The 72,089-nt window shown below is 33.9% G+C and overlaps 3 protein-coding genes and 1 pseudogene across 4 annotated transcripts; 2 read left to right on the top strand and 2 right to left on the bottom strand.

The window, feature by feature from the left end:
- The first annotated feature begins 11,755 nt into the window (after window positions 1-11,755).
- LOC140841512 (protease Do-like 8, chloroplastic) lies at window positions 11,756-35,086 on the top strand. 2 transcript variants are annotated; one of them, XR_012120214.1, is made up of 13 exons: window positions 11,756-12,156; window positions 12,240-12,399; window positions 12,936-13,018; window positions 13,120-13,218; window positions 13,319-13,385; window positions 33,257-33,332; window positions 33,472-33,538; window positions 33,696-33,913; window positions 33,998-34,065; window positions 34,160-34,239; window positions 34,325-34,411; window positions 34,498-34,591; window positions 34,729-35,086. XR_012120214.1 is itself a non-coding variant. In XM_073208999.1 (13 exons), exons 2-13 carry the CDS (start codon window positions 12,309-12,311, stop codon window positions 34,855-34,857), a joined length of 1,173 nt encoding a protein of 390 aa, XP_073065100.1. In that variant the 5' UTR covers window positions 11,762-12,156; window positions 12,240-12,308; the 3' UTR covers window positions 34,858-35,086. The 2 variants fall into 2 exon arrangements, 1 of the variants encoding a protein (XP_073065100.1); XM_073208999.1 differs by having other exon boundaries at window positions 11,762-12,156; window positions 34,484-34,591.
- An 800-nt stretch (window positions 35,087-35,886) lies between these two features.
- Window positions 35,887-39,715, bottom strand: LOC140840870 (uncharacterized). Its single transcript, XM_073208030.1, has 6 exons — window positions 39,597-39,715; window positions 39,444-39,511; window positions 38,508-39,329; window positions 37,102-37,506; window positions 36,424-36,650; window positions 35,887-36,199 (listed from the first exon to the last, which is right to left on the bottom strand). The coding sequence occupies exons 1-6, from the start codon at window positions 39,713-39,715 to the stop codon at window positions 35,936-35,938; spliced, it is 1,905 nt and encodes a 634-aa protein (XP_073064131.1). The 3' UTR covers window positions 35,887-35,935.
- A 4,704-nt stretch (window positions 39,716-44,419) lies between these two features.
- On the bottom strand, window positions 44,420-45,229 carry LOC140840869 (uncharacterized). Its single transcript, XM_073208029.1, has one exon. The coding sequence runs from the start codon at window positions 45,227-45,229 to the stop codon at window positions 44,420-44,422; it is 810 nt and encodes a 269-aa protein (XP_073064130.1).
- An 8,469-nt stretch (window positions 45,230-53,698) lies between these two features.
- LOC140840511 (transcription factor MYB30-like) lies at window positions 53,699-55,157 on the top strand (annotated as a pseudogene).
- The last annotated feature ends 16,932 nt before the right edge of the window (window positions 55,158-72,089 follow it).

Below are 72,089 nucleotides of genomic sequence, written 5' to 3'. Positions count from 1 at the left end.
ACTCCATAGTTAAGCGTGCTTGACTTGGGGCAATTTTGGGATGGATGAACTCCTGGGAAGTTTTCCAGGGTGCGTGTGAGTGAGGACATAAGCACGCTGGAAAGACCCGTATTGGTACAGTGAGGACAATCGTCAAATCTGGGGCGTTACAAGTGGTATCAGAGCCGACCTCTCTTAGTACGGTGTGGTTCGGGGACGAACCAAGCAGAAGCTGGTGGGCATGTGAGGCCCGGGGCCGAAGAGGGTGGGGGGTGATCGCCGGTGTCATCAGTTGCACGGACAATGAGCGGCTCCTAGCAGGCTTCTAGGTGGAGAGAACATGAATGAACCGACCCACACGGGAATGAGAGGGATTACGAGACTGTTCAATGTAATGGACTGTACAGTTGAAGAGGGTTTAAAAGATTTGATTGGTACTACTCATATCATGAAGGTGCATCTTCTTTTCGTAGCTCATCACATAAGAACTCCATAGTTAAGCGTGCTTGACTTAGAGCAATTTTGAGATGGGTGACCTCCTGGGAAGTTTCCCAGGGTACGTGTGAGTGAGGACATAAGCACGCTGGAAAGACCCATCTTGGCACAGTGAGGACAGTCGTCAAATCTGGGGCGTTACAGATTTGGTTGAAGCATTTTATCAAAAAATTTGTATTTAATATTTTGGTATTTGAAAATACATAAATGCTTCAATTATGCCAGCAAAAAAACAATAGCAAAAGTAAGTAAATATGATAAATAAATATGCACAAATTTATTAATTTATGGATGTTAAGAGATTGACAACTCATATGTCACATCTTCTTTCCTCGGAAGGATTCACTAAAAGATTTTGAGTTATACATCCCTTTGTACAAGCTCAATTGACTTAGGACATATATCTTGCCTAATCAAAACTCTTAGCACACTCTCGATTATAGGCATCAATATCATAATTCTCATAATGCTTAATGTCTTTTATACCAAGAATATAAACACAATTATTAAAGTTTTTGTGTGGACAATCACTCAACTAAACTTTGAAACACATCTTTCTTGTATGTGAGTGATTTCTTGTATAATGAAACTAATCCATTACAGCGTATGTACTCTCAAATTTGTCCTCACGTAATGGAAAAAGTCTCACTAAGCTAATATATCTATTTAGATTCTCCTTATTGGTTTTGATCTCATTTGCTAATATATCTATTTAGATTCACCTTCTTGTATTTGTTGTCATTATAACTAATTTATTCATATATGTTGTCCGTGCTTTGAATTCTCATTAAATGGAAGCATTTGATTATCAAGATATTGTATCTATAACCTCTAAGAGTGATATATACGTTAGACACAAGAATATGACCATTAGAAAATGTTCTATATTGTTTATGACATTCCAACAATCATATTTAACTTTATGACAGGTTTCTGGTGCTGTCCAGCTCTAGGAGCTGAATTGTTGAATGAATGAAATGATTGAATGAACAAACCACTTGAATGAAATGGTTGGATGAGCAAAATGGTTGAATGCATGTAGTCCGGTTCGATGATTATAACTTTTGATTCGTTGATTTTTATGCAATGTGATAAACATAAAAGTTGTATAATTTTTTTTAGCTTTAAATAGAATAAAAAATCACTGAATTTCGAGTTCATACGAGAGATACATGCTCGAAATACCAGCACTGATCATGTCCAACTAGAATCTATATCTGTGTTGCAGACTAGAAATTTCATCGCAATTTATCAAATTCTTAAGCTTCGATTTATAATTCAGTCTTTGAAGATGATTTGTAATTCATTGTTTTATATTTACAACACATTATGAATCATTCCATTATGATAATCGAGCTGAGATATATGGCCAAAATATGAGAGCTGGTTTATCAAGTCATCTGGCTCGATGATGTCTGGCCAGATTTTTCGACCACAATTTCTCCTTGATAATCTGCATTCACTTGACCGGCCAAAACTATGATTTCTAGAATTACGTTGGCTTTCCAACTGTTTTGATCGCTAGTCATTTGGATTACTAGTTTATGAGATATAATCAAAATATTTTATATTGTCATATTTTCAGCTTGACTTCACTTAAGTTCCAATTTGTCAAATCTCTCAACTTTACTTGACATAAATATTATTAAAAATGATCGAATGCTACTATGGTTTTTTTAATTAAATATGGACGAGGATAATTGCTAAATTATTTTTATATCTTTTTAATTTTTTCTCAATCAATGATGTGATAATTTTATTATGTTATTTGTTTCTCATATAGTCTCATACTGTAATTTTTTCTTTTTTCATAAAAAAACTGATAGATTAATTTTGGAAATTCTATAAAGGAACCCCATTTCACTTTTATTCATATATAAATCACATTATATATAATACTCTTCCAAATTTCACACAACCACATAACAATTAATTACAAGGGAGAAAAATAATTGTTTATAATTAATATAAATTATTTTTTAAAATAATTTGAGGTTCAATCCGCAACCCAAACAAACTAATCTCTTTTATTTCTTCCTCAAACGGGTTGCAAAATTGTGTAATTGAACTCGGTTGGGTGGTTTGACAGACCGAGGCCAAATTGACGACTCTAATCCTTGTTATTCAATTTGAATTGGGAAAATTCATTATCTTAATAATTTCACTTACTCTTTTAATTTAGACAAAAACTTGTGTGAGAAGGTCTTACAAGTCATATTTTGTGACATATATCTTATTTGAGTCATCCATGAAAAAATATTACTTTTTATGCTAAGAATATTACTTTTTATTTTGAATATCGGTAGGTGTGGGACTCGGACGCTAATCATCTTCTTAGTCATCTTTGGGGATTTAATTATCAATTAAGATAAACATGGTCTAAAAATTTTTCTTTTAAAATGCGGAAGATAATGGAATCATGCTATTATACAAACCAGTATAATAATACAAATCATGTACAACATGCATCTAGTTCAACTAAGGTTTAACTATTACAATCAAGTAATGAAACCTATCTATATCCAAGTCCGGAATCACCACTCTAATCTTGATCTCTCATCTTCTTCTGGACCCCGATCCTGCCCCACCTGTTGTCATGCACACATACAAAACAAGACAACAGCCAGATAACTCCGGTGAGATATAAATATCCCAGTATAAACAATGTATACATGCAATTAACTGAATTAACATAAAAGCATGAATTATATGTTATCACATGTAGCATAATCAAACAACATGTATCAATACCAGTCTGTAAATAAACATGAATCGTAATCTATGAAACATAAATTTATACGGATCTGTAAATCAAACTCTAGTCTCAATATCTAAGACTCGACTCATCTCTCATTCTAATATAGGGATCCCGATCTAAGTTAGACTTTTGGTATGCTGTATCGAGTGTCTACAATAGACGTCGATCTACATCTAAGCTCATCGATACACCGTAAGTCTAGGGTCTGAGCAGTTCTGACAAAGACTTAGACTTGGGCATGCTATATCGAGTGTCTACAATAGAAGTCGATCTACATCTAAGCTCATCGATATACCACAAGTCTAGGGTCTTAGCAGTTCTGTCCAAGATTTGGCTTTTCTGCCCTAGCTAGGCTGATCTGCCCTAGACTCAAACTCTGGCTCTGCTATAATTCAATAGACTAAACATATCAATCTGATAATCTGCAAATATCAATGCAATAAAATAAAGTATGTGATTTAGGGAAACTCAAGTCAAACCTAACTCGAGTTGTGCAATCCCGAATCAACATTTATTTATACCTTTGTCTTCCCGGTCTGACGAAGACGAAGACGAAGTCTTATATTCTGATCTGTCCATACGCAATCTGGCAATGACAATCGTATAATTACAATATCAGTATATAACTTAATTCAAAACCTGTTCTGATCAATACTCAAATCAGTATATAATCTGATCCGTATCTGAACAAGGTACAATCTACTTCATATCAACAATATCACGATACAATCGAAATCATTACTGAATCTGATCAATCTAAATCAACTGATGTTTCGACGGCATAACAATACAGTCTCGGTAACCCCGTCAATCTCACATCACAGATATAATACCAGAATTCATAATCAGTATCATTACAATTCATAATCTGAATAATAACACAATTCTGATATCAAATCTCAACTAAATCAATTCTGAAATTCATAACAATTTCATAAACAGTCTGTTCTTTAATCTAACTTCAATTGTACAATGTCTACTGTAGCAGAAACATCATATCTGATTCGTATTCAATTCTGACAATATCATAAATTCAAATCTTGTCTAAACGTAACAAAACTTACGTCCAGTTGTAGCTGTCGTCGCTAGGAACTCAATACTGTACTCGCATTCAAAAACAGACGGACGGATTTCTCGAAATCACGAATCTATGCTTAACACTCTGAAAATTCCTTTGGCCCTCGTTTTCCATTTTCTTTTCCAGTAATTCGCATGCTGATATATATATATATATATATATATATATATATATATATATATATATATATATATATATATATATATATATATATATATATATACACATGCATTGCATAATACAAGGGCAAGTGGCGTTGTGCATGTTCTGCACGTTTCGCGCATATGCGCGCACAAAGTCGCGCATATGCGCCAGTTAGTAGAACCAGCGTTTTATCTTCTCGCGCATATGCGCCAATCATTCCGCGCATATGCACCGAACCTTCTTCCCCTCCCGCGCATGTGCGCCATCTACGTCGCGCATATGCGCCGATGCTACTGGACGTTCCGCGCATGTGCGCGCATGGTTCTGTCATCCTCGCGCATGTGCGCGGGGACTACTCTTTGCACCATAATGTGAATTCTTTTCCGGCTCTGCCGATCTGATCCGTTCCATTTATAATCATAGTAATTATCAACAATAGATTATAATAATCATCGCCAAATCTTTTCAGATTAATCGGATAATTTCTCGGGCATTATATTTCTCCCCCTCTTAGATCTGAGTTCGTCCTCGAACTCGCAAGTAATCAATTCAGATACATCAGAAGAAATGTATACAGAGTTTAAATCAGAACTAATCTCGATGTATCTACTCTGAAATCTCAATCTCATATCAGATTCTATTTCTAAAAATAGCTCTGACAAATTCAATCTCGCAATACTGGCTATACAATATTCGTATACACCAATCCACAGCTCATAACAAATCATTACTATCAGCTGCTATCAAGTCTGTTTATCTCATTCAAGGATATATTAAATCTTCAACCTCGGATACCAATCGTCACCATCCGACGTTGGCATATTAAGTCAGTCTGATATGAGCTATCTTCATTCTTTTCTGAATTAGCTATATTTTCGTTTTCATATCTCTGACCGTATCAGATTCTATCTCAGGTATCTCCGAGATATTATTTTTGTACCCTAGTTCGTAAAATGACAATATGTCATATCAATTAGTGCTAGCATCCAGCACTCCAATTCAACCAATATCGTCCAATATCTGGATAATACTCTCTGGCTATCTGTCAGTCTGTGGATGATATATGAAAAGGCTCCAGGTATATTCTGCCACCAGTACCTAATCGAGCAAAATCACAATCTGATATGTTCTACTGTGGTATTCTGGTTACTCTGACCACTTCTCTGACATCGATCTGTGTCATTTGGTCATGTTTGTACGTCATCTTGTACAACTAATAGATATAGATTGAACAATCTGTCAATCACAATCATATCATATCACAATCTAGAAAGTATTGCAATAATCTCATTAAGAAATTCATCGAAATATACTCCCCATGTCTAGTCAGAAATATACAAATTCTGTAATAACTCTTCTGATTTCTATCTTTCTGTCTTTATTTATTGGCAATTCAGACATTTCAATACAATTCCTGCCAACATTTCCGTACAAATTCTATCATATCTGATTTAATCTGTCTGTATCAAAACTGTCTGTCCGAATATTATACATTCTCAGTCACCAAAATAAAAACTGAATCCACTACTGGGTGTTTCTGACACTATCTGTCATTTCAGATTCGAACTATTTGATACAACAAATCAGTTAATAATATAAATTAAAGAAAAATACCTACCTGGTATTTGGTTCTGACTATCGATATCAAATTCTGTTGTACAATTCTGAAACATTTGACATCACCAGATACTTATTCTCATACAGTATGAATCCCATATCTGTCACTCTGATCGATGCTCTGTTCTGATTATCGAAATCTAGTTCTGAACATTTTGATCACATTTCTGAATCACTGAAATTTTCGAATTCAACTCTGATTCGGATTGAACTGTATATAATCTCAACGGTTCACAATGATCTGTATCAAATACGGCTGTAGAAATATAACAATACTCAGGCAGACACAAAACAACAATCGTATAAGAAAATCTGCCAACTCAGACAACAAAATAAATTTTTGACATTTCTGACATTCTGAAATTTCTGATATCGGTATCAGTCTCAGCCACTGATCACACTCTCAACTGTGACAAAATCAATTGGTATACAAATTTCAGATAACGCATACTCTGAATACAATCTGTTTCAAGCAGGATTCATATCTGAATAATTTCTGTATACAATAATCGCAGTTCTCGGAGTATTCAATACAATCATTCAGATATTCGATTCAGTCAATCAGATGCTGCAAGTATATCAAAATATCATAGATACAACAAGCATGAAATCAATAGAATATCTCTGAACATACTGAAACATGCCAAAGAGAAACATTAAATCAGATGTAACTCCTGGTCAGTATTCTTCTACTGATCTTTCAATTCTTTCAATTCACTCTGTACATTCAATGTCATTCTGTGCTAAATTCTAAAGCATCAACAAACAGTACCTGATATCGATTCAATTCTGAAATCTATCTTTTAATATAAAGTAAATCTGAAATCTTATCTAGGCAAACATCAGCCAATTCGTATATCATTGGCAAATCTGCCAATGCTAGGCTCGATTTCAGTACATTTACTGAATACATAAGGATGCTATCTGCCCTTTTCTGTAATAATCGAGTCATAGAAAATGCATATATCAAAGGAATTCTAAATCTAGAATCCTTACCAGGGAATCTCCGTTTGTCAGCCATATCTGGTCTGAATCTTACCATCTTTGAAATAATTCTACAATATCTCTGTACTTGATCATCATATCGATGTCAGTAATGCAACCAAAATCAGATAACACAGTACAACACAATCTAACTCAATCTTATTCTTATCTTACTGCAGTACATATAATATTTCACAGAAATCTCTGATATCAACATTTTTCCCAACAAACAAGGAAATCAATACTACAGTACGAACAAACCCAGTAGATACAGCATATCTCCATGCAACTCAGTCACAGATAATCATAAAGAATGCATTAGTATATATCAATACATATGTGATGTACTCATAAAAAAATTGTACTTGTGGTGTGTTCTGGGTCTGTTCCTCAGTCGTTGTCCTCAGAAAATTCTGTTCCCTAAAATCTTCGAGAACCTTTCTGGGGACAGACTCTAGCAAAGTGTCCCGGTTGTTTACAAATATTGCATCTACCAGTAACTCCCTGGCATTGCTTTGTGGAATGTCTCCCTCCACAAGTCCTGCAATATACCCCAGTATAACTCGGGCTGGAACCACTGGAGCTAGACGAGCCACTTCCTAACTTCTTGAACTGTTTCTTTTGAATTTTCAATGGTTCTTTATTTTTACCACTGCGGCTGCCAATCTCAACTCTAGAATGCAGTTGATGTGGATTTGGTACTGGAAGATCATACGATGCTCCCTGTTGTCCCATCAGAACTATTTCTGCTCTTTTGGCCTATTTAATGTATCAGCAAAACTAATCGATCGTTTCACATTCACCAATGTACGTATCTCTGGATTCAATCCCTACCGACTAGATATAGCATCATCATTTCTAGCCACGAGTGGGGCAAAACATAGCAAGGTGAAGAACTGTGCCAAGTACTCATCAGACCCTGTCTCAGGTTTGAAAACTCTTCACTTATGTCCTCTCTATACGATACGGGGAAAAATCTTTGATAGAATTCAACCTTGAAAATTTTCCACGTAATCACTGAACAACTCTGTTCTAAGGCTCCTTTGGTTAGTAACCACCATCTTCTTGCAGTCTCTTGCGACTGATTCTCAATCAACTTGATTTTACAATGATCTGTGAAATCAAGAAATTCAAATAACATTTCTGTGTCCTCAAGCCAATTCTCACATTTTGCTGACGTCTCATTACCCTTCAGAATCGGCGGCTGAAATAACTGAAACTCTTTCAACTTTATTTCCATCTGAGTTTCTGATACATCTATCTGTTCAGTTGAAGTATTATCCCTTTCTGGAATTCTCCGTGGAGGTATATCTGCTTATCAAAACATTAGTACCCAAATACTACAAATCTGTTCTAATCTTTCTCTGATCATCTTACTGCTGATCAAGAATCAAATCTGATTCATACTCAATAATACATATTACCAATTCAAATCAGATAATCACGTAATCATGTATTTCAAAGCAGTAAAACATAATCTCATGCTAGCATACACCATGTCAATCAACATTGAAATAAATCTTCTGCTAGCAATCACATGCAAGGAAAGAAAACTCAATCTACCCCGCTCATGCTCTTCTATCTCAGTCTAAAGGATCTATCGCTCTGATACCACATGTTGTGGGGACCCGGACGCTAATCATCTTTGGGGATTTAATTATCAATTAAGATAAACAGGGTCTAAAAATTTTTCTTTTAAAATGCGGAAGGTAATGGAATCATGCTATTATACAAACCAGTATAATAATACAAATCCTGTACAACATGCATCTAGTTCAACTAAGGCTTAACTACTACAATCAAGTAATGAAACCTATCTATATCCAAGTCCGGAATCACCACTCTAATCTTGATCTCTCATCTTCTTCTGGACCCCGATCCTGCCCCACCTGTTGTCATGCACACATACAAAACAAAACAACAGCCGGATAACTTCGGTGAGTTATAAATATCCCAGTATAAACAATGTATACATGCAGTTAACTGAATTAACATAAAAGCATGAATTATATATTATCACATGTAGCATAATCAAACAACATGTTTCAATACCAGTCTGTAAATAAACATGAATCGTAATCTACGAAACATAAATTTATACGGATCTGTAAATCAAACTCTAGTCTCAATATCTAAGACTCGACTCATCTCTCATTCTAATCTAAGGATCCCGATCTAAGTTAGACTTTTGGTATGCTGTATCGAGTGTCTACAATAGACGTCGATCTACATCTAAGCTCATCGATACACCGTAAGTCTAGGGTCTGAGCAGTTCTGACAAAAAGACTTAGACTTGGGCATGCTATATCGAGTGTCTACAATAGAAGTCGATCTACATCTAAGCTCATCGATATACCACAAGTCTAGGGTCTTAGCAGTTCTGTCCAAGACTTGGCGTTTCTGCCCTAGCTAGGCTGATCTGCCCTAGACTCAAACTCTGCTTTGCTATAATTCAATAGACTAAACATATCAATCTGATAATCTGCAAATATCAATGCAATAAAATAAAGTATGTGATTTAGGGAAACTCAAGTCAAACCTAACTCGAGTTGTGCAATCCCGAATCAACATTTATTTATACCTTTGTCTTCCCGGTCTGACGAAGACGAAGACGAAGTCTTATATTCTGATCTGTCCATACCCAATCTGGCAATGACAATCGTATAATTACAATATCAGTATATAACTTAATTCAAAACCTGTTCTGATCAATACTCAAATCAGTATATAATCTGATCCGTATCTGAACAAGGTACAATCTAATTCATATCAACAATATCACGATACAATCGAAATCATTACTGAATCTGATCAATCTAAATCAACTGATGTTTCGACGGCATAACAATACAGTCTCGGTAACCCCGTCAATCTCACATCACAGATATAATACCAGAATTCATAATCAGTATCATTACAATTCATAATCTGAATAATAACACAATTCTGATATCAAATCTCAACTAAATCAATTCTGAAATTCATAACAATTTCATAAACAATCTGTTCTTTAATCTGACTTCAATTGTACAATGCATGGTTCTGTCATCCTCGCGCATGTGCACCAATACATGTCGCGCATGTGCGCGGGGACTACTCTTTGCACCATAATGTGAATTCTTTTCCGGCTCTCCCGATCTGATCCGTTTCATTTATAATCATAGTAATTATCAACAATAGATTATAATAATCATCGCCAAATCTTTTCAGATTAATCGGATAATTTCTCGGGCCTTACAGTAGGGTTGACCCGTGTCGCAGATAAATATTCGTGAGACCGTTTCACAAAAACATACTCTTTAATTTAATTAGTCTAGATTAAGTTTGATAATTAATATCCTTGTACTTATTTATCGGCATATGTTAGAACAACTCGAATTCAAAATCCGATTTGTTACAATTTGACCTAATGTATTTGTTAGTTTCGACTGATTTGTGACCATCACGACTCGCCAACATTCATTTATGTACCCAATGGTTTGGTGGTTAAGAAATAAACATTTAGACAAATATTTGAAAAATCTTGAAGTATATCAAAATAATACAAATATTTAATTATTTCTCGAAGATTTGCATGTAAGATACAAATGTCGGAAGTATGTATGTAGGGATGACAATGAGAGCGAGAGCGGTTTGTCATCCTCGCCTCCGCCCCTGTCCTCATCGACACTTCTTACAATTTCGGGGATCAAACACTCATTCTCGGTTCAAGAATAGTAATGGGTGAGACATGTTTGAAGTATTTCCAAACCCGAATTACTATTATTATTATTATTATTGTTGTTATGATTTTTAACAGTATCAATATTAATATTATTATCATTAGGGGTGGGCAACGGTCGGTTCGGTCCGATTTTTCTCTACAATGGTTCTGTTTTTCGGTTTTCGGTTTTGAATATCTCTAGTCCAAAACCGAACCATTTTATTACGGTTCGGTTCGGTTTTTTTGTAGTTCAGTTCGGTTTATACGGCCGATTATATACGATTAGCTAAAATTTGTTACGAAATAAAATTATACGTCACTTTATGCCTTTAAAAGCTAAATCATAGTATTTTTCAAACATTTAATTTGTGGGACTTAATTTTTTATATAAAAAATTAAAGAAATATATACAAAAAAGAAAAGAAAACATCGACTGGTGAGTGGTGAGAAAGAAGAAAAAACGATCGGATTGAAAATTGAGAGTTAATAATACTAAGTTCTTAAATCTTAATAGGTCCATTATACATAAAAAGTCTTATACTAAACAATAATACGATCCATTATACATATAAATCTTATACTTAACAATAATATGACCGGTTTGGTTTTTCGGTTTTTTCGGGGATTAAAACCGAAAATCGAACCGAAAAACCGAATTTCATAAATTTTAAAGCCATAACCAACCGAAAAACCGATAAAACCGAACCATTTAAACCGAATTATTCGAAACCGATAAAACCGAACCATTTAAACCGAATTATTCGGTTCGGTCGGTTTTTTCGATTTTTCGAGTTTTATGCCCACCCCTAATTATCATCGAAATAAATTCAAAGATTAAAAAAATCCCCCAACTCAAATTTGAACACAAAAATTAGATTTTTTTTATTACATGGACACAAAAATTAGATTTTTTTTTATTACACGAAAATTAGATTTCAAACCCACTCGGTTTCGGGTTTCCCTAGAGCAGGAACCGCAGGAAAATCGCCGCGATTACACCTTTTGATCTTTTTTCTTGCGCTGTCCATTTTCCTGATTTTTCCAAAAAGTTCGATGATTCACCATTACCTCGTGGCATTTCGTCCAATTCTATCCAGTTTCAACTGAACTCGCTGCCACCATTAAGCGACTTTATTTTCGAAAATCTGGCTATCCGCCATTTATCTTCTCAGGTTCCGCCACCACTCGTCACTCATCCGAGTCTTCATCTACTAAGCCTTTCTCGAAAATGCAAGCAATTACCGCATGCAGCTGTGTAATTCCTCCTCGGAAAACTCATCGCTGCCATGCCAAACGAAGATCTCCAGCCGGTGCTATCCCCAAGAAGCATCTCCGTTTAATGGGCCGCCGCAAGCTCTGTCTCAACTCCGTTTCTCGTCTTCCCCTTCAGATTCCATGGTAATTTGCTCAAACTCGTACATTTAGATGCGTTCTTGTTGGCTTAAATTTGATGGGTTCTTTTATGTTTTTGTGCTTGGAAGGGCTGATGATAAAGATGGAGATTTGGGAAAGAAGACTTGATTTTGGGCGATAAGGTTGATGATGAAGACATGGCTTTCACTACCCGTAGAATGCTGTTTACTCGTTTGTTAATGGGAACGTCTTTTTATTTCTGTCTTCGTCCATCAAGGTACTATTCAGGTTCGTCCTTTCCTTGCTTCCGATACTCATCTCCTTCCTTTTTACTCAAAAGCTTCAAATTTGTTAGTTTTTTTTGGTTTACAAGCATGGTTTACATGTTGGGTGGAACGGACAGATGAAAAACCATTGCCTAGTAACTCATCTTGAATCATTAAGAATTAGACGAAGAAGCCGAAATGTACCGGAATCCATAACAATCTATGACCCTTTTATCCGTGTGGTTGGTCTTCTAAATTTATAAGATTTTCTTGAAAATCTTTTTTAATTTTTCAGTGTGCTTTTTATCTGCTGATAGAAGTATGTTCATTCAACTTAGCCGTGTTTGATAGTTTGTAACGCATGATTATTGTTTATGACTTTATGTGTAATTAAGCCAATGTTGGATATCCAACATGACGTACATTGGGCTGCCCCTAAAATTTGCTGTGTAATTTATAGAAAACTGCAACTTCCTACAAGCTCCCTCAATTGCATTTGAGAATCCTTTTTAATTAACACTGCTTTTGTATATTGGGCTATATTATTTTGCGATGCAGCATATGCTTTGGTAGATTCATCTGTGACAATTGAACAAGTGACACCTAAGGTTTTCCCATCCGGGGCTCTTTTCCCCACAGAGGTTGATTTCGCAAGCTCTTGAGTTATTCCTCTTATAATTTTATCTACTTGTAAATTTCACACTTTGTATGGCAGGTGAATTGATAAGTGTAAACTTGGCAGGAAAGAATCGTTGAACTCTTTGAGAGGAATACTTACAGTGTTGTCAACATATTTGATGTAAACTTGCGGCCACAACTCAATATCACAGGCACTGTGGAGGTAATATGTTTTCTGTTTATGCTTACTGTGAAACACCTCATCTTCGTGTTAGTTTCAGTTGAGATATTACTGCAAAAATAAAGAGGTTATAAACATGCAGATTCCTGAAGGAAATGGTTCAGGAGTGGTATGGGATGAGCAAGGTCACATCGTGACAAATTATCACGGTAGTTACTCTTGAACACTAAAAAAGTATACATTCTCTCACATTTTCTTAATCAACTTTACACAGCATATATAGAGTTTTTACAAATCAGTCCCACAATTACAACAGGTATCAAATCCCTCAATTATAGGTACAACTCAATCATCTATAATTAAGCATAATATCCTATCTAATTCTAATTCCGTCAAGTTGGAGTATAGATATCTCACAATCCCAACTTGTCTTAAAATCTTGAGAATTCTCGACTTGAGACTGTTCTGGTGAGAATGTCAGCCAACTGATAATCTGAACGAATCATAGGTAATTCCACAATCTTCATAATCCAACTTTTCCTTGATAAAAAATCTATCCACCTCGACATGCTTTGCACGATCATGTTTTACTGGATTGTGAGCAATGTCACAAGCTACTTTGTTGTCACAAAATATGTGAGAACCCGAATTTCCAGCATTCCAGCAGCAATGCAGAAGCTGGTATTTTTCCAGCAGATTAGAATCCAGCAAGCAAACAATAGATAAAATCCAGCAGCAGACAACAAATAAAATCCAGCAGCAGCAGCACGAAATTCCAGCAGACAATTACTAATTCAGCCCATGACTTGTAACTGAAGCATTTAACATGGAATAAAGGCTGTTAATGTCAGATTATGGTCATTAATTGGAGAGCTAACAGTCATAATTTGGCCTATAAATAACACACTCAGACCTCTGAATTGGGTTACACAAATCTTGAGATTATCACTTGAATTTTCGAGCTAAGAGAGTGCTGATTTTCGAGAAGTAGAAACCAGTAGCAAGAACAAGCAGATTTCAAGCTTCAACCGAAACACTTTTAGCAAATTACTGTAAGTGGGCTTATGTATAGATATCTTGAAAACAGTTTGATGATTTCTATTTTAAAGCAAAGTATAGTCTTGATTTCTGATATCTGATTTTGAAGCACTGAAACTTAGTGAACTAATGGTAGGAATATATATTCTGAACATTACTGAATTCTGATTACTGGCCTCATCCCTTAGAGGAGAGAACATATAGGGGACTGATATCAGTTTAGCCATGAAATTCACGAACGTGCTCAGTGTTTACTTGTTAAACTTCTGATTGATTACTGAATACTGATTACTGATTTCTGAATACTGATTAATGATTTCTGAATACTGAATACTGATTCCTGTCATGAAAATAAGAATCTTTGTACATTATTCGTATTACTGTTTCTGAATGAAAATGATTTCGAAAACTGGGAGTTATTCCCGCCCCCGCTTACTGAGTGACAACCATATCACTCACCCACCAAATCTATATCAGATAAGAGCGATGAAGAATTGTTAGAAGAAGAAGAACAACATCAGTTCTGGGGCTAGGTGAAGAAGACATGTTATTTTTCTCAGTTATGATTTATGTAATTAGATTCCGCTGCATCTGTTATGACAGTATTATGTTCAGTTTTACATTTCCGCTGTAAAACATTTGAGTTTCTATCAGACATTGAGTTATTCAGTATTTATGAATAAAAAGACTGGTTTCTGAATTTTGTACTTCTGAGGCTTGTTGTTTTCGAATGTAAATTTGAGAGCAACGCCGGTGTCAACCAACCCCCGTCCCGGGGCGTGACATTCTCCAGTGTGAGTGAATCCACAAGATTGGCACTTGACTCCCTCTTTGTTTGATTGAGAAGGAGTTGTTCCTCTGGCCGGCTCACTGGTGAATTGGTTGCTTGAAAACCTAGGCCTCTTGAATTGTTGGCCCTGTTGGTACTGGCTTGACTGAGGATGTTTGAGTTTGTTCTCACCTTCACGCCTCTTAATGTTATTCTTAGCCCTGATGGTGGCTCCCATCAATTCATCAAAACTGTTGGGCTCGATAACGGTAAGGGCAGATTGAATACAACTATTCAATCCCTTCTTGAAGCGATGCATCTTCAAGACCTCGTCTCTCATGATGGTTGGGGAGTAAGTTCCCAATGAGTGGAACTTGGATGAATACTCCTACCACTGTCATATTTGGTTCTTGAACCAAGCTTTCAAATTCTGACAGCTTCTGCACTCGAACTGCTGTCGGGAAGTATTGCTTCAGAAATGCCTCTCGGAACCTTTGCCAAGTGATATGTCCCGTCCTTACCATAGCTGGTGAGACTCCTTCCCAACATTTGGCTGCTTTGTCCACAAGAAAATATGTAATCACATCTACCTTGACCTCTTGTGGAACCTCAAGTAGTCGAAGATGGTTCTCCACCTCCTTCATCCAATTCTATCTGACCTCAGGATCGGAGCTTCCGTCGAAGTTTGGAACTCTTGCTCTTCTGAGAGACTCATAGTGTTGCTTAGTCCCATTCTGAGCTGAAGGTGGTAGCGGTGACTGGTTAGCATTAGGGTTCACTAACCCTTGTAGCGTGGTTGCCACAATCGTGGCTATAGCCATCAAGTCCACCTGACTGAGGCCAACTGCTGGTGATGGTTGTGGTGGTTGTTGCTGTTGTGCATCCTAATCGTTGCGGTTATTATTGCGGTTTCCATATCTAGGCTTGCGGTTGTTTCTCACTGGCCTTCCGTCCATTTCCTACAAATATGAAAGCTCTAAGGTTGTGGGCAGAATATGGACTACACAAATGAAGCACGATGATAGAGTAATTTCTCAAAGTTTAAATATGAAACCAATGGATTGAAATAATTTTTATTGATTTCCACAAAAGTGCAATTACAACCGATCTTCGAAAATTTAAACAGAATTGCAATTGGAACAAGTGTCACTACAAGGAAAACTACTACTGCTGTTCTAATCTATCACTTCTCCTAATCCCAAATCCATAAGATCTCTTCAACTTCTTCTTCTTCTTCGGGATACTCTTCGGGTTCTTCTTCATGATTGGCTACTACTGCTTCCAGATGTTCGATACGACCATGCAGAACTGCATTCTGGTCGCTAAGATTTTCAACAGTGTTCTGCAGTTCTTGAATCTGAGCATCAGTCTGTTCACTATACTGATTATGCTGGTACACGAGTTGGTGATTTTGATCCTTAAGCACTTGGATCTTCTCAACCAAGGTGTCACGTAACCCAATGAATTCGGCAACAGTCTCTTGAGAGGTCTCAAACTCTTCTTGAGTCTTCCTATTCCTCTCTTCTGCTTCATGCAGATAGTGAGCATATCGTTGAACATCACACCTCAAGTGTTCTGCTCGACGCTCTAACTCGTCTTTGTCCAGCTCTAGGCAGTAGTTATGCTCCTTAAGTTTCTCTAGCTTCCTCTCTAAGCTCTTAATGTAGCTACTTTGGTCAGTCATATCCTACATCCAAACATGAGAGTCAAGGTTCAGAAGTGATCTCAAGAGTATAGGTCAAGTTATAGACAAGTACTGGAATGAATAGAATCAGTAAGCCTATAACATTCAATAGCAGACAGGACAGTTATTAATTCAGCCATGACTTGTAATTGAAGCATTTAACACGGAATAAAGATTGTTAATGGCAGATTATGGCCATTAATTGGGAGGCTAACTGTCAGAATTTTGTCTATATATAACACCCTCAAACCTTGAATTGGTGTTACACAAATCTTGAGTTATCACTTGAAATATTTGAGATAAGATAGTGCTTATTTTCGGGCAGTAGAAACCAGTAGCGAGAGCAAGCCTATTTCCAGACTTCAACCGAAACTCTCCAGCGAATTACAGTAAGTGGGATTATATATAAATATCTTGAAATCCGTTTGATAATTCTGTTTTAAAGTTCAGTTCTGTATGTTTGATTTCTGATATATGATTTTGAAGCACTGAAACTCCCTAGTGAACTAATGGTAGGAATATATATTCTGAACATTTCTGAATTCTGATTCTGATTCTGGGCTCACCCCTTAGAGGAGAGAACATATAGGGGACTGATATCAGTTTAGCCATGAAATTCACTAACGTGTTCAGTGCTTACTAATCCTGATTTCTGTTCTGAAACCTGTGATTTCTGAATTCTGATTTCTGTTCTGAAAAGATGAGTTTCTGTATATTATTGTATTACTGTTTCTGTTGAAAATGATTTCGAAAACTGGGAGTTCTTCCCGCCCCTGCTTACTGAGTGACAATCATATCACGCACCCACCAAACCCATCTCAGATAAGAACGAGGAAGAAATATTAAAAGAAGAAGAGCAGATCCAGTTCTGGGGCTGGTGAAGAAGACTATTGTTCTCAGTTTATGTTTATATTAATTCCGCTGCATCTGTTCAGACATTGTTACGTCTGGTTTTACATTTCCGCTGTAAAACATTAGTATTCGAGTTGTAACAGACAATTGATTTATTTCGTATTATGAATAAAAAGACTGATTTCTGAATTCTGTACATCTGAGGCTTGTTGTTTTCGAATGTAAATTGGAGAGCAACGCCGGTGTCAACCAACCCCCATCCCGGGGCGTGACATTGAAGTGGTACCAGAGCAAACAAGGTTTCATAATCTGGGGAGGACGAACTAGAAATAATAAGTTCTGATATACTTCTGAAAATAAGTTCTGAAAGTTACTGAAAATAAGCTACTGTAATAGACTACTGAAAATAAGCTACTGTAATAAACTACTGAAATGAGACTAACTACGTACAGTTAGGAAAATCAGTAAGGGAACAAATCAGAATACAGTAGCATGTCTAAAAAAAAAATAATTTCAGTAGACCCAAAACAGTAGCCCGAAACCAGAACAAGTAGACGAAATCAGTAGATCTGAATGCAGAAGACTGAGTCAGTAGACTCGGAATGCAGCAGACTGGTTTTAGCAGTGCTGAAAAACAGTAGACAGTGCTGGAAAGGCAGCAGACTGATTGCAGTAGCATCAGAATGACAGTAGATAGTATATTCCAGCAAGCGCGTGCAGTAGACCTTGCAAATGGCATGGAAGTTGAGGTGTTTTTCGCGCAAACTTCAAACGGCCATAACTTTTGATCCAGGAGGAATTTTTACCATTAAAAGTAGGCGTTGGAAAGCTCTCGATGAGGAGAACCTAACCTAGAACGATTCGGTCGTTCCAGCACCGCCGACGAACCCCAAAATCCTTCGTTAAAATAGTGATATCATCATTTCCGTAAAATTTCCCAACTTTTCCAAACTTTAAAGAATTTTCATTTCCAAATGGTTTAGCATTTTTACACCAAACTTGGTACCATTAATGTTCTTGATGTGAAGGAATTTTAGTAAATTTTTCACGGAATTCTGAGACCGAAAATTTTTTTGAGCTAGTTCTTCTATTAAAGATATAGGCAGTATCGATTCTGTTCATTCCAGTATTAGTCTATAACTCGACCTGTATTTTTGATATCATTTCTGAATCTTCACTCTCATGTTTTGGATGTAGGATATGGCTGACCAGAGTAGCTACATTAAGATCTTAGAGAGGAAGTTAGAGAAACTAAAAGAGCTTAACTACTGTCTAGAGCTGGACAAAGACGAGTTAGAGCGTCGATCATCACACTTGAGGTGTGATGTTCAACGATATGCTTACTATCTGCATGAAGCAGAATAGAGAAATAGGAAGACTCGAGAAGAATTTGAAACCTCCCAAGAGACTGTGGCAGAATTCATCGAGTTACGTGATACACTGGTTGAGAAGATCCAAATACTCAAGGATCAAAATCATCAACTCGTACACCAGCATAATCAGTATAGTGAACAGACTGATGCACAGATTCATGAGTTGCAGAGTACTGTTGAAGTTCTTAGTGACCAGAATGCCGTTCTGTATGGTCATATTGAACACTTACAAGTAGTAGTAGCCAACCAAGACGAACCTGAGGAGGATCCCGAAGAAGAAGAAATCGAAGAGGACCCTATGGATTTGGGATTAGGAGAAGTGATAGATTAGAACATCAGTAGTGGTTTTCTTTGTAATATTACTTGTTCCCCGCATTTCTGTTTTCAATTTCGATGTTTCGTTGTAATTGTATTTTCTTGTGGAAATCAATAAAATTTATTTCTATCCATTGGTTTCAGATTTACTTTTTTGAGCAATTACTCAATCATTTTGCTTCCTTTATTTAGTCTCTATTCTGCCATCAACCTTAGAACTTTCTTATTTACAGGAAATGGACGGACGACCAGTTAGAAACAATCGCAATCCTCGCTACGGCAACTGCAACAATAACCGCAATGATGAGGATGCACAACAACCACCACAACCACCACCAGCAGTTGGCCTCAGTCAGGTGGACTTGATGGCTATAGCCACGATTGTGGCAACCACGCTACAAGGGTTAGTGAACCCTAATGCTAACCAGCCACCGCCACCGCCTCCTGCTCAGAATGGGACTAAGCAGCACTATGAGGCTCTCCGAAGAGCAAGAGTCCCAAATTTCGATGGAAGCTCCGATCCTGATGTCGGACAAATTTGGATGAAGGAGGTGGAGAACTATCTTCCACTACTTGAGGTTCCACAAGCGATCAAGGTAGATGTGATTACACCTTCTCTTGTGGATAGAGCAGCCAAATGGTGGGAAGGAGTCTCACCAGCTATGCGAGGAACGAGACCTATCACCTGGCAAAGGTTCCGAGAGGCATTCCTGAGGCAGTACTTTCCGACAGCAGTTCGAGTGCAGAAGCTGACAGAATTTGAAAGCTTGGTTCAAGAACCAAACATGACAGTGGTGGAGTATTCGTCTAAGTTCCACTCATTGGGAACTTACTCCCCAACCATCATGGGAGACGAGGCCTTGAAGATGCATCGCTTCAAGAAGGGATTGAACAGCCGTATTCAATCTGCCTTTGCCGTTATAGAGCCCAATAGTTTTGATGAATTGATGGGAGCCGCTATCAGGGTTGAGAATGACATCAAGAGGCGTGAAGGCGAGAACAAACTCAAACGTCCTCAGCCAAGCCAATACCAACCGGGCCAGCAATTCAAGAGGCCTAGGTTTTCAAGCAACCAATTTACCAGTGCTCCATCCAAAGGAACCACTTGTTCTCGATCAAGCAAAGAAGGAGTCAAGTGTCAAACTTGTGGATTCACACACACTGGTGAATGTCGTAGGAATTCTGGGGCTTGTTTCCATTGTGGAAAGATGGACCATCGCATTGCTCAATGTCCTCTTCTAGATCCAAGGAGTGGACCAGCAGGAGGAACAACTAAAAAAAAGCTTAAGGAGAACAAGCCAAATGCTCGAGTTTATGCTATCACCCAAGAAGAGGCCGACAACTCAAATGATGTCGTAGCTGGTATCATTCTAATCAATAATATACCTGCTTATGTGTTATTTGATTGTGGTGCTACGCATTCCTTCATGTCTAAGAGATTTGCCAAGAAGTTAGGAGCTAAGCCCGATAACTTAGAAGAACCATATATAGTAGCAACTCCTGGAAATCGAATTTTAGAAACTCGTACTCTATATCGGGATATTAGTGTTCTCATAGAAGATCAGAATTTCAAGGCAAACCTAATCCAACTAAACATGGTGGAATTCGATGTAATTCTTGGAATGGATTGGTTAGCCAAGAATCGTGCTTTAGTAGACTGTCATGGAAAGATAGTATCCATCCAAGCTCCACACCAAGAGAAACTTCTATTTCATGGTAAGACAAAAGAACGAAAGACTCTTCTTTCTGCTTCTCAAACTTGGAAAACCATGAAAAATGGAGAAGAAGTTTACCTGACTATGTCAAGCGAGGTAAAGAAAGAAACCACACGTACGTTAGAAGAGATTCCGGTAGTACAAAAATTTCCGTATGTCTTTCCTGAAGAACTCCCTGGCGAACTTCCCGACCGTGAAGTGGAATTTGAGATTAATTTAGTGCCCAATGCTACACCAATCTCAAAAGTACCATACCGAATGGCTCCGGCAGAGTTGAAAGAACTCAAAGAACAACTTCAAGAATTGTTGGTGTAGATTACGATAAATCTGATGGGAATTTAAATTGATATCAATAAGTTGTATTGATGTGATAGGATATGATAATCTTGTAAATTTGGTAGGGTAATATTTTCTATTTGGTAGGATAATATTTTCTAATATTTGTTTCTCCTTAATAGTTGGGATTTGATATATCCATTGTAACTATAAATACATGTATTAGTTTTCAATGAAAGGTGCAAGTTTTTTCTCTCAATATTTTTCACATGGTATCAGAGCCAGGTTCCACCGTTATGTGTTGTTGGACTGCCTATAATTAGGCCACTCGTTCTGCCTATAATTGGGTCATTTGTAAACTCCACGCTCCAGATGTTCATTCCTGGGCGTGAGAGGGGTGTGTTAATTGTCCTACATCGGTTGTTAAATAATCTGGGAGTTGTATATATGGACTTGGACAATCCTCCCCCCTTGAGCTAGCTTTTGGGGTTGAGTTAGGTCCAAGTTCCAATCTTAACATGGCCTATAAACAGAATCTTGGTGGGATACTCCATCTCTTCCCATATGTAATCCACTCCTTGAGATTCCTCGAACACTAGACACAAACTCTATCTTAAAATTCTCCTCGAACACTAGACACAAACTCTCCTCAAAATTCTCACACAGATTCTCAGGCACATATCCCAATACAGGAAAGAGGAAGGATCAACACTGTCACAAGAGTTAAAAGTCTACTCAAGACGGAACAAACCTCGGGCAACTAAAGACATTGTGAATCCTAACAACAGTCAAGAGGATGAACCCGTAGTGGATCCTCAGTCAAATACTACCCTTGACCTTGATCTACCTATAGTAGTCAGAAAAGGTAAGAGATCTTGTACCCAACATCCTATCTCAAATTTTGTATCTTACTCAAATTTATCTTCATCATTTCGTGCCTTTACCTCAAGATTGTCTAGTACAATAATTCCCGGGTCTGTCCAAGAGGCACTTGTTATGCCTGAATGGAGAAATGCCGTCCTTGAGGAAATGAAGGCCTTGAAAATGAATAATACTTGGAATCTGGTCGAATTACCACAAGGAAAAACTACAGTGGGATGCAAATGGGTATTTACTGTTAAATATAGGGCAGATGGCTCGATTGAAAGATACAAGGCCCGACTTGTGGCTAGAGGCTTCACTCAAACATATGGCATTGATTATACTGAAACGTTTGCTCCTGTTGCCAAAATCAATACTATTCGAATTCTGTTATCCTTGGCAGCAAATCTTGATTGGCCATTGCACCAATTGGATATAAAAAATGCATTTCTGAACGGGGATCTTGAAGAGGAAGTTTACATGAGTCAACCTCCGGGATTTGAAGAAAGGTTGGTGAGTCAGACTGTTTGCAAACTTAACAAATCTCTTTATGGGTTGAAGCAGTCACCTCGTGCCTGGTTTGAAAAATTCTCTCAAGTAATCAAAAAATTAGGATATGTTCAGGGACAAGCAGATCATACACTCTTCTTTAAACATTCTGAAAAAGGAAAAATCACCATTCTCATAGTGTATGTTGATGACATCATTGTCACTGGAGATAACAATGATGAAATGGAGATGATTAAGTTGATGATGGCAAAACAATTCGAAGTCAAAGATCTTGGAACAGTTAAGTATTTTCTAGGTATGGAAATCGCTAGGAGCAAAAAAGGAATCTATGTCTCTCAAAGAAAATACACTATAGATCTCCTGAAGGAAACAAGTATGTTGGGTGTAAACCAAGTCATACACCTATTGACCCAGGGAACAAAGGAAAAATGTTTGAGGGTGGACCGGTGGATAGAGAGAGTTATCAGCGTCTTGTTGGAAAACTCATTTACCTCTCACATACTCGTCCTGATATTGCCTTTGCAGTGAGCTTAGTAAGCCAATACATGCATTCACCTTGCCAAGGTCATCTTAATGCAGTATACAGAATTTTGAGATATCTTAAAAAAACTCCAGGAAGAGGATTATTTCTTGAGAAAACTAATGATAGAAGGGTCACTGCATTCACTGATTCTGATTGGGCTGGATCTATCACTGATAGAAAGTCAACTTCGGGTTATTGTACACTTGTATGGGGAAATCTAGTGACATGGCGCAGCAAGAAACAGTCAGTTGTTGCAAGAAGTAGTGCTGAAGCCGAGTATAGAGCTATGGCCGATGGAGTATGTGAACTCATTTGGATTAAAAGAATAATGAAAGAACTAAAGATAGAGTTTGAAGGTCCTATGAGGTTATTCTGTGACAATAAATCAACTATCAGCATCGTTCACAATCCTGTTCACCATGATAGAACTAAACATGTTGAAGTTGATCGGCATTTCATTAAACAAAAACTCGAAGAAGGAATTCTAAGTGTTGAATATGTTCCTACTTCTCATCAGCTAGCTGATCTACTTACAAAAGGACTTTCAGAACAGACTCATGAACTTCTCGTTGGCAAGCTTGGTCTCATCAACATCTATAACCAAGCTTGAGGGGGAGTGTAGATTACGATAAATCTGATGGGAATTTAAATTGATATCAATAAGTTGTATTGATGTGATAGGATATGATAATCTTGTAAATTTGGTAGGGTAATATTTTCTATTTGGTAGGGATAATATTTTCTAATATTTGTTTCTCCTTAATAGTTGGGATTTGATATCCATTGTAACTATAAATACATGTATTAGTTTCAATGAAAGGTACACGTTTTTCTCTCAATATTTTTCACAGTTGGATAAGAAGCAAATCCGACCAAGTGCATCTCCGTGGGGAGCTCCTGTCCTATTTGTAAAGAAGAAGACGGAAGCATGAGAATGTGTATTGATTACAGAGAGCTGAATAAGATCACAATCAAAAACAAGCATCCGCTTCCAAGAATAGATGACTTGTTTGACCAACTCAAGGGAGCTACAGTCTTTTCCAAGCTCGACTTAAGGTCAGGCTACCATCAACTCAAGGTCAAGACGGATGATATTCCGAAGACAGCCTTCCGAACAAGGTATGGACATTATGAGTTCATGGTGATGCCGTTCAGGATTGACAAACCCTCCGGCAGTATTCATGGATCGCATGAACATAGTGTTCAAGCCATTTCTTGACAAGTTTGTTGTGGTATTCATCGACGATATTCTAGTATATTCGTCAAGTGAACAAGACCACAAAGAACATCTTCGTCTCACCCTCCAGACGCTGAGAGAAAAGGAACTGTACGCCAAGTTCAAGAAATGCGACTTTGGCTATAGAGCGTCACATTCTTGGGACGCATAATATCAACAGCAGGAGTATCTGTGGACCCTAAGAAAGTAGAGGCAATCTCAGATTGGCCTAAACCAAAGAATGTTACAGAAATTCGAAGCTTCTTGGGATTAGCATGCTATTATCGAAAATTTGTTGAAGGATTCTCCTCAATAGCCATACCTCTCACCAAGCTCACACAGAAGAACTAAGTTTCAATGGAGTGAAAAATGTGAGCAAAGCTTCGAGACTTTGAAGAAGAAGCTGACGTCCACGCCAGTGTTGGTATTACCTATGGAAGGCAAAGACTTTACCATCTACAGTGATGCATCTAAAGGAGGTTTAGGATGTGTACTCATGCAAGAGGGAAGGGTGATTGCATACGCATCGAGGCAGTTGAAGCCGTATGAGCAGAATTACCCAACACATGACCTCGAGCTAGCAGCCGTGGTATTTGCACTAAAGATTTGGAGACATTATCTTTATGGAGCCAAGTGTGAGATTTTCACGGATCACCAAAACTTTAAGTACTTGTTCACTCAGAAAGAGTTAAACATGAGGCAGAGACGGTGGATTGAACTCATGAAAGACTACGACTTGACAATAAGCTACCACTCAGGCAAAGCAAACAAGGTAGCTGACGCCTTGAGTCGGAAGGATATGAACAAAGTAATCCTGACATCACTATCAGCACAACCATGTCTTCGAGAGGCCATCAAAATGAGTCAAGATAGAGATTCTGCTTTGGTGAAACTAAAAGAGCAGGTTATAGAAGAGATATCACCAGATTTCGAGACGGATGACAAAGGAATCTTGTGGATGAAAGGACGATTGTGCGTACCAGACATCGATAACCTTCGACAAGAAGTAATGTCTGAGGCACATAAGTCGAAATTTTCAGTCCATCCTGGCAGTACCAAGATGTACAGAGATTTGAAGAAAATTTTTTGGTGGAGTGGAATGAAGAAAGACGCGGCAATGTATGTTTCCAAGTGTCACGTGTGCCAGCAAGTCAAGGCAGAGCACCAAAGACCTGGAGGACTTCTACAACCTCTAGAAATTCCAGAATGGAAATGGGAGCATATTTCTATGGATTTCGTAGTGGGTTTACCAAAGACGAGACAATGTCATGACGGAATATAGGTAATCGTAGATAGACTCACAAAATCTGCGCATTTTTTACCTGTCCGCATGAATTATAATTTGGACAAGCTAGCCACATTGTACATGAATGAGATCGTACGATTGCATGGAGTTCCAGCTAGCATACTGTCAGACAGAGATCCTAGATTTACATCTCGATTTTGGAAGAGCTTTCAACAAGCTATGGGGACTAAGGTTACTCTTAGTACGGCATATCACCCTCAGACCGATGGCCAAACAGAGAGGACCATTCAAACTCTAGAAGATATGCTGAGAGCATGTGCGCTAGACTTCAGTGGTAATTGGAGCGAACATCTGCCCTTATCGAGTTCGCATACAATAATAGTTACCACAGTAGTATTGGAATGACACCATACGAAGCTTATGGACGAAAGTGTCGATCACCACTGTATTGGGATGAAGTAGGGGAAAAAGCCATTGTGGGACCCGAACTGATCCAACAAACAGCGGATAAAGTTGCTATGATCAAAGAGCGACTAAAAGCTGCCCAAGATCGACAGAAAAACTGGGCTGACATGAAAAGAAGACCCATTGAATTTGAAGTTTGAGAGAAGGCATATGTGAAATTGTCACCCATGAAGGGTGTAATCCGATTCAATAAGGCTGAGAAACTGAATCCCAGATACGTCGGACCATTTGAAATTCTTGAGAAAGTGGGAACAATTGCTTATAGATTAGCACTTCCACCCGACATGTCAAGAATTCACAATGTATCCCACGTCTCGCAGCTGAGGAGATATATTTCTGACCCTAGTCATATTCTTGAAGCTGGACCACTGTTGGTTGATGGAAATTTAAACGAAGGACTGAAATATGAAGAGATTCCAATTCGAATTGTGGATAGCAAAGACCAAGTATTGAGGCGACGAACTATTCCATATGTCAAAGTACAATGGTCCAACCATACCGAAAGAGAAGCTACTTGGGAGTTTGAAGAGAAGATGCTAGCACATTACCCTTATTTTTTTGAAGATCATGCATAGCCAAGTTTCTAGGACGAAACTTCTCATAAGGAAGGAGGGATGTGTGAACCCGAATTTCTAGCACTCCAGCAGCAATGCAAAATTCCAGCAGCAATGCAAAATTCCAGCAGAAGCTAATATTTCAGAAGCTGGTATTTTTCCAGCAGATAAAATCCAGCAGCAGCAGCACGAAATTCCAGCAGACAGTTACTAATTCAGCCATGACTTGTAACTGAAGCATATAACACTGAATAAAGATTGTTAATGGCAGATTATGGCCATTAATTGGGAGGCTAACAGTCAGAATTTTGCCTATATATAACACCCTCAAACCTCTGAATTGGTGTTACACAAATCTTGAGTTATCACTTGAAATATTTGAGATAAGAGAGTGCTTATTTTCGGGCAGTAGAAACCAGTAGCGAGAGCAAGCCTATTTCCAGACTTCAACCGAAACTCTCCAGCAAATTACAGTAAGTGGGCTTATATATAAATATCTTGAAATCCGTTTTATAATTCTGTTTTAAAGTTCAGTTCTGTATGTTTGATTTCTGATATATGATTTTGAAGCACTGAAACTCCCTAGTGAACTAATTGTAGGAATATATATTCTGAACATTTTTGAATTCAGATTCTGATTCTGGCCTCACCCCTTAGAGGAGAGAAAATATAGGGGACTGATATCAGTTTAGCCATGAAATTCACTAACGTGCTCAGTGTTTAATAATTCTGATTTCTGTTCTGAAACCTGTAATCAGTAATTAGGAATAAGAAGTTTAACAAGTAAGCACTAAGAATGTTCGTGAATTTCATGGCTAAACTGATATCAGTCCCCTATATGTTCTCTCTTCTAAGAGATGAGACCATTAATCAGTAATCAGAATTCAACAATGTTCAGAACATATATTACTACCATTAGTTCACTAAGTTTCAGTGTTTCAAAATCAGATATCAGAAATCAAGACTATACTTTGCTTTAAAACAGAAATCATCAAACGGTTTTCAAGATATCTATACATAAGCCCACTTACAGTAATTTGCTAAAAGTGTTTCGGTTGAAGCTTGAAATCTGCTTGTTCTTGCTACTGGTTTCTACTCCTCGAAAATCAGCACTCTCTTAGCTCGAAAATTCAAGTGTAATCTCAAGATTTGTGTAACCCAATTCAGAGGTCTGAGAGTGTTATTTGTAGGCCAAATTATGACTGTTAGCCTCCCAATTAATGACCATAATCTGACATTAACAACCTTTATTCCATGTTAAATGTTTCAGTTAAAAGTCATGGGCTGAATCAGTAACTGTCTGTTGGAATTTCGTGCTGCTGCTATTGGATTTTATTTGTTGTCTGCTGTTGGATTTTATCTGTTGTTTGCTGTTGGATTCTAATGTGCTGGAAAAATACCATCTTCTGCATTGCTGCTGGAAATTCGGGTTCTCACAAAATAGTTGCATGGGTTGCTCAGGTAGATAACACAAATCATGCAAGAGGAGTCTTAGCCATAATGCCTCACAAAGTTCAAGAGCCATACCTCTAAATTAAATTTCTGCACTTGAGCGGACTACAACATTTTGTTTTTTTACTTCTCCATGTACTAGATTACCTCCTACAAAGGTGAAGTATCCAGAAGTAGATCTCTTACCATCCACATATCCATCCCAACTGGCATCAGTATACGCTTCCATGCTTCGATAGTATGTATTTTTTTTAACATTACTCCTTTTCTTGGAGCAGACTTCAAATACCTCAAAATTCGCATTATTGCATCCATATGTTTCTTTCCCGGATTATGCATAAACTGGCTAAGAATACTCAAAGCATAAGCTAAGTCTGGTCTGGTGTGAGATAAATACATCAATCTTTCTACAAGTCTTTGGTATCTTCCTTTATCAGCTGGTTCTTAGTTTTGTTCAACACATAGCTTTAGTGTTTCTTGGGCTGGTGTTGTTGACACACCGTCATACCCTTTTCTTGTAACAAATCAAGAGTATATTTTCTTTGGGATATATATTTCCTTATCAAGACCGGGATATTTCAATTCCAGGAAAATGCTTTAGAGGCCCATGTATTTTATTTCAAACTCTTTGAACGAATAATCTTGTAAGGCCTTATGTTCCTTATTATCGTTCCATGTAACCACCACCTCATCTACATATACAATTAGTGTTGTGATTTTTCCCAGTTTCTTTTTGAAGAAAAGTGTATGATCTGCATTGTTATGTCGGTGACCAAAGGTTAACACAGACTTTGTAAATCTTTCAAACCATGTCCTTGAAGATTGTTTTAGCCCATATAGTGATTTCTTTAACACACTTTGTACCTATTATTTTCATGTATCATGCATCTTGGTGGAAGATTCATGCAAACTTCTCTGATAAGTTACCATGTAGAAAAACATTTTTTACATCAAATTGTTGTAATAGCCAATCCAAGTTTGCAACTAAAGATAACAGGACACGAACAATGTTGATTTTAGCTACCAGTGCTAATGTCTCTGTGTAGTCAACCCCATATGTCTTAGTGTATCCCTTGGCTACAAGTCTCGCCTTAAAGCGTTCAATTATGCCGACGGCCTTGTATTTCACTGTGTAAATCCTCCGACATCCAACTGGTTTCTTTCCTGGTGGGGGATCAAACTCATGTCTCATTTGTTTTAGGGATTTCAACTCGTCGTTCGTAGCAGCTTTCCACAATCAAGCCTTCCAGTACACTGTTAGGAATAAATATGTAACGATCATGGGCCATTAGGCTGAACCAACATGGCCTCGGCCTATACCCATGCACCACTACTGGTCATGGATCTTTAGGATGGTTCAGCATGAGCCCTAGCTTAGTAGCCCAACTGGTACCAACACTTTAAGAATCTAGGTACTTATTCCTGGATGTCCTGTGGTCAAGAGTTGGGAGAGGCAAAAGAAACCACTTTCCAGCGGTGGATATTCTATGAGTGGCGGTGCATGGTCATGGGCTAGGGCTCATGCTGGACCATCCTTACGACCCATGAGAAGTAGTGGTGCATGGTATGGGTCGAGGCCCGTGTTGGTTTAGCCTAATAGCTCATGATCGTTACAAAAAAGCATGGTTTCTTTCGTCTCCCCCCAACGCTTGAACCCAGGACCTTCAGGCTTAAGTATCTAGATTTTTTAAGTGTCGGTGCATGGGCATGAGCTAGGATTCATGCTGGACCATCCTAACGATCCATGATTAGTAACAGTGCATGTGTATGGGCCGAGGTCCATGTTGATTCAGTCTAATTACCCATGATCGTTACAAGATACAACAAATAATTGATTCATAAAAGACCTGTTTGATTCTGACAAGCGATGGTTGGATACGTAATGACTCATTGGATATTTGGCTTTGCTAGACAATTCAGGTTCTTACGGGTTTAGGAATACCTCTATTATAACGTTGTGGCAACTGTCTTTTGTGTGACTCGGGAACATCTTCAACAAGAGATTGGTGTGGTTCGTACGAAGTAGAAATCATTTGTTGAGGGACTCGATTTCATCTTGAGATTGAGATAGACCAACTTCTTCGGCAGTTACATGCTCATCACCCCTTAGGCCAAGACTTACTCCTTGATTTTGTCCACTTGCTGATGTATTATGGTCTATATCTAATGTACACTCATCATGATTATCATAATTCAAAGTCTGAATTTTCTTTTGGTACTCCCCTGAAGTTCAGCCATTGAAAAATACGTGGCATCTTCATGAAATACAGCATCCATTGCGACAAATAAGCGATGAGTTGGAGGGTGAAAACATCGGTGCCCTTTTTGGTGTGTGGCATACCCAACAAAGACGCATCGTAATGCTTCGGGAGTTAACTTAGTGCACTGATGCTTGTGGAGGTCTACAAACACAACACAACCAAATACACGAGGAGGTAGATTTGGAACATCGGGGGTTACGATTGCTTCAGTGAGTGTCTGTAATGGTGTTTTAAAGTTGATAGCCCCGGAAGGAACCTGATTAATTATATGAGCTACAAAAGTGAGTAGTTCTCCCCAATAAGACAATGGCATATGAGCTTTAATCAACAGAGTTCGAACAACCTCTGATAAGTGTGGATTTTTTTTCTTTCTGCTACCCCGTTTTGTTGGGTGTGTAGGAACAAGTAGCGTGATGAATTATTCCTTGGGTTTTCAAATACTGTTGAAATTCACTACTAAGATGTTCACCACCATTGTCACTATGTAGAACTTGGATTTTTGCATTATCTTGAGTTTCTACTATTTTCTGAAACTTTTGGAATATTGAATTCACCACACTTTTATATTTCATAAACATTTGTCATGTCATCTTGGTACAATCTTCATTAAATGTTACAAACCAACGAAATTCACCCAAAGCAGTGAGTTTAGACGGACCTCAAACATCAAAATGAATACGCATAAAAGGAAATGGAATTTTATTAAATCGCAAGGGAGTTGAGGCACGACGACTTTTCGCAAGTTCACAGACTTCACACCGAAAACTGGAAACATCAACTTTTGAAAATAAACTGGGAAAAAGTGTTTTTATACATCCAAAGGAAGAATGCCCCAAGTGACCATGCCATAACCATATTGTTGTTTTCCTTTTGTTGTACTTACAGACTACAGTCACCCACTTGTAGAGCTTGTCATAGGCTTTCGGTACCCTTTGATTCAAAGTCCAAATAATATAGCTTCCCTCGCCTAATTCCACAACCAATCGTCTTCTTGGTTTTGATGTCCTTAAACACACAATAATCAGGCCAAAAGGTTACAACACAAGATAAGTTAGTGGTTATCAGAGAAACTGACAAAAGATTATAGTCTGAAGATGGAACAACTAAACAGAATCCAAATTTTGTGAATCTATTAAAGTCATTGGTCCTTCCCCAAAGACGGGGGTTGAAATCCCATCTGCAGTGGTGACAAATTTTTGGTTATAACGATTAAGAGGAGATACCTGTCTAGAATCAAATGTCATGGATTTGTTGCATCTGAATTAATTATCCCTTGTATTTCTCATAACAGGTGCAGAAATATTTAAAAACTTACCACCATCATCTGAAGTTAATACCAGCGTCGAGGCTTGTTCAAGTAACATCTTTTAGGGTCTGTAGCACCTTTTGATTTTTCTTCGAACGACTATGATCCCACCATTCTGGGTATCACACCGACTCAAAACAACGATTTTTGGTATGGCCTGTCCTGTTGCATTGATCACATTTGTAGGACTTTTCTATACCATTAATCGTTTTCCCATAGTTTGGTTGATTTTGTGGACTCTGAGTAGATCTCTTCCGAGCCACCAGAGCACTGGGTTCAAGAGCTCCAGAATCTCCTTTCAAGGAGGTATTACGAACCGCCTCTCGTCGAACCAAAGAATAACATTTATCTAAGTTTGGTACTGTATCATAATTTCTCTTTGAATATGATCAAAATCTTCATCTAAACCAGCAAGAAATATGTGAACTCTCAATCATTCGATGGATTTCTGGTAGGCTTTTTTGACATCTTCAGGGTCATTCATTACCACTTTATCACGATGATCCAACTCTTGAAAAATTCCGGTCATTTCCCCATAATAGAGATGATTTTCCCGTTTTGTTTTGATGAGAAAGCCTATTGATTCAATGTGAAAGCTTGTAACTCATCACTTCCATCATAGAATGCTTTTGACTAAGCATCCTAGATATCATAGGCTGTGGGAAGACGTAACTAAGATTCATGATTTCCGGTGACAAGAGACATTAACAACCACCTTTTGACCTATTGGTTTTCAGCATACCATTTTTCATAGCCTGCAACCGATTCTTTAGGTGGTTTGGTCTTGTTCTGAATGTAGGAGATCTTGTCTCTTTCAGCGATTTGCATTTCTATGAGTTAAGACCATATGTCATAATTTTGTTCCGTAAGGACGATTCCTGCATTAAATGCTCCTTTAGACTGAACCACAACCAGAATGGACTTATTCACACTAGATTCTGAAGCTTTATCGCTCATTCTTTTTTAACTATGAGCAATTGACTTTCGCAAAAAAAAATGGTAATAAAGTATTAGAGCGGAAACGATATGGTTGTTATGGGTGACAGCTAGCTAGTATGAAAAGAAAGGGAAAAAGAACTGTGTGCCGGTGGATCAAGACAAAGGAATTGCACAAGTGTTGGATTGATTAGAAAGGACTTGAATTGTGGAAAGGACAGATTTCTTAGTTTTATTTCTTATGCTTTGAGACTCAGGCAAAGATCAAGAGGTTTGACGATTTTGGATTTTGAAAAGATTGGTATATGTGATATCTAGAGAGATCAAATATTGTCTCTGATACCATCTTGAATGCTAAAAAAGTATACATTCTCTCACATTTTCTTAATCAACTGTACACGGTATATACAGAGCTTTTACAAATCAATCCCACAATTACAGTAGGTATCAAATCCCACAATTATAGCTACAAATCAATCACCTATATAGTTAAGCATAATATCCTATCTAATTCTAACATTTACATCTTATAAAATATTTATTTCAACAGTTAAGTTTTTCCTGACTTCTGTTTTAGTGTAATGTATATGTATGTTGCTGCTTTAGACTTCTAAGCATTAATTTGGTCTTTGTAAAATTATTTGGATAATTTCCTATTAATGTCGCATATTGGAAAATAAATGGATGCTTAAAAACTTAGGCTGATTGTCTGTTCTTGTTTTGCGCAGTTATTGGCAGCTCTCTATCAAGAAATCCGAGCAGTGGGCAGGTTGTTGCTCGAGTTAATATTCTTGCTTCCGATGGGTAAGACTGTGTTTCATTATAATTTCTTGTCACTGTAACCATCCGGTCATGACTTCTTGTACTTTGTGCACGTTTTGACTATATATATGTTCTCTTGCTATGTTCTCTTGCCTTTCTTCGTTCCCGCTATTTTGTTCAGCGTGCAGAAGAATTTTGAGGGCAAGTTAATCGGCGCTGATCGAAAGAAGGATCTTGCTGTCTTAAAGGTTAATGGACTTCCTTTGTTTGTTCTATCCTGCAATTGAATATGTTAAATGTAGTGAATGTAGTGAGAGCCTTTTCTTTTCAACATAAATGTCATTTCGATTGATTAAAATTTAAAAATTTTATATGAAGTGCTCAATATATTTAGTTTCCAACCAGGTTGAAGCCTCCAAAGAACTACTGAGACCGATGAAAGTTGGCCCATCAAATTCTCTGAAAGTAGGTCAGCAGTGCTTAGCGATTGGAAATCCCTTTGGTTTCGATCACACACTCACAGTTGGAGTCATTAGTGGACTTAACCGAGACATAAATAGTCAAACTGGAGTAACGATAGGAGGTGGAATTCAAACAGATGCAGCCATCAATCCAGGAAACAGGTTTTAAAATTTGAGATATTCCTGAACTTGGCCTCGAAAAATTCGCTTCATCTCTTGCACATTTCATTTTTTGTGATATTTCAGTGGCGGTCCTTTATTAAATTCCAAAGGATACTTAGTTGGAATAAACACTGCAATATTTACTCAGACAGGCAAGTTTTTTCCTCTATTTTTACTGAATATTGCCTGTTGTAAATATCTGAAATATGACTCAGAACCGACCCTACTTTTCTCGGGACACAACAGGGACATCAGCGGGTGTCGGGTTTGCAATCCCTTCATCTACTGTGGGAAAGATTGTTCCACAGCTTATCCAGTTTGGCAAAGTATGTAGTTTTCTTCTTGCACATATTCAGAGCTTTTTATGATTTTAGAGTTTCTGATAGTGAAAAAACTAACCCTTTGTTCCAGGTTTTTCGGGCTGGTTTGAACATAGACATTGCGCCAGACTTGATTGCAAATCAACTAAATGTTCGAAATGGAGCTCTAGTCTTGCTGGTATGCCCCTGCAAATCCAAATTTCACTAATCCAACTACTTTTATTTTGGTAAACCTTTTGCAATCCTATAGGTTCCAAGTAATAGCCAAGCAGCTAAGGCCGGGATTCTTCCCACGACAAGAGGTTTCGCCGGTAAAATTGTACTTGGGGACATAATCTTGGCAGTCAATGACAGACTGGTATCTTCTTTTATCTTATTTTTTATCCAGAAACTCTGCTACTGTTCATGAAACCCATCGATTCAGCAGTAATAAGTTTTTGCTATTCGGAGTATAAGTCGAGGGGATCTTTGACTTTTGGTTACATACAATTTCAGGTAAGGAGTAGAGCAGAGTTGTACAGAGCATTTGATGAGTATAATATCGGAGATAAAGTAGTGCTGAAAATAAAGAGGAGCAATCAAGATGTGGAGCTTCCCATTGTCTTGGAGGAAGATGATAAATGAGGCTGATATTGTTATAGCCACCAATTTTTGTTTATTTTTCTTGTAAAAGTGTTATTTTTAGGGGCAAAAAAGAATTTAAAAAATGCAGGATTCATTTTTAGGAGAACAGAAACAAGCATGTATTTGAAAGAGGTGCTTTGCTTTGTCCTCGTAGTTTTTATCCCGCCTTGGCTTAGAACCTGACCAAGTGCGATTGAATGATGAATTTCTGTAGTAATTACTTCGTATTCGTCTAACTTTTTATAGATTTCATTACTAGAAATAGAATGTCTTTTTAATGAAAACATTTTTTGGAATTAGACCGTCTTTGATAAGTGTTTGACATAAATTTCAAGCGGCATTAAGATTTATTTCAAATTCCACACAATTATTATTAAAATCATATAATTTTATATGAAATAAATTTGAATTTTGATCATCTTGTCAAAACAAGAAATTCGAAATTTATCATCTCAAATTCATACCTTCATTGATATAAAAAAAGAAATGTTTAAAAATATTTTTTTGTATTGAAGTGATTCAAAAGGATATTACTAGTAAATATTATTTAATTTTCGTATCCATTTTACTTTTCAGATCTAAATAAATTTTTTGATAAGGCGCTTAATAATTCAGACGACGAAAGCTATATTAATATATATTCAATTAGAAAAGTACATTATAGATCATATAACTATTTATACAAAAATATAGATAATTTATATAAAAAAAGAAGAAGTTATATTAATAAACATAGATAACTCAAAGTATAAAATAACAATAAAATTATTTTAACCATGTCATCTCCCCATCGATTAGATCTGTTTGAGCATGATTCTACTATGTCTCCGATAATAATTACTTCATGTTCGTCCTCGTTCAACAAAAATTAAAATTATTTTAACCATGTCATCTCCCCATCGATTAGATCTGTTTGAGCATGATTCTACTATGTCTCTGATGATAATTACTTCACGTTCGTCCTCGTTAAACAAAAATTCCCCTTCGACAACAAACTAAAACGGAAATAAATTTTATGTCCGAAACAAAATGAAAATAAAAACACTCTTTATTAATTACCTTATAAATCATAACAAACCTAACAAGGAAACAACAAGAAAGCTGCAGCCTGCACATGTATTCTTCTTCTATTCACAAAACTAATCCTGCTCAACTTATTATCACACCATACCAAATGATCCCTCGTCACTCTCGACATGCTCAAAACCCTACACACCAATTTCATATCTACTTGCGAGAAAAAGTAGAGGACTTGATCCCATTCATCTTCATCCCTGCCCCGTCGAAATCTCCTCAGAATACAATTTTCGCTCCTTAAAACGTCCTTGATTCTTCTCTCCTTCTGCATTCCATTCCGCGACGAAACGGACAAGCACATCATGTCAAGATTTACCAAAACACTAAATTGAAATTGAATCACATTTTTAGTCACTGATCAAAACCCTTTGATTTTTTTGTTAATGAATATACAAACATCCCAACAACGATCAAAATCCATGAATACTTCAATTTAACTCGATCGATATAAGATTATAGAATATCGCGCAAAAAACAGTGGATGTGTACCTTGAGAAGATCTTTTTTGAGGTGAAGAAGAAGCTTGTTGTCTTCAGAATTGGAAACCTGAGCCATTTTCTTGATTGATGCGACGGTGCAATCTTTGTCAGCTCCGATAAATCTCCAAAACAATCGGATCGATTCTTCCACTATTTCCACTAACATTCCACTTGTCACACCATATTCATCCAACATGTCATTTTTCCCATTCTTCCTTTTGCCTTTTACTTTGTCCTCTGCCAAATTATGTAATCTATCTCATTATTGAACATACGGGACGATCAAATATTTTAAATCGTATAATAAATAAGACTCTGTATATTATATCCATGGATAGGATAGAGAGATATATATAGTATGATGATATCAATCAAACTGAGAACGTGAACGAAATCGAATATCAATAAAAATATGAAGCTCGAAGTTGAGCTTGAATCGAAATAATTTACTATGTTTGTGAACTGTTCTAACTATTGCTCAAAAGTAGAATCTCAGTCCGAACTATTGAACAAATAGCTTGGGCTCGAATTTGGCAAACAAAAAGGTTAGAACGTGTTAATAATTTAGGACGCGAATTGAATATTTTTCGAGTTGGCTAGAAAAACTCGCTAGCAAGTTTACACCCTAGTTCAAACCAAACACAAGCCTAGCGTGTATTTAAAGTACACAATCAAGATTCAGAGTTACCTCTTATCAAAGGAACTTGAAGAAGGTTGCGAAGAACGCATCGATTTTTGACGTAGTTGTGAGTTCTAGGCCCTTGGAATGGCTCATCTTCTATAAATCTTTGAATAAGCACCTGGAACTGCTGAAACTCTCCCGCAACCTCGTTGTACCGATGGACTCCACCAGGATCGGAATCCCACAAATCCAAGGCTTTTTCGTACTGCCAATGCAAGAATTCCCAAGAAAGGCAAATCTGGCCAACGTATACGAGTTCGAGGTCGCCCTGCAATTCGGTTATGAACTTCTTCATGGGGTCGCTGCCATGGATTTTGTGTTTCCATTGCCACAGATTCTGGGTAACTAGGGATCTTAGTGTTGGCGGTGATGGTGGGATTGAGTGGAGAGGGTCCTTTAGCTGCAAGAAGCCTGTGGTCGACACAAATTTGCATTGGGAGGTTCAAATCAGTTGTTTTTAGTTGGAGGAGAAGTTTAAATTTCGTTCTAAACTTGATATCATTCAATCCTTTTATGCGAAAAAAAATCCAAATGGCCCTTCCCATCCATCTTCAACATTATTATTTATTATTTTTTGAACCCATATCTACTTAGATAAACTTAATAACATGCAAATCACGTTAGTAAGATAAATTTTACTGAGCTCTGAGAAAATATAAAAAAAAATCAAACTCATGATCATTAATCAATCTCACTTACTCCACCAATTTGAACACATGTGACTCGACATTACTATTTATTATAGCATGATAAAATTGTTATTCCCCAATTAATCATGATCACAACCTCAATCTCGTAAAAAATATTATTATATTTATATTGGCTGACCTAGGAATGTTGTCCCGTTGGACGCATATACTTGTAATGCTTCGGACGGTATTATTTAATGGACCCGCATTTAATCACTTAAGTATAAACGGAAGTGAGATAAAAAAAAATTCCATGCAATAATAACACGAGCCTAATAAACTAAATTACGGCAATCATTTAGTACTTGGGATATGAATAGTTTTTTTTCTAAAAAAACAAAAAACAAAAAACAAAAAAACTTATATTTTTTTAATCACAAATATATTTGAGTAAGTCTCTTATGATACGGTCTCACTAATCTTATATGTGAGACGTGTCAACCTTACCGATATTTACAATAAAAAGTAATACTCTTAGCATAAAAAGTAATAATTTTTCATGGATGATCTAAACAAGAGATCTGTCTCACAAAATACGACCCGGGAGACCGTCTCACAAGTTTTTGTCATATGCTTATATCAAGTTAATATTTTAAAGGAAAATTATTCTCGAAACCAAAAAATTACTTGAAATATAAATTTTAGAAAATGAGTAGTATATATAGGAATTTTCATGTTTTTTTTATCCTAAAAAAATGTGGCAATTGGCGGTAGTGGACTGACCTATGGCATACATCTTTTGGTAGTTCAAAATATCGAATTTGCGCATCCTTTCTCCGTAGCTCTTGAAGAACTTGTGAAGCTCCCCTATACAGTCTTCATGCTGGAACCTTTCATCAATCTTCCATGGCTTCAAATCCTCCGATATTCTTGGCGACTCCGATTCTTCGAAGATGGTGGGGAGACCCGTGTCCCGAACTTTCCTTAGCTCCATCTTCAGCTGCTCAATCAGTTCTTGATGTTCCCACAATGACTCCAATTTGTTTGCATCATCCGAATGAGAACTTGGCGAGTCCTTCGATTTGTGCTCTTCAGATTGATCTTTTGTCCTATGTTCTCTGTCGTTGTTCTTATCAAAAAAATCGGACTGAGACAGGAAATCTGAGTTCAATGTTATATGATCATGTGGGTCGTCACCAGTGGCAAGAAAGTGCTGCAACAATTCTTGATTTTCTTCGAATTCCGACAACTCATTCTTTGAGTCACTTGTCTCGATATCGATATCAAATCCATCGTCCAAATCTTTGTTGGATAGGAACTCATCGTCGGTTAAGTCTGTATCAGATTCCACCACATAATTTTCGCCATCTTGAAATAGGGGCTCGTCAAGAAAATCTTCTCGATTTCCATGAAATTCCTCTGTTTCAAACTCTTCAGCCAAATTTTCAGCATTAGATTTCACACTCACGTCATCAACCTGTTCCAGATTTATATCGCAAAAACCATCTTCATATTCAGATGCATCACGGATTCCATTTCCATTAACTTCATTCACGTGTGAAGTTTCGGTTTCTTCGTAGCGAACTGATACTCGCACAAGGGATCACTTCAGAACGAAATGAAAAACATCTATCTTCCTGGAATTCAATAAATTCCTCAAGGGTGGGGAATTTGAATTTCAAAAACGCCTCGACTCATGTTCTTCTTCATAACAATCACCATTTTCCCCGGTTTCGGTCTCTTGATTAATCGGGGAGTCGCCATTTTTCTGCAGCCTGTGTCGAAAACTATCGAATAAACAACAACACATAAAGAACTAAAGAAGTAACATAAAAAAGAATCCACGACACTAGAAAAAAGACATGCACGAACCTGGAAAACCGCGCGTAAACGAGACTGAGAAGTGGGAGAAAATAAATGGAAACAAAGTACAAAAAACCCTGAATTAAAGATGCTATCTTCTGGAAAATGAAGCGAGAGACATAACCCATTTCCAGGAAACTGAAAAGGATTCACTGAATTTGAAATAAGCATCAATTGTTTTACGGGCTCTGGATTCAGTTTGAAGCATTAATGAAAAGGCCGGTGATTCGATTCATTACTCCTTTGAATATTTCAAATTACGAATGGACTTTGCACCTGTAAGTAAACACGTTGAGTAAAAAAGAGCCATAAATCGGGGTCTGAAGAAGTTGAAATCCGACCTAATTGGGAGGGAAGATGAGATTTTGACAGCAAGAAATGAGGGGAGATCGTTACCTGCAAGCGACTGGGCACTATAGCTCGTTTCTTTGCTTGCCTACAGGCATGAAATTCTCTGGTATTTATTATTACTAGTAACCAAACCAAACCAAACACACGAGATGTACGAGTAAATAATATATGAATATTGTCGTTTTCAAAAAAAAATTAGACAAATAAATAAAATTAAAGTTTATAGCATAAGTAAATTAGAAAAAAAATGAAATAAAAGAAAGAGTAGGTCTATTGTGAGACGATCTCACGAATCTTTATTTGTGAGATATGTCAACCATACCGATATTCACAATAAAAAGTAATACTCTTAGCATAAAAAATAATATTTTTCATGGATGACTCAAATAAGAGATTCGTCTAACAAAATATGACCCGTAAGACCGTCTCACACAAGTTTTTTTATCGCAAAAATTGAAATCATATGGAACTGGATCGATGAATTTTAATGTTAGCAGGAAAGTACAACCGTTAATTATGGGATTAAAATTCGAAAGAAGATGTCTTTTTGTCACTTTTGTTCATATTAGTAGTTAATAATAATTATTTTCAGAGTTATATATGAAATTCGACATTGGTATAACCAAGTAAAATTAAAATAGTTTCTATAACGTATTAAAGCTTTATACTATAATAAAAATATGATATGATATATACATACAACAAATATACGAGTAAACTTAAAAAAAGATGAAATTTGTTGTGGGTTTTTTTTTCAAGAAAATAATAAGTGGGGAGAGGTGGGTTTGCTGTGTAAGAGAATATTAAGTCGAGAAACGTGGGTGTGCCGTCAAAAATTATTATTGTTTGGTCAAATGATTTATTAGTGTCCAAAATTTTTAACTCATCCTCTAGTTTATGTCATTATATATATATATATATATATATATATATATATATATATATATATATATATATATATATATATATATATATATATATATTATAGACACTGATGAGGAATTTCTTCCCCATTTTTTAAAATTTTCTAAAATAAACCGTCACTTTCTTAGAAGAAATAAAAAAAATCAGATTTAGTAAATACTTTAAAAAATTAGGTTTTTTTTTTAATCTAATTTGGTCTCTAATGAGATAGTTCTTTCCGGGACAATCTAATTATGTAAATAAGAATGATATGATCCTAAAGTATCGGTTTTTCAAAATTTATATCCTTGATCAAAGAATGTATCACGAATTAATTTTCAGAGATGAATATTTGAATTGACCCAACTTATGAAAAATATTATTTTTTATACAAAAAAATTATTTTTTCATACATATATAGATCGCATCGACTCATCCTATAAATATAAAATTCATGAAACTGTCTAACAAAATGTTTATTGTTAGTTAATAAGGTAACATTTTCAGGCCTAGCATTAGTAATAAATAGCCCCCTATCCAACTCATTTTCAATTAATTGGTTTCCAACACATTAACTTATTTTGTCCCGTGAATTTAATAAAATACAATTCTTTTGTAACAAATACAAATCTCACTTGCTGAAACATGATTCATCGCTTCATCAGATATTTGGTTTAAATTAAAATTCGAATTTAATCTATTATTATAATCAGTGCAGCTATAGCGCAAGTGTCTTCGAAATCTTTTTAATTTGAATCAAAACTTTCAAACGAAGCAATTAAAGCATACTCTTAGGTTGCGTAATTTAATATATATTAAGAAATTTGATTTGAAAATGGATAAATGCACATGAAAACTTGTATAATACCGAAGGTTTGTTGTTTTATCAAAAATTATAGTTCATGATAACGGTGAAATTCAGGTTTTTTAAATCGTACAGTAGCTGAAACGCTACGTTTCCGATTGTTGCATGAATAATTATTGCACTCCAACAATCTATCTCTTAGCAATTGCAGTCATTGCAATCAAGAAGAATTGAACACGTGATCATACGGATAGCAAGACCATGTGTTTGCCACTTTACTAAAATATGTAATTGATGGTAACATTACAACTCAAATATTTTAAATTGTACAACAACTCTGTCACATCCCGAGATTGAGACGTATGACACTGACGTTTAAAAATCACACGGTCGTAACCAACAAGTATCGTAGTACAAATCTTACCAAAAACCAGTTTATATCATAAATCATATCAATGTCTTTATAATACGATTAAAACTAAAATGAATTATATAGACTTAATCTTGAACTGGTCCTTAGTAACCATGCCCAAAACATTTTATGGTCTTATCTGGAGGGAGATTAAAAGGTAAGTGTTTGGGATAATACTTAGCAAGTGGTTGTCGATCGTGCACAACAAATATCAATGATACATATACGTATACAAAATCATAATTTCGATTATAAGCATGTTGAATCTAACACGAACAAAAAGACAAACATAGCACTGAAAATCATCGGATTTTCCATTGTTTACTGATCAGTCATTTATACTAGTAAAAAATGCACACGCATTGCATGTGTTATTATTATTTTTAATTTGATCAAATAATATTAAACAATTAACACAAAAATATTTTTAATTTAAAAGAGTTGTTCAATTCAAAATGAAAGTTTTGTTTAGATTTTTTTCTATGTAAAATATGGAGTGATTTGATGTAGTTTTTATTAGGGTGGGCCAATTTAAAATCTAGCCCTAAACAAATTTTAATTTTAAATATTAGCTTTTTAGAATTCAAAATTTGATAAATAACATCTACTTAAAAAATTAATTAATTAATTAAAAAACAAAAAAAGCATACAATACAAAACAAAAAGGGGAGAAATGAAATGAGTTATTGTTCTCTCCATTCTTCTCATCCTTCTCACAACGATTCTTCTTTTCTTCATCCTTCACTCATTGGTCTTCTCTTCAATTTTTTTCTTCCTCTACATTAAGCAAGAGAATATTTGTAGTCATTTGTTTTCCTAAAAAAAGTCACAATTTTTCTCAACATTGTCAAAGATTTTAAATCAGGTGTAAGTTCTAATGTCATCGCAATTTTGTTTATCGATTTATCGGTTTTTATGACAATGTATATATTGTAAATATAATTTTTAATATATTTCATTCTTAATTGTTCGGTCGCCCAAACATTATGGGTTCAATCGCTAAATTCTGTTTTCAGTCGCTCAATTTTGTTTTCAGTCGCCCACTTTGATATGTTATGTCATCCAATTATATATTAAATCATTTAATTTTTATGACATCTTTACTGCTTATTTGTACTTTTACTAAAAAAATATTGTTTTTTGAAAGTGGATGATTGGATGTATTTTTTTAAAATATAATTGAACATTAATGATTTAGTATAAATGAATCGGAGATATTTGTACTATTCAATGTATAAAGATGATCAAGTTAATGTTTTGTGGACTATTTACTATATTATAGTATATTATAATCGTGTGAGTATAAAATAAAAAGTGACGTAAAATAATTTAAAAAGCGACTGAGAGCGACTGAGTGACGGTCGTTCTCAGTCGTCATTCGGTCGCCCTCAATCATTTTTGCCTTATTTCACACTATGTTTAATTTCATAATTTCTTATACTTGAAAACATACCATAATATAGTAAATAGGATATAAAACACGAATTTACTCACTTTGTTTTTACGACATCACTCAATCGTCATTCGGTCGCCCTCAATCGCCTTTTAGCTTATTTCACATTATTTTTCATTTTATAAACTCTTATACATAAAAATATATTATAATATATTAAGTAGGATACAAAACTTGAACTTGCTCAATATTTTTTACTATATAACTCAGTCGCCATTCGTTCGCTCTCAGTCGCCCTCAGTCATTTTTGCTTTATTTCACACAATGTTTAATTTCGTAATTTATTATCCATGAAAACATACCATAATATAGTAAATATGATATAAAACACGAATTTGCTCACTTTGTTTTTATCATATCACTCAATCGTCATTCGGTCACCCTCAATAGCTTTTTAGCTTATTTCACACTATTTTTCATCTTATAATCTCTTATCCATAAAAATATATTATAATATATTAAGTAGCATATAAAATATGAACTTGCTCACTATTTTTTACTATATAACTCAATCGTCATTCGGTCGTTCCCAGTCGCCATTCGGTCGCCTCAGTAATTTTTGTCTTATTTCACACTTTGTTTAATTTCGTAATATCTTATCAATGAAAACGTACCATAATATAGTAAATAGGATATAAAACACAAATTTTTTCAATTTGTTTTTACCATATCACTCAAAAGAAGAACAACAAACGAGCAGCCCAAAGGAAGAAGAAGAAAACGTTAGTTTATGTTCAAAGAAAAAAAATGATTTGAAAATATTTAAAATAAGGGTAAAATGGACATTTAAAAAATGAGTGTTAGTTTTTTAAATATGTTTTTTTTTTTTTGACGAAACAAAGACTTTTATTCATTAGAAGAATTTGTAAAGTACATGTTCATGAGATCACCAAGGCATGTTGGTGTCTCTACCCACACAAAGGACTATCAAAAAATCGAGAATGCTTTGCTAACACATGCGCAACCTCGTTTGCTTGTCTACGGACAAAATGAACCGAGAAACCCGGTTTAGAAGATACTATGTCTCTACAACTTTCCATTATTTCTCCAAACTCCGTGTTGTCTTTCTCATTTCCCCTCATGGCCAGGTGGACAATTTGTGCATCCACTTCGAACATAACTGTAGGATAATCCAGATTACGGATCCAAGACAAAGCTTCCAACAAACCGATTGCTTCTCCTTCTTTGACGCAGCGAAGTCCTTTAATCAAGGAAGTTCTTGCCATAACAAATCGGCCCTCGGCATCTCGCATCACCATACTTACTCCAGCCGTTTGGATATCATCGAAGAAAGCTGCATCAATATTGCATTTTACGACTCCATTGGGGGGTGGTGTCCACAAGTTCGCCTGTGGTCTTGTTCCTGCATTCAGTGGGACTTTGTCACTCCTTTCTAAGGATATCCAATCATAGAGAAACCTCAAGGCTGTATCTACCGCCCTAGATGGGCTATCGATATGGTTGTTCCACAATAGAGAGTTCCTTTGTTTCCAGATTGCCCAAAGGATGGTGACAATCTTGTTCATCTCTGCTCCGCTTAGTTCCTTGATACACTTGAATATCCAATGCGTGAAACCCTCGGCGCCATCTGCTTGGGATTCTATCTTCTGAAGTACCTTGGCATTTTCCCAGCATTCACGTGCGAAAGGACATGATATAAATGTATGCCAAGAGTATATAAGTATATAAGTACCTTGGCATTTTCCCAGCATTCCCATATTTTGGTATCCTCTAAATTAGTTACTCTAAGTGTCTCACACTTAATAATATAGTATATAAGTATATATATTACTCATATAAAGAGCGAGAACAAATTAACAATATTATAACTTACTGCATCAGGCCTTAACAAAACATATCAAACATCATAATTTCTTTTGTGATCTCTAACTCAAATCATTATAGTGTATTTCAAATATGCTTTCGAATATCATATAATATCGAATCGAATAACAAACGAATTCAAAGATAACATATCAAACATAAACGAATATATCATGACTATTGAATTTTCAAAGACACGCGTAAAAGATTATTTTAGAAAACATTAAGCCCACATTCAAAAATATGTACACAAAACTTTAAGAAAACATATATACATTTAAAATCTCTTTTTCAAAATTATGCTCCAAAAACATAGAAAACTAGATAGAAACATATATGAGAATTTTTAAAATTAGAATATTATTTAAATATGTTCATGTTAGGATCATGTTAAAATTTAGAAAGGGTGAATAAACTTTTTTCAAAAAATTCTACTAAACTTTGTCAAATAGTGTGATCGATCTTGATGGTGTTAAATATCAAAACCAGGTTTTCTCAACTCTTAAAAACCGTCAGACTACATATTGTGCCGAAACAAATCGATGAATCTTATGGCTAATTTATACTCAGATAAGATAAATAAATGTAGTAAAAAAATAAATAAAACAAGTGTTTTTTTTATAGATGTTCGAAAAATCAAGCTCATACGTCAATTCTTCTTCCACTTATGAAAGGATTTCACTAGAAAGCTTTGGTTTTACAAAATTTATAACAACGCTATTCAAACTTAGAACTTATTCATTGTCTAAAGTGAAACTCTTTGTAACTTCTTACATCGGTTGAGACACACAAAGTGATAAGTGCTCGGAAGTCTTTTGAAAAATGCAAACTGTCTGTCTTATTTGCTCTTCTTTTCATTCTATATTTACAATATCTTATGTATTTTTCCATTCAACATTCGACTGAGCTCATTAAATGAGCATTAATGCAAATGTATTGTTGTTGTCGTTCTTTCTTGGTTTATCGTACCTTTCATTTAATGAGCATAATGATATTTGCAAAATGCGGTAGAAAACGACCATTGGCATCGTAAAGGAACTTGCTTTATACATAGATTTTTGTGCAAAACATTATGACATTATGATATCATGTTTGTTGGGTATGATCATTCTACCAAATTTTCTGAAAAAATTGTAAGATCTTTATAAGATGTGTTTATTTGACCATTTATAAATATCATTTAGGGATGACAAAGGGTCCGGATTGGGCATGTTTGGTCAAACTCGGGACCGCCCATCCTTCTTTTAGACTCGTCCCGTGAAATTGGCAGGTCCAAGTCGGGTTGGACCCACTGAAAATATATATTTTATATTTATTCAATAAAAAATTTAAAATTAACAAATCATTAAATTTTTATGTTCAAATTTATATTATTAATATTCAGGAAAAAAAAAATATTATCAAAAATTAAAATAAATCTACTTGTAATCAATTGATAAACAAAAAATATTGAAAATTATATTTTCATATTAACGTATAATAAAATAAATTATTCATCCAAAAAATTTATAAACTAAAATTAATGATAATAATTATAAATTATTTATTCGAAAAATATAATTATATCATTAATAATATATGTACATATATATTTTAAATATATAGGCATATTTTGGCAAGGCGAGAGCGGGTCCGGGTCTAGGTCCAAGGCGGGTTTGACAAAACTCAAGGCCCGCTCCGGACCTCCTTGTTCACCTGCTAGGCCGGGTATAAACAATGTGAGTTTAATACATGACTGACCGGGTTTAAACTCGACTCATTGTCATCTCTATTATCATTGGACAAAAAGAACGATTGAGTAGTTTGACACAAACTAATACATATGAGGCGGTTGAGTAGTTTAGTATTGCGAAATTAGTTGAAAGAATTCTTCTGAAGCGGTTGAATACTTGTATTACAGATCGAACGATAATTTAATATATTACAATAAGTTATTGTTTGTAATAAGCAAAACTATGAGATTTAACAATTATTCTTTGGATTTGTTTTTTATGCTATCATTTAAACTTAATTAAGATAAGATTGAAAATAACTTTCTTGAGTTAAATTTGAATAATGTTGATACAATTTGTGCATTAGAGAAAAGATTTTAATTTTTAAACATAAAACATCACATAGAATTGTTGACATATATATGGTTTTGTACCATTAAAAAACAATATATTATGACGACAAAATTTTAATCTCTAAGCCTTTTATGCTTAATAATTTAGTATAAAGTTATTTAAATATATTTCATGATGTTTTACAAGAAAACAACACTATCATATGTTATTTAAATAATTAACTTATAGTCAACAATTACGAAATATTATTATATCACACTTTGGTGTACCTAAATCCATATTATGGGTATTTGTTAATTGAAAATTGGTTTCTTACACATGCGAGTTTGATTTCTGTCAATCTCAAACTTTCCACTTGATTTGGTATTGGATTATAATATTTGATTTTGCTAAAAAACAAAAACAAAAACTTGTGTAAGACGATCTCACGGGTCGTATTTTGTGAGACAAATCTCTTATTTGAGTCATCCATGAAAAATATTACTTTTGAGTGAGTCTCATGTGAGACCGTCTCACGGATCTTAATCTGTGAGACGGGTCAACCCTATGTATATTAACAATAAAAAGTAATACTCTTAGCATTAAAAATAATACCTTTTTATAGATAACCCAAATAAGAGATCCGTCTCACAAATACGATCCGTGAGACCGTCTCACACAAGTATTTGCCATTACTTTTATGCTAAGAGTATTATTTTTTATTGTGAATATCTGTAAGGTTGACCCGTCTCACAGATAAAGATCCGTGAGACCATCTCAGAATAGACATACTCTAAAAAAAATTGTATAATTATGATAAAAAAAAATGGGGAGAAAATCGACATGCAACTATTGTCAGCTTCTTTCCCAAATTAGTTTTTTTTTTTAAAAAAAATCACAGTTGTAGTAAATTATTTGAGTGAGTCTCATGTGAGACCGTCTCACGGATCATAATCTGTGAGACGGGTCAACCCTACCCATATTCACAATAGAAAGTAATACTCTTAGCATAAAAAGTAATACTTTTTAATGGGTGATCCAAATAAGATATCCGTCTCACAAATATGACCCGTGAGACCGTCTCACACAAGTTTTTGCCAAATTATTTTACATATTTTATCAAAAGTTATAGTCAAGTATCATATTTTGATCACGCTCTTACAAAAACAATCAACACATCGTAACAATTTTTATCTCGGTAATTGCAATATCTTACAACTATTTGAGAATAGAACAGATAGCCTTGCTCTGATAGTGCAAAATCGAACGCGTTTTAACTTTATTCAAAATTATAGTTCATAATAACAGTGAAACTCAAATATTTTAACCGTTTTTAATTGTGCTTCCCCGATATTTTATGGCATACTAGTTGCTTATACGACACGATGTTTAAATTTTAAAAGCGCGAGTGAGTAAGAGATTTTCAAAATTTTGGCATTTGCGAAATATCAATTTTCCTGGAAGTAAAAGAATATTAATAAGAGAAATTCAAGTTTAAAATGAATTAAATGAAGAAATTAATATAGCAATTATATTTTTTTAGACCGACCCAACACATTAATACAGCCATCTTAATAAGGCGCACCAACACCGGTTTAATGTGGCCCAGGCCCATAACAATAAATGGGTTTTGTGGTCCCTTCATATCAACAGGCCTTTTTGTACTTTGAATTGTTTATGGGCCCAACATCTTATCCTTCGTTTTTTCCGAAATAATTTTTGTACGAAAATGAACCAATTCAATCAAACATCTTAGTCTATCTGTCTATAACTACAATCTTTCGAAAATTTTAAAATAAGGGAAGTTTTTTTTTTTTTTTTTTGTGAAGTTTTCACATATTTATTTTCTTGAAATGAGTCAACTCGATCTATATTAAAAATAAAAAAATAATACTTTTAACATAAAAACTAATAATTTTTTATTAATTGAATTGGATATGAATAACGATCTCAGAATACATGTTCTTGTGATTTAGTGCCCTTTGACTTTTCATAATAATCGTATATTTTAGAGAAAAAGAGGGCAAATTAAGATATTATTTGTACTTATATATATTCATCGTTTTCAAAAGAATATGGTATATTCGATTAACATGTATAAAATCTTATATTAATTAAAGGAAACTTAGAAAGTGTACCAAATATTGTATGCTTAAGTTAATGGAACCTAATATTTTCTAAAATCAAGTAGTGATAACTGGTCTAGGGGTATCAATCGAGTCGGGTGGGTCGGGTTTCATATGAACCCGCGAATTTTTTTTTATTTTTTTCAACCCGAAAATCCCCAACCCGAACACGAACCCGGCTAACCCGACTCAACTCGTCTAACCCGTCTAACCCGAATTTTATTTATTATTTTTTATTTTCTAAAAAAAATTAATGAAAAAAATTCCGAAAAATAATAAAAATAATAATATTTTAATTTAAACACATAATAACAAAATTTCCGATTTAAATTTGAAAGTTTAATAGTAGAAAATTAGAAGTATATTTATTAAATCAAATAAACAATTGTTAGAAAAATAAAAAATATACAAAATAAATATTAAATGATGAAAATTTATCATATAAATATATATAAATTTTGTTCAAACATACAATATATAAAAATATAGGTAATATTTTCAAAAAAAAAAAGTTTTCGGGTCAATCCGCGACCCAACCCGAAATCCGTCTAACCTGGTACTAATCCGAACCCGACCCGAACCCGAAAAACCCCAACTCGAACCTGATTTTTTTTCGTGTTGGGTCGTATCGGGTTTACGGGTCGTATTTCATTTTGACACCCCTAAATTGGTCATTGTTAATAGATCGGATTGATCCGGAACAGCATAATCTAATTCAATCCGAAACGGATTGAGGTGGTATAAGGTCGATCCAAATCCGATATTATAATTAATCCTAAAAACTATGATCCGGAACCAAAACTAATCGGGTTCGGGTCCCTTCCACTCTATGTATTTATTATTACATCCATAATTAAGCAATAAGTGCTGACAATTAATTGGCGGACCAATTCAGACACTATTATTACACAGTGTTTATTAATAATATTCCATCTTAGCACGCGACATTAATAAGTGGATTTGGTCCTCAGTAGTTATTATTATTATTATTATTAATTTGAGTAGATAAATGAAACATTCACTTGTCCAAATCTACTAGATAATATACCATTCGAATTACTCCTCGTTTAGTAAATATTATTGAACATTTTAAAATATATACATACTCATATATAACTTACAAAGTAATTAATGATATAACAACAATTTCTTGTGTCATATCAGTGCTCCGACAAATTCGAAATAAATATGTTGAGATGTAATAATTATCAATACTTTGTAGACCAATCGAAACGTAATATTTGAATTGTTGTATGATTTAAAATATTAGAATTGCAGCGCTACCACCAACTACGTCTTTTGGTAAATCGCTTGTCATTCGATCATAAAATTGCTATCAGGAAGATGTCATGTGTTCAAATTTCCCAATAAGCATATTGGGTTAAGTGTGGAAAGGTAAGAAATACTAGGATGAGTGACTTTATGAGAAATGCTCTCGTGCGTCATGCTACGACGATGCGTCATTTGATCTGGTTGACTAGGTGAGTCGTAAAAAATGGATTTCATATCTTAATGGGTAAGATTGTTTCAAGCAGTGTAAGGGTAAGATTGATCTTGAGAGAATGAGACACCAACAACAACGAGGCACGACCCCAAAACCCTTCTCGGATTCACGAGCCTAACAACTCATCCCATTGGTACTCATATCGGTGCAACTCCTCCTGTCCACCTATCATTTAATGTGGGGGGCTCTACGGTGTCACAAGTATAAGAAAATAAAGTTGTGTCTTGCCCAACAGCTATAGTTTTTGCCCTAGTGATAAGCGCTTGATCCTAACAATTGATATATATTATCAAACTATCGGTCTTACAATTTATATAAGAGTCAATGTCATTGGTTCAATTATCGTTGATTGCAAAAGTGCAATTATTGGAAAATAAATTGTTTTGTGTAATAATCGTCTCTGTTTGATAGAACAATCGAAGTATATTGTTTGAAATGTTGTACGATTAAAATATTAAAATGATACTATTAACATCGTATATATTTTGGTAAATCCATACACACTTTCTCCTACAAAATATGTACAAAAACATTTCACGTTAAAACCATATTCTCATTAATCAAATCATAAAAACCCTGTCATGATTTTTGGAATTTTCATACAATTAACATTATAATTGGATTTTCATATATAAAAGAAGAAAAAATGGTCTAGTAATTTGGTTTTCATTGGCTTTTGGTCATTTGATTGGTCAGTATTTAATATATGCAATAAATTGGTTTTTATGACAATTTAATCAAACTTACGTCGCAGTTTTCGGTTTCTATCCAACATAGAAGCAAAATATCGAACGTCAAATGTAGTCAGCACTCCGATGAAAAATAAGATGAAGTATATTTTCAAAGAAATCGACAAAATGTCAGCTAAATAAAAGACCAAACCTTACAATAATCAAATATTTTGTATAAATATCACACACAAAAAATTAGAGTGGATGATAATCATATTTTACGAGTCAACCTAATATTTAAGATGATACACAATTCACAATGTACATAGGGAAGGAGAAAATAAAATTATATTCTTGAAAACTACTTCCTATTTAAAATAGAATGGGATACTGATATTGCAGTAAGCATGCAAAACTTGAATGCTCAACTTAGATAATAATTCAATGGTCGAACAAGGGAGGCAAAATTAGGGCAAATAATTAAAGAAAAGGTACAAAAATTAGGGTTTATGATTTTGGCAGCGGAGTAAACTCACATTGAATGCCCACACGTTTTTGGGTATTGAGGCTTCTGCAGAAGCAGCAGAAAGAGGTAGTGGACAAAGCTGACTTTACATACTCCATGTTAGAGTAAATGCATTTCCTGTCAAATTTTTATTTAGATATTTCATGTCAATTTCAAAGTTCTAAAAAATGTGAAGCGTCCCGAAGCGCGAATGTCGAGCTCAAAGTTTTTCAAGTTTAAGCTAGATTAGCACAGACAAACGTGAAAAAACGTTTTTTTTTATCTTTAGTGTAATTGTAATTATCGTAAACAAATAAATTATTTAAAATAATACATAAATATGATAAATTTAAGTCTAATGCATTAATTATCATATTTATAAAAACATCAAAATCTCAAAATTACAATCTTTATTTGTTTTTGCAGTTAGACCACATTAAAAAATGCTAAATATTTGTCAAATTATTATCAGACATGCTTAATCATAATTAAAATAAAAAAATAAACATCTAAATTATAGACCTAATTTCTTATTTTAAAATAAAAAGACATATCTTCAAGCACATTTAATTAAACGCCTTAATTACGCTTAATAATTCGGTCAAACTATAGTTTCACCCATTTTTCCGCTTTTCTCCGAAACGGGGCCTTTTTGTCGAGCTTCAAGCTTAAGCTGAGCTTAGGCGCGCTTTTTATAACATTTCAGCTTAAGCGCGCTTTTTAGAACACTGGTCAATTTATATAAAAAAAAAATATATAATAAATAAATCAAATAATTGAAAATGTATCTTCCTCGTTCCTTATTCTTCAATCCTTGATTGATAGATATACATCATACATGAGACAATTCTCATTCCCATTATAATACGTATTCCCTCCTTCCTTTATTTGATCTATTTGGACAAAATTAACCTTAAAATCTTTATCTTACAAAATAATTATCAACCTTAACATTACCCTACCTCTTTTTTTTTCTCTCCAGGATAATGACAGACACGACGACGATGATAATAATAATAATATTCTGTAAGTACTTGGATCCGGGAATGGCGATCGAGATTGCATAAGATCTTTAAATGATGAAATTTTACGATAGAACAAGAGCGAGACAAAAGATATCAATAATAATGTGTGTCACAAAGAGGTGATAATAATCCGTATTTGGTGCAGTCGAATATCAAAATTTTATTGAAATATAGTTGTTAAGATTGGAACTTGGACCTAACTCAACCCCAAAAGCTAGCTCAAGGGGGGAGGATTGTCCAAGCCCATATATAAAACTCCAAGTTTATGTATCCAATCGATGTAGGACAATTAACAATAGTCTCATTTTTTATTCATTGTGTACATAAACATCGATATATATTTTTTCTTTCTCATGACAAAAAGATTAAAAAAGAAAAGAAAAAAAAGAAAGATGAATACTACTTTGACCCTCTCGAGGAGTCCTACATTTTACGGTCATGTCATGATATAGAAAACACATCAATGTGGCCTACTTTCTATATATGTGGATGAAAACAAAACCCAGCCAAAACACAAATGTCTCAGCTGTCTCAAATAAGAAAGTAAAATTTTAAAGATTGGAAAAAAATTTAATTAAAGTGCTCACATTTTCTGTTCTTAAAGCACTGCGGAAGTTGGCAAAAAAAAAAATAAAAGAGGAAGAAGATTCAGAAAGAAGACAAAACTAGCTAGTAGCGGCGGGGGGAAATGGGGAGACCGCCTTGCTGTGATGAAACGGGAGTGAAGAGAGGGCCGTGGACTCCTGAAGAAGATATCATGTTGGTATCTTTTGTTCAAGAAAATGGCCCCGGAAATTGGAGGGCTGTTCCCAGTAAAACAGGTTATATTTTCTGTTTCTGTTCATTTTCTTGCAGCAAGAATAGAAATGCTTTACCATTTCTGGGAGAAGATTAATCTGCTCGTAATTTTAGTGGTTAATTAGAGGATCGATTCACTGAAAAGATTTGTTTTTGCAGGGTTGAAGAGATGTAGCAAGAGTTGCAGGCTAAGGTGGACCAATTATCTCCGGCCAGGGATCAAGAGAGGCAGCTTCACTGACGATGAAGAAAAGATGATTATTCGGCTTCAATCCCTTTTGGGCAACAAGTATGCTACATTCATTATATCGACTCTAAGAATTAATTGAAACTTTGTGTATATATTGAAATAGCAATCATGTTCTGTGTGTGCAGATGGGCTGCCATAGCTTCTTATCTCCCGGAAAGAACAGACAATGACATCAAAAACTACTGGAACACTCATTTAAAGAAGAAACTCAAGAAGCTCGGAATCGGATCGGTAGATCAGTCTACCGGCCTCGTCGAATTTTCGTCGAAAAATCCGCATTCCATCTCGAGAGGGCAGTGGGAAAGTAGGCTACAAGCTGATATAAACACAGCTAAGAAGGCCCTTCAGGATGCATTGTCATTTGAGAATAATGGCTAGCCATTCTTCTCCAGGCCAGGCATTTTCTTATGCATCAAGCACTGAAAACATCGCCAGATTGCTCAAAGATTGGGTCAAAAAGACACCGAAAGTCGACGAGAATCACTCCAAGTACTCCTCTAGTACTCCGAATTCGTCCAAATGCGATGCGGCATCGAGTGATGATCAGATCCTCACTCCTGGAATTGAAAGCAAAAGTGGGATTGATTTGTCTGAAGCATTTGAATCCTTGTTTGGATTCGGTCAGGCTTATGATCAATCTTCAAGCTCTGGACTTTCGAGATCCGTTTCCGAGAGGAAACCCGACCCGGATGGGTTCGCAATGCTGGAGGATTGGCTGTTTGATGATCAAGCTAAGGAATATTTGAGTAACTTCGATTTCGATGCACATGAAGGTATAATTTAATTAGCATTCGATTAATTTCTACTGATTTTTTTTTTTTTAAATTTGCCCGTGAAATTGACCTTTTTTCTTCATTTTTTTGTCTGGTTAAAAGTAATGAGAAATTACGATTCATGTCACGACTTGTTAATCACCTTCTAGTTTTATTCTTGATCTCACATGTTGTACATTAATTATTGACCATATCTATTGTAAGAAAATCTCGTGAATTAATGTTGTGAGACGAATTTTTTATTTGAGTCACAAAAAAATATTATTTTTTATTATAAATATAAAGATAGTTGACCCCGTATCATAGCTAAAGATCCATAAAATCATGTTATAAATGAGATAGTCTGAATTATTTATCCATGTTTCATTCTTTAATGTTCCAAATGAAGTACTTGAAGTTAAAGAGTACTCTTTACTTGCTTGGTATTTTGTGCATTTTTGGATGATCATATAAGCAGAAATGATAATTAAAAAAATTAAATAAAGTCTTATGGTTCTATTTCTTTACACGTTTATGTTTATTTTAGAAAATTATTTTCTTATTATAATGTTTTAAAATTATAGTTTTACTGTTTACATATACTTTACTATCGATGTATTTGCACATTATTTTATGTATCATGTACTCGATTTTATGTATATATTTTGTATTACGTCCGCCACACTTTATTTAATATAGACCAGTCTATCTATCTATATATATATATATATAGCGATCTATATTTATCAAAACATTTTAATTATTTTCTTTTATATATTTGGGGAGGGAAGTTTAGGCCTCATACTCGAGACATGTTCCAAGTTGGGACAACAGGTGACATTAGGTCAAGAAGCTTGTGAATTGTGACATAAAAATTATAATTTTGAAATTAATTGGTTCCATGTAATTGTTTGCAGGTGTGCCATTAAATAAATATAGATAGTAATTTAATTTGCAAACAATTCACTCGGAATATAAGTATTTAAGCATTTCAAATAATACCTACTGCTATTTTTAATTTTTTTTTAACATTTAAACTCTTGTACATATATACATTTGTTTATTATTAGTTCTTCACAAACTAAAAAACTTAAGATTGAGTATACGTGATTAATCGTGGAACGTAAAAAAAACGTTATGATTAGTTATTAAGATGGAGATTTGTACTTAATTTAATCTCAAAAGTTAATTCAAAGAGAATGAATTGTCCAAATACGTATATATTTACTTTTCAAAGATTTAATCTAATGGATGTGAGATATATAAAACATTATATCACAATCAGAAATAAACATTTAGAGCGTGAAGTAACAAGACATTATCGGGCGATCTATAGGATATTCCAACACATATGATGAACCTGATACATGATTAAAATATGGCTCTGATAACATATTAAGATTGAAATTTGAACATAACTCAACCCAAAAAACTAGTGCAATGAGAGATTTCCGAATCTATATATTCAATTTTCATAGAATTAATCCAACCGATGTGAGACTTTTAACATCTAACAAAAGTGAGAAAATTGATCTAACAGATTTTTGACTGCGTTAAGTTCGCATAAAAGTAGAAAAGCTATACTTTTTAGTTTTAACTTTTAAATTATTTCAAATATTAATAAAAATATTTTTTTTTTATCATTTTTACTCTCATAAATAACTGTAAGAGAGGTAAATATAAAAATTTCATAATTTAAACTATTCTATGGTAAAAATTAGAAATGATTTCTTGCTCTCATGCTCAGGGCCGTCTTCAGAAATTTGGAGGCCCTATGCTATTTTTTTAGGTGAATGTTTTATATAATTTTTTTTAAAATTAAATATACAAATATCACATAAAAAAACTGATGATTTTTTTTTCGGGCTTGATTTTCTTATTGATTAAGTCCACTTTCAAATTTAAAAAAGCCCAAAACTAAAGCCCTAATTATATTAGAGGCCCTAACAAAAAGAGAGGCCCTAGGCGGCTGCCTAGGGCGCAGGGCGCCTACCCCTAGAGCCGGGTCTGCTCATGCTCATGCTCATGCTATAAACTTAATTTTTTAAGGAACTAAAAATTTAAAAATTAAAAAAAAAAAGGTTTTCTGGAAATGGCAGCTCATAAATCTCTTCCATACATAACATGGATGATGATACGTACATACATGCATGAATGCAGGATTAGACATAAATGCAAACATGTGCAGTGTTTGAATCTTTTCGCCTGTAAACCCACGCAAACTCAGCCATCAACTTCACGTCGCACATTTATTATACAAATCCCTCTTCTAAATTATTGTAGTTTTTGGTCTTTTTCTCTAAAATCGACATTATAACTGTATTTAGGTAAGAGTGGTAATGTCGGACACCGAATTACTCACGTCAGTATTACGTCGAAAAAAAACAAAAAAAATAAAATAAAAACAATTAATTTAATTAATTAACCATAAAGTTTGACCATTTACAGAAACAAAAAAAAAAAAAAAAGGATACCAAAAAAACCAAAGAATGAGCAATTTGGTGTCCAAACTCTTCCTGGACTCGGTCCAGTCTCGATGATAATAAGTCCAGCATCTGTCCTCTCGTGCTTAACAAAGCCCAACCCAGCCCAACATTTCTCCAAACAAATCCAGCCCACCGAAGACACCACTCCGCTAGTAGAGAGAAATATGCCAGGCTACATTTCCCATCGACATGGGTTTTATGGTTAGCTAGGATTTTCTCATTTGGGGTTTGAGCTGTGTTCTCAAATGAAAATTACTTTGTCTATTTTGAGTTTTGAGTCAAAATTAGTTCTTGATATGACTTCAGATAATATCGACATGATGTCAAAAGATATTTGATGTTGTTCGAAAAATGAGTTTTGTACTCATTTAGATTTGATTAAATAATTCGAACGAACTACGTATCGAAAAAAATTATCTTTCGATTACCAGTTAAGGTGAATGAAAAATTAATTGAGTTCGAATTTATCAAATGAAAAAATTGAATCAATTGATTGGCCGAAACATTGAAGATGTGCCATGATTTGGCCGAAACAATGTGTCATTTTATCAGTGAAATGGTGCATCATTTCATGAAGATGTATGTCTTTTGATTCAAGACTTTTCATCTTCTATAAATAAGATTTCATTCATTTGTGTAGGATCGAGTGCTTACCGCTTTACCAAAAACTATAGTTAGTGGTAATGGTGCAACTCAAATATTTTAAACCGCACAGCAGCTCAAGAATCACGGTTCGATCGCTCTACCAAGCAGGGAATATTATTGCACCCAACAATTTGCATTTAACGCATATTTTTCTCTTCTTCTCCTTTCTCTCCAAGTTTAATTCTATATGCGAATTTTTAAGCATTAGTGCTAAAATTCAAATTTTCAAGAAATAAAATATTGAATTTGGATTTTCTAAGATTATACGCTTAAATTCGAGAATTGTCTTCAAGTTTTAAGTTTTTTAAGTTTTTGCTTTTAAATTCAAGTTTTTCAAGATTTAATCTCTTAGAATTAGATTTTTAACTTTAATGGTTAAAATTTGAAATTAAAAGGTTTATATATCATCTTGATAGCATTCTAAATATTTCAAAGTTCGTGTGGCTTTAAAATTTGTAGTGCTACTATTTAGAAGCCGTAGTTGTTGTATCTAAGGAAACGAATTGCCAACAATCGTGAGCATTGGGGCGAGGCAATATCGTTTTAAGGAAAAAAAAAAAGTCAGATTTTTACCTCGATTATTTTCTTGTAGTCATTTGATTTAGTCATTTCTATAACGTGATTTTTCAAGTTAAATAAAAGAATACCAACCCACAGATTTGACATAAAAAATATTTGTGTGACTGGAGTGACGGAGTCACAAGTGTTACGGTGAAATAGGATTAAAAGGAAAAAAAAAACAAATTTATATGATCAATACTCAATTTTGACTGCTTAAATGAACAATATCCAAAATAAGTTGGATTGTTTTTTAGTAATGTAACTCGTCAAAGCTCGATTTTTTTAAGTTTTGGTCCATTTTTGTCCTAAACCATTAAATCCATCGAATATGATTATTTAATACTGATTTTATCCCACATGACATATATGACAAAAATAAAGCTTATATTACACACATTAAAATATAAATAAATAAAAATAAAGGACAACGACAAATTTTTCCCATATTTTGAAGTATTGAGGGTCATATCACTTTAATTATTTTTCATGTCTTTTTTATCAATTTAATTTTAATTTAAGTAATATGAGTTTTATTATATCTACATATGCCACATATGATATAATCGACGTCAAACAATCATATTCTATGAATTTAGTGGCTTCGAAATTCAAATTACTAAATTAAACAAAACTTTAAAAAGTTAAAAATCTAAAACAAAAATAGTTTCACTTACAAGACTAAAATTATAATTTTTCGATTTTTGAAAGCAATGTGAATGGCACGCTTAGGATTGGGGACATGACACAAGCATAAACTACTTTTTGTCAAAGCAGGTTAAGCACACAAACATACGGGGATTCTATTAATTCATTTCAATCAATTTCTGTTTTCTTGTTTCTTTGTGTTTCTAAATAAAATTTATAATTTTAATTTGCTCTACAAACGAAGATTATGTATATAAATATAATCAACGTCAACTATAAATTTGATTATAATAAGTTTAATCACACAGAAACGTTAGGATTTTATTCATTCATTTCAATCAATTCTTGTTTTTTTGTCTTTCTTTCTAAGTAAGAAGATATACTATTTTCTAACATTTGAATTTTCCCTGCCTGTGACGATAATGTATGGCTACAGATATCCTAGACCATAGATTTTAGTCTTCTGAAATTAAAGTCCTTCTCTTAAGTAATTAGTGTACTATAATATTGTGTTGAGTGCAATAATTGTCCATGTATGGTAAAGCGATCGAACCGTGGTGCTTGAGTTGCTGTGCGGTTTAAAAGATTTGAGTTGCACCATTACCACTAGCTATAGCTTTTGGCAAAGCGATAAGCACTCGGTCCTACAATTGGTATCAGAGCCAAGTTCACGGGTTCGATTCTCATTGATTACAAGGAATGTAATTATTGGGAGAGAGACTGTTGGGTGCAATAATTGACTCTGCTTGGCACTGGTGTGCGGTTTAAAAGATTTGAGTTGCACAATTACCACTAACTATAGTTTTTGGTACAACGGTAAGCACTCGGTCCTATATATTGGGATATTAATTTATAATTAGTTAAGCGAAAATATAAATTAAAAGTATTCCTATAAGTTTTGGTCAAATTTTGGTTCTTTAGCGATAAATTAGTTTTTTTCCCATATTAAGTTTGTTTTTTTAGGAATCAATTTCAGATGGATTTATATTATAAACATTCAGCGTCATGTCTACAAAATACAACTTCATGTCAATATTCCGAAGAAAATGAGACTAATTCAATGCGCAAAAGAAAAATTAATTATAAACTAAATGTTGACTAGTTAGATTATCAAAACATATCAGAACAATTTGCAATTTTAATAATTGCGAGTGTTTCATTCTTAATAAATTTTATTTTAAACATTAAGAAGTGATTATCATACCAACAATGACATAATCTAATTTAAACTTAAAATTAATGAATTTATCGCACATGACAAATGAGAGTAGACAGATTAATTAAAGGTTGTCTACGACATTTGGGCAGCAATGCTTACCTTTTTCATCACAAATTGGAATACGATGAAAAAATTTTGATGACCATCAACGTCTTAATTAAGCATGATATGAAATTTTATAAGTGGAAATTAAATAAAGGGATGACGTATAAATATTTGAAATGTTACATATAAAATATCCGATAATTGTATATAAAGCTTTTGAATTTAGATAAATTAAATAGCTCGTATATTTGAGAAAATAAAAAAAATCACAAGTTGTCTTAAACAATACGTATTTTTGTTATATAATCAGTTGAAATTCGATCTTGATAAAATAAATTGATTTCCCTGCACGTCAATTTTTTTTATTTGATGCAGTCCGTTGACATGTCGCTGAATATTGCTAAAATTAAACTAGACATTGTTGATGTTGGGGATCGATATAAAGTTTAGAGGAGGGTTGAATAAACTCGTTCGTTTGTTGGACGTTTTGGCGAAGGGTGCTAGAATCCTGTTAGAGATTATAGCTAATCTTGTTTGAATAAATATACAGCAGATCACAATAATAAGTGCGGAAACGATCTGATATATAGTATGGGATAAAAAAAATAAAACAGTAGACAATAGACATTTGTTGTTTCTGGAAGTTCGAAGATGAAATCTTCTACGTCTCCCCTTCTTCTGTTTCCAGAAGGCATCACTAAAAGACTTTGGTTTTACAGTACAACTCTTGTACACACCCACTTCAGTAGGACTTATCCTTAGCCTACTGAAACTCTTAGTTTCACGACACAATAGAATGAACACAACAAATTTCTGGAAAAGACTCTTTTCCAGATTACAAACTCTTCTCAATAAGATACAGTAGCGTGAATAGCTTGTGAAGAGATAACGATACAGCAGGACAATATGATCTCAGAAGATCTGATAATTTCTATCGAGTGCGCTGCTTTTCCGTATCTTGATCTTTGAAGATAACGAGTAGTTCTTTGATTGTTCAAAAATAGCGTTGGAAGAATGTGTTGCTTGATAATAATAATCGTTGTTTTCTAATAGGGTTGATCATTATATATAGAAAGCTTTGAATCCAACGTCTATAAAAAAAACGGCTTCTTTGACTTCTGAGCAAATTAGTTATATCAGCGAAAAAGGTCCTGCAAAAAGTTTCATAATAACCAGTCTTTGTTTCATACCAAAACTAGTATGGAGCGTTAAATGTCTTTGTGCAACATTAATGGTGCAATTAATACTAGTACTAGGTAAAATAACGGTAATATTTAAAACTGTAACGATCAAGCAAAAGACGTTAAGTTCTGATAAGTTTTGCTTCTGCTTTTCTAAGTTCTGATAGTGCTTTTATAAGCCGAGTTCTGCTTCTACTTTTATAAGCCGATAAGTACTTTGAAAAGTACTGCTTCTGTTAAAACGATACGAGGGCTTCTGCTATTTATACTGTCTTCTGGTTTTACTATCACGGTCTACTAGTTTTGACTCTCATTCCACAATTAAATTAAGTCTAACAGCTGATATATCTGACACAACACTAATATTCCCACAAGAAAAGGAGCGAAAGTGCAAAAAAAATTCATGCTCGCACCCAAAACTAGGGTTTCGTTGTCGTAGTTTATTGCCACACGAATATTAAGAAGAGATTGAAAGATAATGTCCGGGGAGTACAATTATATTCCTTTAAATTAAGGTAATTAATCATCATCATGTTTCAAATCAAGAAATAAAGCTCCTAATAATGTTTAATGATTATTTAATTGGCAGATCCTTTCAATAGAAATCCATGTTTAATTGGCAGTTGGGCAATCAATTCATGGCGACCATTCCATTAACCTCCCATGCAAGTTCAAAAAGAAAAACGAGACACTTCTCTTTAATCATTTAAGAATTATTACACTATAATTGATACTAGTGGTGGCTGGAAACGCTCGTCGCGCGTGTTAAAAAATAATTAATTAATAATTAGTCAAAAATATTTTGTCCACCTATTAAAGAATATTGGGTAAAGGGTTTTCAAAGTTGCAACGATTTTTTTTTCTTTTATATAAACTAAGATATATATATATACATGAGATAAATTGTAAATTAATGAACAAAAAGATTGCTTTTGTAATATGATATGATCGTACCAACATAGCAAAGATAGTCATTATAATAGGCACATTCTTACTAAGATAGTAAGATATTGTAGTTAATTAAAAAGAAAGAATTTTACAAAAGTATATTACATCTAAAGACAAAAAAAAAAATACTACAAAATATATTATGGCCGAACAAAAGCCTTAAAAATGAGAAAATATTATTTGTATAATTAGTGTTAAAAATTGGATTATATATTCATTTCGAAATGTCAAAATTATCCATACATTTTATTTAGAAAAACACTTTCAAAAGAGTATTTAGGATAGTTTTGTAACTTCAAATATAGTTTGTAATCTAATATGTAACTCTCATTGTACATATAATATAACCCTAAAAAATGAACGGATTTTTTTTTTTTTTTTTGGACAGGGAGAACGGAATAATTTTTAGTCTGCTTTAATTATGAGAAATATAATCTAATTTTTTTTAAAAAAATAATAATTATACGACTCACTAAAAAACGAAAAAATGCTAAAATATGTTTAAATATCTCATGATCAAACTCTTTTTTCCCCCGAAACTAACATTTGTTTCATGCCTTATATATAAAAAAAAACACTATATATAAACATAAAAATTTCATACATATGCCTGGATATGTAATGGAAGTGTATGAATCTCTTAATCAAATTTCAGCTTGAGGTTGATTACTGATGTGTTTAAGGAGGAAACAATAATATTTTTAAAAAATTGGAGTTCTTTTAATCGAAAGGATATTTCGAGCAATCATCTCTACCTTCATTGAAAAAAAAACCCATTAGGCCCTATTTATATATCTTTTATTGATATACGCTGGTACAAAAATATTTACTCACCCAAAGAAATAATTATTTTACAATATATATTTGTGTAGTACATATAAAATGCTATATAAATTACTGGAGCAAAGATTTCTCCTAAACCCACGACAAATAAATACACAAAGCAAAAACTTATGTGAGACGGTCTCACAGGTCGCATTTTGTGAGACATATATCTTATTTGGCTCATCAATGAAAAATTATTAATTTTTATGCTAAGAGTATTACTTTTTATTGTGAATATCGGTAGGGTTGTCCCGTCTCACAGATAAAGATTCGTGAGACCCTCTCATAAGAGACCTACTAAATACACAATATATAGATTGTTACTGACAAATTCTTATGCAAAAACTTGTGTGAGACGGTCTCACGGGTCGTATTTGTGAGACGGATCTCTTATTTGGGTCACTCATGAAAAAGTATTACTTTTTATGCTAAGAGTATTACTTTTTATTGTGAATATGGGTAGGGTTGACCCGTCACATGAGACTCACTCTTGTTATTTTAGATGATAAATCTTAGTTTTTTTTTTTGAAAGATTTGTGAGATAAATAGAAAAGTTAATATTTTAAAAGATTTGTATCATGTTATTTTCCCGATAGATAGGGTTATTAAGTTCGATGAAAATTGAACGACTCTTGTTCATTCTCTCGTTTCTTATATGATTTATATCCCCTCGTTCTTTAACTGTATCACGGCCTATTTCAACATCAACTTTTCAATTGCACAATAATATACATTCATTAGGTGTATATATAGGCATCCAAGCTAGGTTTAGGGTTTCCACTATATATAGGCATCCAAAATCTGATCGTATCCCCTCAAATACACTAATATTCATAAAATATGAATAAAAATGAAATGAAGACGCGTCATGCGGGATCGAAAATCGTGGAACACGACCAGTTTTCAGGGAATTCTGCAAATTCAGCCTTCGTAACAAGGACAGTGAGATATGGAGAGTGCCAGAGAAATCATGCATATGATATCGGAGGATACGCCGTGGATGGGTGCAGAGAGTTCCTGCCATTTGCGGAGGAGGAGTTCACCTGCGCTGCCTGCGGCTGCCACCGGAATTTCCACCGGCGCGTGGTGGCAGTGGAGTGGGTCTCAGAATATACCTCCTCAACTTCAAACAACACATCATGAAGTACATATCGACGACAATTATGGTGCATCCATCTGTACCTTTTCAGCGTGTGCTCTGCGTGTATTTACTTTTTTCTTTTTAATAAAAACCCATTAAATAAGATCATCGAGTCGTAATGAGCAGAGTAAGGAGTTTATCAACGATGCTGGTGTTCTGTGTTCTTAGAAATTTTTTTACAAAAATTGTGATGCGTATATATATATATACTGAATGTGTGTGTGTGTGTAAGCAATTGATATGCTGAATTAGTATGTGACATTATGTAAATTTGATGAAAAATTCGGGGTTATCGATTATTAGTTTGTTTGTTTCTTAGTCGAAATCAGATCTTTTAAGTTGGACGATTCAATGACAAGGGCGAGGTCTAACTCGTTCTCTCCATTGGGCACACCTCAAAACTTTAATCTGCAGATTTTAGTCATCGAGAGAAAACCCTAGGGCTCCGTTTGGTATGTGATAGGATGCATAAATAATTGATAATTATTGTAATTAAAAAATGAGATATATGGATTAATAGTATGGTGAGATAAATAACATGATGTTTGGTATGATTTTAAAATGATGGATTAATTTTGTAAATTTTATTGTAATGACCAAAATGCCCCAAATGCTAATTAAATATATATTCTTAAAATAATTAGATAGATAATTAAATATTTATAATTATAATTTACATTTACTAAAATTAATTTAAATATACTTATTAGAAATAAATTTGTAAATATGAATTTACTTCAATAATTAAAATAGCAATAATATTTTGAATGTTAATGTTAAATAAAGTTTAGTAATAATTACAATGTTATTGTTTTTTTAAAATAATTATAAATATTCTTAAAATAATTTGATAGATAATTAAATATTTATAATTTATATTTTACATTTATTAAATTAATTTCAATATATTTATTAGAAATATATTTAAAAATATACATTTAATTAATAATTAAAATAGTAATAATATTTTAAATATTACTAATATTTTAAATATTAATTTTATTGTTAATTAAATATTATTGTTTTTTTTAAAAAAAATAATTGAAAATAATAAAAATATATGAAATTAATTTAAAAAAATATAATAAAAAATTTAAATATTACATTAATTATTAAATTTTCACTAATTTTAATTTTCATATTATATCGAAGAAGATAATTCAAGGGTATTATGGTCAATATACAATCTTATCATGATCATTATTCAAGAATTATACATTATCACACTTTTGAAGAGGGATATTTAATCACACAAATAACATGATTAGTGAGGGCTTTCAATCATAACCAAGGGCTTGAAGACTAAATAAAAAATGAGCCAAACACAAGATAAAGAATGATTATTTAATAATCATTCCCTTATCATGCCTACCAAACATAGGAAATATTCACGATTCTCTTATTATGGTATAAAATCCTTGAACGATTTTAAAAATAGCGAGAAATGACTGAGATTGCGGAGAGGTGAATGAAATATAAGAGTTCGAAGGTGAAAAATATGGATAAAATGGAGAGTTGGTGTTATATACGACCAAGTAAAAGGAAATTTCTGAAATTGAATACTTTGCTTCAGAATATCCGAAAGTAAGTATTATTAGAGAATTGAACCCTATGAATGTTAATATATGATTTTTTATGTGAGACCATCGATTTGAAAAATCAGATATAACACATAATATATCATTGGTTCAACACTTAGGATAATAGTCTTTTAAGTGTAGGATCGAATTCTCGAATATAAGTCGAATTTGATTTGGAAAAATCATACACAGATGAAAGTTTATCTGTATCTACTACATTATTGAGGATGAGGATAATATAGTTTAAAATTTGATGTTATGATAAATAATTTTTTAGTGGATCTCTTCATTAATTTTGAAAAAGAAAAAACTATATTATTGTAAATTTACTAAATAAAAACTTAACATATTTTTTAATCCAAATTTTCCAATTAAGTTTAAACAATCCTGTCACCTCTATTCTAAAAAATTATTATAGAACATCTAAATCTTAAAAATAAGTACCATTATTTTGTTTAAAAATTATTTAATTAATTATTAAAAAATATAAAAACAATCTACAAAGTTTTAATTTTAGTAAATCTCTAGATTTTTTTACACAAAAAAATGCTTATCAACAAAAATATTATATACAAAATAAAATGTGTGCGTAAAATTATCAATATATGTAATTATTGCGTTGATTTAAGTAATATAATAATAATAAGCTACGGTGTTATCGATATTCTTGTGTGCACGCATATAATATCATGGTACTAAGCTATGGTGTTATCGTCTTGTGTGCATGCACACAACATGTAACATGCATTTCGATCGGAGATTGATTTGATAGAAAATAGAAAAGCATCAATTAATAAAAGGCATGGCATAAAGGCAACCTTAACATACTACGGTTCGAGCATTTATTGTTTTATAAAAAGATAGAGACAAAAATAAGAATACAACACAACTCCAATGTTTTAAACCATGTAATATTTCAAGTTAACATCATGACTCCGTTGTTCTCCTAGAAGAGACAATTATTGCATATCTACAATTTTCTCTCATTGATGGTATTAATTCCTTGTCATTTATGATAATCGAACATGTAATCTTGACTCTTATACAAATTATAAAACCTAACGTTTTCTTTTTTACCAAATGTCATAATTGATAATAACAGTTTCACTCAAATTTTTTCACCGCTCAAATCCCACATTTCAATCGTTCTCTCAGCAAGAACAATATTGCATCTCAACAGTACTATTGTTTAAAGCCAACTAAATTTGTCAGACTAGAACTAATTTTTTTTTTTTATCAAAATAATTACTCCTATGTCAATGAAAAATCATGTCTTTTATATAAATAACATATTCAATGATGTAACACTCTTTTGTTCACTTTTTTTCTCAAAACATAGTAGTATTAATTAATGTAACCTAACTGAGTGCATGAACAAGTCCACAGTCTTTGGATAACAAAACTTATGTTGAAGCAACCGCAATTTCAATGGTGCTTTCTCCGCCAAATCTGCCTAAACAATTGATATTTATATCCTCTATGGGATTAATTTACTTATTCTCTATTTCGATTTTTTGGGGGAGGTTTCTCGCTAGGAGGATCGATTCCAGCAGATGAGACTTGAGACGCTCGTTGTCATGAGTGTCGCCACAACGAGGAAACGATTACGATTGATCATGTATACTGATCTGGTTTCTGAACATTTGGTATCCAGAACTTAATTTGCTTGCTTTGATGGTTTGAAGCTTTGGGAGACCTGGCGTGGAAATTCGATTTTTCATTCTATGAATGGGGCATACTTTCATGACATATTCTTAAAATATTATAAAATTAAATATTTATTACTAAAACAGTATATATATATATATATATATATATAAACCATTATAATCACGCATCTCGGGTATTAACTCGCAATCTAATTTGGCATACTAATCATATTGGAATTTTCATTTCGACTTAATTTGGCATACTATTGTAAACGAAATACGTACGATTGCCGATACAATATCTAATATTTGGGAAAGTTGTAATTTTAATCCATTAATTTGGACTGTTTTTTGTTTTAATCTTATAACTTGTCAATTAATTCAGTAACTTGTTTTTTTCGTTTTTTGTTTTTGGCCAAAAGCTTTTAGCTTTTTTGAATATTATTTATCTGACATCAATATTCTTATAGGTAGCTCTTGTAGCAAGATTAACCACATTTTATGCAAATATTTTTTTTTTTTAAAAAAGAAAATATTTAACAGTGAGAGGAAAAAAGTTTATCGTTTCCATTTTTTTTTTCTTGATAGATTTACAACGTATAATATAAGTTTTATTCTTATTATAATATATCACGTAGAAGAGTATCGCTTTAAAAAAAATAATGTTTGATATATTTAATGACTTTGGGTGGATAAAGACCAAAGCAAAAAATAATATAAGTTAGTAGATGAAAACCAAATATTGACAAATTATATGATTAAAACAAAAAAAAAATGCCAATTACATGACTAAAATTGTAATTTTCCTCCAATATTTTATTTGTTTTGTTTATAAGTGATGGTACCGGATATCGACTGAAGAAAAAAATTCGAATAGAGTCGAATATGAAGAAAATTTTAAGACTCGAATTCAGTTTTGAATCATCATTGTGCCTTGTTATCATTCTGTTAAGAGGTTTTGGGTTATAATTTACGAAAGAGTGTCAATTCGGGTGGGTTGGGTGAGTTCAGATTATGTTAAAGCAAGGGTATTACAAAAAAATTCCCGACCAAACCCGAAACAACTCAAAAACTATGGAACCAACATGATCAACTAGATTTCTTTTTTATTATATAACATTAATACATTATTCTTTTATTTTTTACAAAAAAAATTAAAAAAATTGAAAACACATAACAATAATAATATTTGAATTTAAACACATAATGACAAAGTGTAGCCTAAATATGATATTACGTTTCATGAGTTTAAATAACTAAATTTAAGAGTCAAATAATAAATGTCTAACTATAAGTGTAAAAAACCGAAGCCAGCTCGAAAAATATTTGATTCAAATTTGAATTTATCGAATTCAAGTCAAACTCGAACATGTTTGAACTTTTTTGTACGAACACGATCCTAAATTATATTGTTTAATAGTTCGCGAGCCTTGATAGCTTATTAATATTGCATAAAAATATTAAATAAATAGATTTCAAACATTTCAAGTTTTATTTTTAATCAATAGTCGAATAGCTCAGACTTAATTGAATTTTTTCGAGCCAATCTAAGTTGATGATAAAATCCATGGACGTTCCAGTGGCTCGAACCCTGATTCAAACCGAACTCAGACAAAATAGATAAAATTTTTGAGTTTCGAATCAAGATCGGGCTCAAACATATCTATTTCGATCCGAATTTGAGTTTTAAATTTTTCAATATATTCTGCTTGGTTGGATTTGTTTACACTCCTAGTACATTCTATTAGTTAATACATAAAAGAAACAAGTGTTTAGAAAACATTGAAACATAACATGAAAATTTATGATACAATATAAAATTAAAAAGCTAGTTTTCAACCGTCACGAAGTAATTTTCAAGTTTGAAGCTTCACTTCTCCATCATTTTGCACCTTTTTGCATGATTCAAAGTTTGAAACGACGAATGAAATAAAAAAAAGTAAAATACGATATTTTTAAAAACCCTATAATTTACAAACTTTAACTTAATTACTTACTTTTCAGTGATAGATATTAATAGCATGTTAGCAACGTTAAAAACATCAATAACTTATTGCAATAATATTTGACTCAACATCCTCATTTATGATCAAATTTATAATATTTTCAGTCAAATCATACAACTCGTCTAAGTAGTTTTTTCAAACATTATTAGTAAAACAAACAACTTTAAAATGAAAATAAAAGACACCTCATTTATGAACAAATTTATAATTTTTTTCACTCAAATCATACAACCCATCTAAGTAGTTTTTTCAAAAAATATTAGTAAAACAAACAACTTTAAAATGAATTTTCATTGATTTGTCTTTTATTTTCATTTTAAAGTTTTTTGTTTTACTAATATTTTTTGAAAAAAACTACTTAGATGGGTTGTATGATTTTCAGCTAAAATTTTCTTAAAAAAGAAAGGTCGGGTGGGTATGGGTCACCGGGTGCCCTAATTTTTAATCCAGTCAACCCGAACCCAACCAAAAAAAATCGGATCAGATTTTGGGTTACCAAATACTGATATTAATAAAACTGTTCTATTTTTATAATCAAAATCTTAGTTTTTGTATCAAATCTAAACAATTCATATTCAAATACTATATATTAGTATCATAGTTTCAATGTTTTGTACCAATTTTCAGGTGGAAAAAATGTGGATCCAAAGAATACAAAAATATTTTTTTTTGAATCAGAAATTAGAAACAAATATTTTTTCCAGACATAGATTGAATACAAAATTAAGTTTTGTTTTATAGGTTTAAAGCAAATTCACCACCCTATATAATCATGACTTTGTGAATTAATTTATTGACCCAACCCAACGAATTATTTTATGTACTCCGTTGATTATTGGACTTGGAGTTATTGGGTCAATTAAATGGTGCTGAAGCCAAAGCCCAAATAGGTAAGTAGCATCCCATTTTTGAGTCCTTCAAATTAAAATAATAAAATGTTCAAAAAAATATTAAAATTAATAAATGTACAAAAATTTAAAAAAAAAAAAACTACATCCCACGGAGTGCATCTATGTCTAACCAACATGTGTTGAATCTGAATAGCAAGCATATCGACTTTTGTTAGTATGGAACCGAGTGTGTCGTTTTTATCAAAAGTTATAACTAGTAGTAATGATGCAACTCAAATCTTCTAAATCGCACATCAGTTTAAGTAATACGGTTCGATCGCTCTACTAAATAAGGACAATTTTTTCACCCAACAGATAGTTCTTTTGTAAAGTTCCGGCGGAGATTTTTCAACAATGGAGCTAACCTAGCTTAACCCCAAATACTTTATATATATATATATATATATATATATATATATATATATATATATATATATATATATATATATATATATATATATATGCACGAAGTTAGCTGGCCGTCGAATTAGCCTATCCACAAAATAATACAAAAATTCAGTGGATAAGGTATATTTGTCTTGATGATTTAATTAGTTCATTAAAAAATAAAAAAACTGTCTAAAAAGTATGAAAACAATTTAAATAATATATGCGTTGTGAATGAGAATCTGACACACTAATTAATTAATTCACCAGCTCACCAAGTATTAATGATATAATATTATTTTTATTATTTTTTGTTTTCCAAGTATCTATGGTGGTCCTTAGTTGCTTTTCAATTTATCAACTTTATTTCTTTTGGAAAATATTGCAATAGACAGAAAAATTATTTCAGAAATGGAAGGCATCCATCGTGGCATACTCTTGTTTAGTAATTTATGGGTAGCTTCGATGCTACATGTGGGGCACTGCTCCACATAGTTTAGATGGACAAAATTCACACATATATGTGATTTTAAAAAAATTAGTGGAATCATCGTGAGATATATCATTAGGGATGTTAATGGGTCCAGATTTTACCCAGACCCGCAATGGACCCGCGTGTATGAGGTGGGTTTGAGCATACTAAATGAGTCATGGGGTGGGTCTCGGGTCTAATTTTTCAGACCCGTCCGGATATGGGACGGGTCATGAGTTCTATAATACCTGCCACATACCCGCCCCATATATGTAGATATAAATATTTTAGGGTTTTAGTTTTATTAATTTTCATTTTTTTAGTAGTTTAATAACAAATTTTTCCACTTTTCCGACGTGGCACTGATGTAACACTGTTGGAACTCAGATGTAGTGCCG

Source organism: Primulina eburnea, chromosome 9, assembly GCF_022965805.1.
Source record: "Primulina eburnea isolate SZY01 chromosome 9, ASM2296580v1, whole genome shotgun sequence".
In the NCBI taxonomy this organism is placed as follows: domain Eukaryota; kingdom Viridiplantae; phylum Streptophyta; class Magnoliopsida; order Lamiales; family Gesneriaceae; genus Primulina; species Primulina eburnea.
This window is presented reverse-complemented; position numbering and strand designations above follow the sequence as displayed.

Excerpts from the sequence above, each read along its gene's own strand:
- LOC140841512 (XM_073208999.1), top strand. The coding sequence starts at position 12,309 with ATGGCTTTCACTACCCGTAGAATGCTGTTTACTCGTTTGTTAATGGGA. Across the intron at positions 13,386-33,256 it reads CATCGTGACAAATTATCACG|TTATTGGCAGCTCTCTATCA; the intron begins GTAGTTACTCTT and ends TGTTTTGCGCAG. Across the intron at positions 33,539-33,695 it reads AGGATCTTGCTGTCTTAAAG|GTTGAAGCCTCCAAAGAACT; the intron begins GTTAATGGACTT and ends GTTTCCAACCAG.
- LOC140840870 (XM_073208030.1), bottom strand. The coding sequence starts at position 39,715 with ATGGGTTATGTCTCTCGCTTCATTTTCCAGAAGATAGCATCTTTAATT. Across the intron at positions 39,512-39,596 it reads GTTTACGCGCGGTTTTCCAG|TTTTCGACACAGGCTGCAGA; the intron begins GTTCGTGCATGT and ends TTTATTCGATAG. Across the intron at positions 36,651-37,101 it reads TCAAGTTCCTTTGATAAGAG|AGGACAAAGTAAAAGGCAAA; the intron begins GTAACTCTGAAT and ends ATAATTTGGCAG.
- LOC140840869 (XM_073208029.1), bottom strand. The coding sequence starts at position 45,229 with ATGGGAATGCTGGGAAAATGCCAAGGTACTTATATACTTATATACTCT.